Here is a 72,089-nt window from a genome sequence, read left to right as displayed (position 1 = left end):
ACATTGTTTTTCCGGAAAAATTTCGAAATTTTTAACCTAAGATTTTGAACATTATGAGTGTCATGGTATTTTTCCAGAATGTTCATGAATTTCAATTTCAAATTTTGAATTTATTTGAAATTTTGTGATTTATTTGAAGTTTAATAGCTTATTTTTGTAATTTTGGACCATTTATGAACAATTTTATAAAATATGGGTTAATTATGGTCAAATTATTAGTGAAGACTAAATTTTGAGTCCTAAGAGGTTAGGGTAATTAACTTATGCATAAATATGAGTTTATGTATTTTTGTGATTATAAAAATGTTGAAATCACGCAAATCCGTAAAAACCGAGTAATATACGATATTGGCTAATTAAAGGTGATTTAGCATAAAATTGAGCATGTTTATACATATTATAATGCTGCATTTTCTTTATGATTGTCATAATTTTAATTTATGTAATTTTGAATTATGTAATTTTACTTAGTATGGCCTTAGTTTTTAATTGGTATTTCCCGAAATGTATGGGAATACCGATTCGGTTGTAATTTTTATTGTGATCTCGTATCACCGTTTTGTAATTTAATAGATTTATTTTATTTTAGTTACAAATGTATAATAGGAAATTATGTAATTTATTATGTAATTTTATTCATTCCGGAGTTCCCAAAGACGGATTTCTTCAAGAATGGCGATACATAAAGACGGTGTTACCTCGAGATACGTGCCACAACCGAAGTTCAAGGGACCAATGGAGTTGGTTTCCGAATATGTAATAGTTAAATAGTTTTTCTATTTTAGGAAAGGCCATACTAGGATTTATTTATTTTTATGCTTGCATTTTATTTTATGTCACATGCATCGCTAAATCGCCATAACTAAAACATGCATTCTTATCTTATCGAGTTTATCAACCGTGTCAATTCGAATTATCGTAGTTCACCGCTTTAGTTCACTTAAAATGTGATAGATAATAAATTGACATGACCTCTCGCTAAAACAATTAATTGAGACATAGCCTTACCAAATAGTAGAAACCATGAAAACCTATTTCGCGAGGGAGTGCGCTCGGCTACCCCGGGGTACAAACCTTGTTACGTAGGGGAAGTGGGTGATAAATGTCTATCCACCGAATTCATGTTCATAAGGGATGTATCGGCTACCCCGTGCCCAAGTTGATGTGGGTTTGGAAAATGGACACATTTATTCGAAATTTGGATTGAACTCAACAAAAGTTATTGATAAGGGTTGCATCGGCTACCCCGTGCCCTTGTTGATGTGTTTTGGGCTATAGATAAACATTAGAGTAATTTTATCGACCAAGAGTTCTAAAAGTAGAATCGATTAAAAGGTTAATCCACCGAGTTATATTGATAAAGGTTGCATCGGCTACCCCGTGCCTAAGTCAATATGAATTTGGGTCTTGGAATCATTTATCATAGTTGGGTAGAGGTCACTATGTAAATGCTATACTTGTTATTTCAAGTATTTATAAAACGATAAATGTTAAGTTTTTCCACTATTCCGTTTTTATATTGTTCTATTTCTTTACCACAATTCATATACGATATCATTTCGATTTTGACTCAAATCTCCATTAAAACATCGTAACTAAAGACAAATATGAATTTGCTTCTAAAACCTCATATGAACTGCTAAGGATCTCTTGTAAAGAGTATAGATTGAAGTTATTCATTATCAAACAGGTTTTTGATTCTTGACTAACACATCTACTTACAATGGATTATTTTTCATGTACTTAAATGAATTAAGTACCTTGAAGCGATAAATTGTTTTGGTAATTAGTTTTGTCAAGAATTCGTAATTGACCAAAATAACGCAACCACTTCAATGAAAGTTTTAAGATTAAAACGAACAAATGAAGAGTGATCTTCATGAATTCAATTTTGCTTCTCAAAGCAAAGACTCATTGAAATAAGTGGGAGCATTCTCTTAAACCGTTAAGATGAGGACGAGGTTCAAGAAGTAAAGATAATAATGGAATTGATACAAGGTAATGTTGAAAGTAAAGTCATTGAGGAATGACGATACTAAACCTATCAATCCCGACCAATAAAGTTTCCATTGTCTTAAATGTTGGACACAAGAAAGGAAACGCCCCAAATTATGAAGAATCAACAAGTTAGTTGTGGGACATCTAATGGGACCTTCTTCTTTAAATGTTTATTTGATTAAACATAAATTTTGCTAGTACCACTTCGTCAATATTAGAAACCAGTGGAGGTTTTCATCATTGTACTTGATACATAGGATGATTAGAAGATGACGACTAGCAACAATAATGTCGAGAGATAGAGTAATTGTGTACTCAATCTAGTTTTTGGATTTAAAGTTGTACTTAATTGTGACTATTAAGTGCATAAACTCTAAATAAGAATATAAACTTGTTAAGATACAAAAAGGGTTTTCACTTTTGTGACCCTATACACCACGATTTGATGTATGGCTAGCCCATTATCAAGGTGATTATATTCTAAAACAAACTAGAATGATATATCATGTAGATGATGTAAGATTCAAATTGGTAACCCAAGATTAAACCTTAAATTTTGGAATGATGAACGTAAAGAGTTATCGAGTACTCTTGAAACCATTAGATTGTTAATGGTATATGCGTATCTTGTATTCAAAGCAAGATGTCTCGTGCCTTTTGGTTGAAAAGGAGATCGAGGTTGTAAATCATTGATCCAAAAAGGTTGATCATTTTCTTTTACCAACGATTTAAGTTGACGCTAAAGTGTTAACTTAATAAGGTAAATAGAAAAATCTTTAAAGAAGTTTAAAGAGTTAAAGAAATCACGATTTAGTCGTGATGGGATTATCAAAGTGAAGACTTTGATATAAGCCAATGGAAATGTGATCTAATATCACAAGTTAATCTCTCTTAGCACGCATTATGAAATAATGTGTGATTGAATAAGAAATCAAACGCTATTCGATATGGTTTGAACTTCAATCAAGTTACTTTGAGTTACTTGATCCTTTTGGGGATTTTATCATTTTGTCTAAAATTATTTTTCCACTAAATCGAATCATATGAGATATGAAATAGTAAGGGTACCATGGTTGTAAGTTTTTCACAAGAAACAAATGCTCATTTTTCCCTTGCAATTATCACGAGCACGACGGGTTTGCGGCTCATGAAGTTGTCTTTCTAAAATACAAGTTTATTTTAGAAGACAGAGTGGGAGAAATTATTCAAGAGCCACAAAGAATGCCACAGAGAATGTTATGTCGCAAGAAACCTGTCTTTCTTGGCTACATGAGACATTTTGTGTAAAATATTGTTTCTTTAAAACCTAGGAGGTTAAATTCGTCACTTGTTAAAGATGATGAATTCATGCTACTCTTAAGAAAGTAAAGAGCTTATAACTTACAAAAGAAATTGTTTGATTCAAGTTGATTACTTCTAGAAAGTAATGAACATATGACTTACATAAGAGTGTTTAAGTCACAACTCAATACAAGGCTTAGAGTCATAAAAATCCGAATCAAAAGGGCTTGATTAGTGACAAAGGGTTTTGCACTAATAAAGAGATATTTCAAAGCAAAATTGGTTGCAAAGGGTTTTGCACTAATTGAAATGATTAAGTCTATTTGGATTCTTTAGGGATTGTGTTTCATTATGAGGTTATGAAATACATAGCGAGTGAATCTAAAACCCACTTCTTCAATAGAAGGAATGTATTCAATACATGTCTTGAGTTTAGTAGATTCTTGCAACCCTAAGATAATGTGAAACTTGAGAGAGGGTCTTAAGTAGGACATCAATGAGTTAGAATCAATATTTTGATCATGTGATAAAACATTTCTCGATAAGTGGAGAAGTTGTGTTTATACATGGAGTTTAGTGGGAGTTACGGAAATTTTAATTAGTCCGATATGTGGATGACATATTGATCATTGCGAATGATTTAAGACTTTTGGAGTATTATAATACATCTTGAATATCCGGATTTATGAAGATAAATCCACATGATATTAGCGTTAGTAAGAAGTCTTATGTTGATAAGATTCATGACTAGTTCAATTAAATTGAACATATTTGATTGATTTCATTTGCTTCCGTTGCCGAATCAATTAAAAAGAAATGATGTATAACACTTCATATGCTTTGAGTATGATGAATTGTTTTCAAAAATCGAATTTAAGTAATCTTTACCAAGTAAGCTATAAAGATTACCCTTAAGTGCTTGCAGAAGCATTAAGGAAGTAAAGCAAAGTGTTTATGATGCAATGTTGTGTAAGGGTGTTACACAAGTGACAATTGACAATTGAGATTGCGCATGGTTTCCGATAAAACCATAATCAAAACACATTAGGATGGTTAAGATACCATTGTGGCAATGTTAATTAAGAAGTAGATTTTCTAGAATCGTTCTAGGCAATAAAGAACAATGAGTGATATTTATAACGAAAATTGAGTACACTTGTGATCATGAGATGTGCAAGAAGGATGAGTCCCGCACATCGCTTTGAAAACAAAGTGAGAGCTATTCTTAGGCTAGAGGGCCTATGTCTTGATTGGATCTCGACACGTACTCAGAAAGTTTTGTAATGCAAATGTATACATTACAAAAGGAAAACGAGTATGTAGTGAGGTTGAGTAAGGTACAAGAAATTGATAAAACCTACTAACCAAAGCCTTCTCAAAGGCTAAACATTATAAATGAACAACTACGTACAAGATCAAATTAGATTATAGAACATGAAATAGTAATCAGGCATTGACTATTCATGTGTGATAATCGCATTTGTCGTTCGAGTTTTATTTTAAAACTCTTTTATTATACTTTGTTACATCCAAACGGGTTGTGGAGACAATTGAACCCCGTTAAAGTGAACACGGATTAACATTGTATTTGCCCATAGTTACTTGTATGAGGTGACGTCTCGAAGTAACTAGAGTGTGATGCGATTGATGGCAAGTTCAAGTGCCATAGAGTCATGTGAGATGACTAGTCGATCACATAGGCAGCTGTTAGGAACACTTTGTCGGGCCTTATGACCGCTTATAGAGTTCGGCAAATTTATATAGCCTGGTCGTGGCGAGAGCTACTACAGTATTCAAATGAGTCGATTCTTTTGACTAAAGACTATTCACCTAAGATGGCACAGTTTCAGATTAACTTTGATTTGTGTTACTACGACCTTCGTAAATGGGGTCAAATGGGCATATTTTGGGTTATGATGGCTGTGGCTAGTCGAAGGGAATGAGTGCGATAGGAATTGTCCATCCCCTTGTCAGGGTTAAAACAATATCTCGGGGCCACTCGAGGAGTAATGAATCGAAATGCGTGGCCACGCTCGGAAGGTATCTATGACAGATAAATCCGGTCAATCAGTTATTCTCCAGATCGAGGAAACCACTCTCGATATGATCACTTGCAAGTACGACCTGAAAGACACCTTGGATTGAGTGGGAGATAGTAATAGGACAAGAGAATTGGTGACGCACACTTGTCGAGGACAAGTGGGAGATTGTTGGGAAATGTGTCCTCAACAATAGTGCGATCACATGATTTAAATATCATTATTAAATCTCATTTTAAGAATACATGTGGGATGTAATATTTTACAAGTCAACTGGTCCACACATATCGGTAATGATTGGTTGACTAGAGTTTGACATTTCTGTCGTGCGACGGTGGTGATCAGTTGATCCCCTTAGGTCATACCTATAGGGAAATACTCTTAATTGATTATTTAATTAATCGTATACCGATACGAGTTAATTAAATTGCTTAAAATTGACGGATAATTTTGTGAGTATAATTTACGTATCTCATTGTAAATATGATTAAATGAGACACGGTCTAAGTAATCGAATTGTTTTATTACTTAGATGAAATTATTGTTTCTGAGAAACAATTGAAACGGAATGAATAAATTATTATAAATACAGAATGTTGTAGTTTATAATTTGGAAACATTTTTGGTACAAGTAATTACGAATTACTAGTCGATTTTGTAAATGACATATTTTATGAGTATGTTGATTTTTAATATGTTAAAAATACATTACAAATTCACATGTCAAGTAACATGTCACATATGTCACACTTGACAAATGACAAAATAAAATGGACCTTCCATTTTATCTTGTATAAACCGAAAATTAGAAGTATTAGTGGAATAATTATGTTGATTATTTTAATAAGAGAAAACATAATTATTAAAGTCTAATCTCTAGCCATGCCCACCTATGCTTTTGAGAAGAGCAAAAACAAAAAGTATTGGGCATCCTACCCAAGCCAATTTTCGGCCAACCATACAAGAAAAGAAAAAGAGCTTTTTCTTTTCAATTCATTCATTCATCATTTTTACATATAACATTTTCTAGTGTAAGAAAGTGGTGAATCTCTACAATATATGAATTTTTCTAGAGAAATAAAATCTCACATATACTCCCTCTTGACCGAGTGATTCAAGAGCCAAAAATACAATTTATTTTGTATCAATTTTATAGCAAAAACTAATATTATTACTAGATCTAAATAATATTGGTTATTAAGATGTATTCCTTGGGTATATGCTTTTGGGAGGGATTCTACATTTGAATCCTTGTTCTTCCATTTGGAGAGCTCAAGAACAAAAGAGAAGGAGATCTCTTTTGTGCCCATATAAACCGAAATACCCATTGTAAGAATATGATTTCTTCTCTATTTTGTTTATTTGTTTGCATGCATAAAATCCATATTTAATTTTATGACAAATTAATTAAGACATATATGAGTATGTTAGTGTATATAGATCTACATTTTCCTTCACCTACATAGCATGCATGCAACAAAATTGAAAGACGATTCAAGTACTAATGCACACAATCCAACCAATAATGTCCGTCACAGCCGAGGGCTTACAAATAGTATAGGAATAGTGAGGTTCAGGTGACAAAAGGCAAAAAAAATTATGGAAATGTGGAGGTAAAATCGCCAAGCTAAACAGGACCATATAAGACCGTCCAAATCTCAACTGACTGAAAAATAAAGCTCAAGTGCCCTTCATTTGGCACACAACTCACCATCCAAATACACTTTCTCCTCAAAAATATAGAATAAAACGGAGGAGTGAGACGGTCACAAACTTCCCTTTTTTAATACCGTCTTAATGAATAAAATAAAACAAATTAATAACTTTTTCAAACCTTTTTTTTCTTCTTTTTGTTGCTTACGTGATTCACTCTTTCTTTCTTTTTTCTTTTTTCTTTTTTCTTTTTTTTTTCTTTTTCTTCACGTTTTTCTCTTTTTTTTCTTTTCAATACTTTTTTTTCATTCTCATATTCTTTTTCTTCATCCTCCACCAACTCCAATAATATACACACAGGCCAAACCGCAGACGGAAAATCATACCGCAAAAGACATACTTGATTAGGTAGGCTCAGTTTTGGATATAGCTAATGGGTGAAAAAGGCAAGATTTGGCTTAAGTGGAGCTAAATGGGTGAAAAATATAAGAAAAGGGGAAAATTTGCAAGCACCTCCCTGCATGTGACACCGACCACAAACTCGAATGTATGCATTTGACAAGAAATCGAATGTCATAAAAGTGCAAAAATGATGAACATGCTATGCAGGGAGTACTACTCTCAATTCCTAATGAACTGGTCATGAATGTCACTAGTTATAAGGCTCTAAAACTCAGAAATTGTAAGGTTGCTTATTTATCAGGTCAAGTCTAAACAGTCAGCTATATTTAAACAAAAACTCGTAGATTATGCATAAGACTCAGCTAATAACCGTCAATAAAAGTTCAAGGCTCAAATAAAATGAAAAGTTAAAGTGCAATATCATCACGGAAATCAACCGTTACGACTCCCCTATATGCAAAAATAAACGTGAATATTTTATAGATTTTTTGAAATTTTCTAATATTTGGTTTTTTTTTGAATTTTAATGGGATAAATAAATACAAATGCAATCTAAAAATATAAACATGAATGCAAAACAAATGCAAATGCAGACTCAAAGGATGCATTACCTTCACCAACCAAAACGGACAACGCCCTCGTTGTCCTCCAGCATACACCAGCAGATATATACAGGGGAACGGGAATATAAAACCAAGAAATGAAAAATAATAAAATAAAAAGGAGACAAAAGAAATAAAAGAGCGAGAATAAACATACAATATACGAACTTCCCCAAACCAGCCGGAAAACTGGGGAAGTGAGTAGACCAGCAGCTACTCGTCAGCCTCCTCTGTCATGTCCTCCACCGTAACAGTGTAGTCCTGGTCCGCCTCCTACTCTCTCATCCTCCTCTGGTCCTCCTGAGCTCTTGCTACGGCCGCCACTAGGTCCTCCTCCTCCTCCTCCTCTTCCTCACTAGCAGACTCCGGGTACCCCTCAGCCGGGTACCGGTAAAAGGAAGGGTGTGGCCAACCCTCTGGGATCGGACGGCGTCGCCTCATGTGATACTCATACAAAGGGAACAAAGTGAGAGTTATGTCTCTCTCCATACGAGCCAGTCTCTCTGCCATCTCAAGCAAAACACTATCACGACGCCCTTGGTCCATGACCGCAGACGCCTTAAAGGGTGGAGGACAAACAAAATTAGCCGAAAGAACCGGCTGTGCCTGGTCGGGCGCTGGAGTAGGAGTAGGAGTAGGGATCGGGGTAGGTGTGGCTGTGGAAGTCTGGCCACCCTTGGAAGGTGTGGATCCGTCTCCGGTCTCAAGTCTACGCCGCTTCCTATAAGCGGCTAAAGTAGGAGGTGGCAGGATCGGTAGGTGGTACTCGGGTAAGGGTGGTGGTCGAATGCCCTGTGCAACAATGGGCAAAGGGACGAGAGGAGGTAAGGTGCTACAAGGAAGGTCTACGGACAAGGAACTAATATCTATCTTCCAGGTCTGGTAATCAGAAGTCAGCCAGGTCTGAGAGTGCATAGAAGCTAAGCTCAAGTACCTATCTCCATCTATATGATGTAGGTCGCGAGGCAAGCCAGGGAAGAGAGAATGGGCAAGAAAGGTGGCTATGCCACCGCAGACGATGGTGCCCGTAGTCTTCACTCCGTGAGTCTGGAAGTACTGGGTAGTCAAATAGGCAAATTTGAAGGCAGAGGGGCCTTCGCTGTCGATGTTCAGGTAACCGCCCAAAAGGGAAAGCTCGGTGTTAGTGATGTTGTTTGGCTCCTTTCGCCAAAAAATGGTACTTCCCATCAGTCGGAGGAAGTAACGAGTAGGGGGAAGATGGACTTGAGCGAGCTTTCGCTCGGGAAAGATTGTCTGGGCCAAGGTCCACCAAAGCTGACGGAGGACTTTCCTAGGGGCGGTAGTGACACCCCTAAAGGAAAGGCCGAGGCTAGTGCCAAACTCCTCCAATGTCATAGAAAAAGTCCGGTTAAACAACCGGAAGGACACAGAAAGACTAGTAGGAGCAACATCGTGTGCCCCGAAGGAAAAGGTGAAGGAGCTGAAGAACTCAAGACTCAGCTCCCTAAAGGTATGACCACTCATAGTAATAAGTCCGGTCATCCTCGTGCCCCTCAAAAGCTCACACACTGGCTCATAAAAACAAAGCCTATCAAGTGACGTACGGCATAGGAAATGGGTAGGGAGAAACCCACAGTTAACTAAACGGAAAAATATGGCGCGATGAACACTGTTAACGAAAATTACATGGGGGTCGGACCTGATTGAGTTTTCTCTGATGATCAGTGATAGGGTCAAAGGTACTCAAGCCTTCCCTTTGACGAAGAAAACACCAAACCACCCTCCACCGTCGTAACACAATCCCAATATGATGGGATGCGCACTTTTGGGCCCACTAATTGTCCTCACTTAAGCCCAAAAGCACAAGGCCTTGTTACTAAGTGGTGGGTGGAATCCCTTATAAGCATATCACAAGCTCCATATTTTTCCGATGTGGGACAAATTTCCTCACAATCATCTCTTGGGGTATTACAAACTCCCCCACATAAAGAACACAACGTCCTCGTTGTGCCTCGAACTTGACCGCAACCCTGCCCAAAATCCTCCCTCGCTAGGTGGGTGACCCGGGTACACCTGAGCACAGGCTCACCACTCGCTCAAGTGTGAGTTTTAATATTTGACCAAGTAATTTAAATATGGTTAATTATGTCATTTATGCTCCATTATTATTTTTATAAGTTACATATAAAGAGAAATCTTATGTTGGTTAATGACATTTATTCTAGAGTTTTAAAAGATTTTTTAAACCGTGATCAATGGTATTTAGTATGATGTTTAATATTATTTATATTGTTATAATAGTTGATACCCGTCGTTGTGAGTACCAAAGATAAAATTTATAATTCCTATTAAGACTAACCTAGGCTAGTGGTAACAGGGTCGAACCACAAGGAGGCAGATGTGAATTTTAGTTGATTTAAGTTCAGTCTGAGGTAACTATTGTGGGGGTTGAATTGAATTGGTCTACAGCTAAAAGTGAACAAAGATGATAAACTAAATAAACGATTTAAACAGATAAAAGAAGGGTACTAGGATGGTCGGTTCATTATAGCTTCGGCGGCAAAGAAACTAAGTCGGATCCTCAATCAAACAGGTAAGGCGGGAGATAAAGAGGTCCTCTCTGTCTACTCTTAACAAATAGCATCTTTCGATCTCGCTATAGGTCCCTAATGTCACTAATACTAACTTTCGTCCTGAAAAGTGACTAACGGTCTAAACTATACCTATCTCTCGATCTTAGCACAGTTTAGTCGATTTAATTGATGGTCAAATAACTTTCCCTATCTTTCGATCTAATGGGTCGGTCACAAAATAGGTATCTAACTGGTCGCATGCATTCGATTCGTTAAACACAAGATTAAATTCAATTAAAACGAAAATAAAACCCTACGAGGTCGGATCGATCAATCGACAATGTCATCGATCGACCAACACGCGAGATCCGTGTAAAATCTATTGCCGCCTATGCCATAAATCGCCTACATCCTAGCACTAAAGAATTAGCTACTCATGATGAAAGTGATAACAACAATAAAACTAATAACGATTACTGAATTCATGCTTAAAGTAAATAACAAACAGCGATAATACGATAATTGGCTTTCGGGATACTAACTAGCAAATCTATACTAATGATGAAAGTAAAACAATAAACTGGAATTAGGGCAGAAGGAATACCGAGATTTCAGAGGAAAGATTAAGAACAAGAACAGAATTCCAATGCTAAAACGATGTTCCAAACCCTAATTACTCGATCAATCAAACGAAAGTTCTTGTGTGAAATTGTCGTAAAAACTTGGATGATCAAACTGAATGTTTTATGTTACGTTATATAGCAAATAACGTAACATCTTATTTCCTAAACCTAGCATCATGGGCTTGCGCTTTCTCGGTCTTCTAATTTTCGTCTAGAATAGCAATCTGGTCGATCGACTGATAAGGCTGGTCGATCGATCGCTCCTCAAAGAAACAAGAGCTTCGGAACCCGAACATTGGTCGATCGATCAAGGTGATGGTCGATCGACTAATGGAGCTGCTACTTGACTTCTTGAAACTCGTGGACTTGTCTTTTGGGCCTTGGAGTGCGCACCAAGCTCGTTCCTTAAGTGATTCCTTTACGTCATTTGCAATGCAGTTTACTCGGGGACGGATTTGGCTTGATTTCCCGTTGAATTCTTCACATTTCTGCAATAATGTACAAAATACGGAAGTAGACGGAAATAGGGAGAAATGTAGCACAAACTACAAGAATGAGCTATGAAATGCGTGTAAAATGGGATGTAAAACATCATATAAATAACACGCATCAAACTTCCCCAAACCAAACCCTTGCTTGTCCCCAAGCAAGAACTAGACTCGATCTAATGACCTAATGGAACGAGTTCAATCTCAGAGCGAAATGCAAACTGTTAAGCCTAAACCAATTTAATGCACAACCAACAATCAACTAGTAACGTGAATCATGCAAACCGAGTTTATGAGGTCGTTAAAGATCCGAGCCGTCAACTGTAGAGACTTATCAAATTGGACTCTCGCGGGTCGCTCAAATCACTCATTAAGCACAGGTGATATATATGTAAGATAGAAAGAATTAATTTTGTAGTGATTCTCACCTAACTACGACCTATGAAAACATGCCAGCAATAAAGTATGAAAATGACCTCTACGACCGTGCATACGCATTCCAACCAAACAGATGACCAATGACACATGCCGAGGTATATATGGGATATGTGAGGTATGGGTAAGAAGAGGCAAAACATTTTATGGTAAAGTGGAGGTACAGGTGATCAAGCTAGTACCAAAACGGAACCATGTGGTAACATCCAGCTTCTTGCTCATAATCAAGCGAAACGGTGCTATAGCAAGCACAAAACTCACAATCTCCAAACTATCAAATTAATAAACTCCCCATAGGATATCAATGAAACATGGGAGCAAAAATCGGCTAAAGATAAGGATTAAATTATGCGAATTGACTTCTTCCTCGAATCTCAGTCGATCGACCATATTTGGCAGTCGATCGACTGCTTAAACAGTACAGAACCTCTTTTTTCATTTCTTTTTCGAATCATTTTTTTTTCATTTTTTCTTCCTTTTTCTTTTGTTTCTTTCTTTCCTTTTTCATTTTCCAATCATCATCTCAACAGAGCAAATGCCACCAAAAACGAGTAACAATCCCAAGAACATAGACTACTAGCTTGACGAGGTACAGGCTAAATGTAGGATGTAGTAATGGGACAAAAAGGCTATTTTTGGCAGTGTGAAGCTCATGGGTAAAATGAGAAAAGGCAACCTCTACCACATGTGTCAACAAACCACAAACCGAATGCATACAGGTATTAAGTAGATCAAATTCATATTCATGCAAATTAAGGAAACATGTCTCATAAGGAGTACTACTCACATTCCTAATTAACCCGGTCATGAATGTCACCAGTTATAGGCTCTAATTCTCAGAAATATGATGTAGTTTGCCAAAAATCAAAGTCAAGTCTCAAGTTCAGCAAGAATGTAACGAAAACTCGTAGATATGCATATACGATTCTACTAATAACATGTTAATCTAGCAAGGCTCAGGCAAAACAGGTGCAAATGCAAAATCAACATAGAAATACTACCGTTCCGACTCGACCTATATGCTAAAATAAACGTGCATTTTATGGAATTTTTTGAAATTTTTCAATTTTTTTTTTTTGAATTTTTCTGTATATATAAGAGAAATGAAATAAACAATGCAAAACAAAATTGAACGTGAATGCAAGCAAATGATATGCGACGCAAAACCCTTCCCCAAACCAAATCGCACAATGTCCCCATTGTGCAAAATCATGTAATGAAGGAAAGAGAAATGGGAATTTGCGAGAAAATAAACAAGCAAGACACAAAGGAAAGATATGGAACTCACAAGACTTTAAGCGCAGCAAAGGAAACCTCCCCAAACCAGCGTGAGCTAGGAGGTTTCATGAGCTATGATGCTACCAATAAGAGTGCCCGAAAGAGAGAAAATACCACGCATAAGACTAAGAAAACAATTTTTGAAGCGGTAAAATTGTGCACAAATGAGAAAATAGAAGAGATAAATAATTTGACGGAAAATAAAGTGGAGTAGAAAACTCCCTTAAGTCCGCAAATCGACCAAACACAGCAGGGGAGAGGTCGTGAACAGGTACAGCAGTGTCTACGGTCGATCGACCTATAGGGGCAGTCGATCGACTAGATGAACAGAACAAGCTCTGGAAAGCGCAACTCGTCGATCGACCATGATGGCGGTCGATCGACCGAAAATCTTCTTTGTACTCTTATTTCTTCGTTTTTGCTCAATGATTTGAGCTAACAAGCTCTAAACACCTGCAAGTACACAATAATATGCTCCCAAAATTTCGCAAAACCCAGAAAAAAGTCTAAAGTACTTGAAAATCCTAAGCAAACAAAATAAAAGCGAAGTTTTTGCGCACACAAAAAAAACAATAAAAATGTCTTAACAAAGCAAATAAAATGAAGTTTATAACGAGATCGATCAACTAATAGTTGATCAAGAAGGACCACGGTATGGCCCATTTCGTCGGCTTCTGGCTACTAGAGGTAGCCTCAATGGTGCTCATCTCATCAGCTGCACCCTTCTTAGCTTCGACAGTCGGAGGGCTCAACGGATCAACTTTGTCAGCTCCCCAATCAAGAATTTCGTTGGGTTCAACGGAATCCAAGTCAGACCGTCTCACCTTGGTTAGCTCATCTTCCACTTCCTCATCTGTCCCATAGCTTAGGCATCCAAGGCCTCCTCTTTGAATGATAGGCTTCTTTACAGCTGGCACAACTTGTAGCACTTCCTTCCCAAACCAGCTCCTGCAATATCTAAAACAACAGATTCTTCTTCCTTCTTGCTACCAATCTGGGGCGGAGGGGTTAACACAGCAGAGTGATAGGGACAGCAATTCGGGAAGCACAAAGTACGATTTCCTTTCGAGACCGTATTACAAGTAACAAAGGCCACATGGGATCCTTCTTTTTAGCAGGTTGGGCAAAACTGATAGAATGTTTCCCAACTTTGAAGGTCAAAGTTCCGAGCCTACGTAATAATCGCACGGCAGTGTGCGAAACGGCCTTCCTAGGATGATCGGTATATGGGCATCCTCAGGCATGTCAAGGACAACAAAGTCAACAGGGAAGAAAAACTTCCCTATTTGGACGGGTATGTCCTCTAGGACTCCTATACGCTTGACCGCAGATCGGTCAGCCATCTGAACTGTCATGTCTGTGATAGCAAACCGGGTCAACTTAAGCCTCCTAGCTAAACTCAAGGGCATGATGCTTATGCTAGCCCCTAGGTCACACAATGCCTTCTCAATTGAGAAGGTACCTATTTTGCAAGGAACAGAAAAGCTACCTGGGTCCTCTAACTTATGGGGCGCAGTGTGAGACAGATAGGAGCAAGACTTCTTGGTGAGTACGACGAAGTGTGCACAATCGTTTCAAGTGACCGCTTTTTGGACAACAGTTGTTTCATAAATTTAGTATAAGCGGGCACTTGGTTAACTAACTCAAGGAAGGGGACTTGTACATTCAGACTACGGATAACTTTCTCAAACTTACCGAAAGATACTGTTCCTTCGTCACACACCGATCTCTCCGGATGGGGGGGGTGTGAGGAGTACCTTAGCCCTCTCCTCTAATTCACGCGCGCCGGCGTCCTTGGACTTAGGCTGAAAGTCCGTCACCTTCTCTTTGTTGAAGCTAGACCCCTCCTCAGACCGTCTCAAATGAGAACCATTAATCGTCATTGGGTCGAACTTCGGGACCGGGACTGCCCCATCAGCACTCGGGTCTTGTCCTAAAATCTTTGGGACCGTAGTACCCCGAAACAAGTGGTCTCGTAGGTTATTTGGCATTAAAGGACGAAATTCTTCAGCATCAGCAGCGATCTCAGTCGATCGACCACTCTCCTCAGTCGATCGACTGAGATGTACAGTTCCAGAAGCTCCTGTAACCCGTGCTTCAGTCGATCGACTAGGTATATCAGTCGATCGACTGAAATACCTGGCAGACGTCTTTTCCTTTGATTTGTTCGTTGAAGCTTTCTCTTGACTTGTTTCCGGCTCATCTTTTTCAACAGCGTCCTCGACCATGGCAGGACCATCAAGGGTGGACCCGCTCCTCAAGGTGATGGCATTTAGGGTCTCCTTTTGTTCCGGTTGAGTAGGTAAGTGTCCGGGAGCTCGAGTGTTTACATTAGCAGTTGAGCAATTTGGCTCTCTAGTAACTTCATCCCGGCCTCTCTTGCTTGGGACTCCTTCAGCAACAGATTCTTAAGCTCGGAAAATTCAGAATTCTGCGATTGTTGTGGCACATAAGGAGGTTTCTGATATTGTTGTTGCTTTTGATGAGGGGGTATATAGGGTTGTTGCTGCGGTGGAGCTTGAGTTGGGTTAAGGACATTTTGGCTCCTCCAACTCAAGTTCGGGTGGGTGTTCGGCTCATAGTAGGTGTTGGTCTGCCTATAGTGTTGAAAGGCAAAGACAAGATTCAAAGGGACTAGGCGTTTTTCGAGACATGGCCCTCACCTCCACACCTTTCACGCAGACGAAGGGACCGTCGACACAAAGCATTGACTTGGTACATCCCACCTTTGGAAGCTCCTCCTAGCTCATACTTGTCAAATCTCGCGGTAAGAGCCTCAAGCGCAGCGACAGAGGAGGATTCAGTAGCTCTCCTCTGGTTCCCTCTAGAATTCCCATACTCGGCCTTGTGGGTAGCTAGATCGTCAATGATCTTCCACCCCTTGGTTGCTCCCAAATTTTCAGCAAATCTCCCGTTGGTCGCAAAGATCCAAAATGGCCCTCGATCGTCGTACAACCCATTGTAGAAATGATTGCACAAACTCCATTTTTCGAACCCATGGTGCGGTATGGTTCGCACCAGCTTCTTAAATCGGACCCATGCTTCGTGGAAATTCTCATCTGGCCCTTGTTTAAAGCCCGTGATTTGAGCTCTAATAGCGATCGTCCTTGAAGGTAGAAGTACTTCCCTTAGAACGCCAATGCCAATGTATTCCAATCAGTGATCCCTTGAACGGCTCGGTCCAGATCTCTATACCACTCCCTTGCAAAGATCGCGAAGGGAGAAGATAAACATAGTCTCCTTGATCGGTCTTGGGTCACGCCACTGGTGGGGGTATGGAACAGCAGTGAGTCAATAAAGGTCTCCATATGCTTAGCCGCATCTTCATTTGCAGCTCCCCCAAACTGGTTTCTCTCAACCATAGTGATGTAGCCAGGCTTTGGTTCGAACTTCCCGGCATCACCGGTAGCTCGAACCCCTTATATAAGTTATCGGCTGTCGGCTCAGAATAACTAGCTATACTTGCTTCCTCGGCCATGACTGGAATTTCCGGAGAAGTAATCGTCTCGGTGAAGAAGTGGAAACGGGCGAAGATGGTGGATTATCTTCGAACAGTTCGTTCTCGTGATAGCTTGACAGAATACTCAGCTCTTCCTCTGTCGGTAGTATCCTTTGTGTTCGTCTCAACTCGCGCAAGGATCTTTCAAGCTCAGGGTTCAACGGTACTAATTCTCCACCCTGTGACCTGCGCATAAGAAGAAACTACAAAAAGAATATAAGAAAAGTTTAAGGAACGGATGTCCCTTAAACTAAGAAAGACTAAAAATAAAAACAACTAAAATTAGGACTATTGCCTCCCTAAGCAACGGCCCCAAAATTTGATACCCGTCGTTGTGAGTACCAAAGATAAAATTTATAATTCCTATTAAGACTAACCTAGGCTAGTGGTAACAGGGTCGAACCACAAGGAGGCAGATGTAAATTTTAGTTGATTTAAGTTCAGTCTGAGGTAACTATTGTGGGGGTTGAATTGAATTGGTCTATAGCTAAAAGTGAACAAAGATGATAAACTAAATAAACGATTTAAACAGATAAAAGAAGGGTACTAGGATGGTCGGTTCATTATAGCTTCGGCGGCAGCAAACTAAGTCGGTCTGAATCAAACACAGGTAAGGCGGGAGATAAAGAGGTGCTCTCGGTCTACTCTTAACAAATAGCATCTTTCGATCTCGCTATAGGTCCCTAATGTCACTAATACTAACTTTCGTCCTGAAAAGTGACTAACGGTCTAAACTATACCTATTTCTCGATCTTAGCATAGTTTAGTCAATTTAATTGATGGTCAAATAACTTTCCCTATCTTTCGATCTAATGGGTCGGTCACAAAATAGGTATCTAACTGGTCGCATGCATTCGATTCGTTAAACACAAGATTAAATTAAATTAAAACGAAAATAAAACCCTACGAGGTCGGTCGATCGATCGACAATGTCGATCGATCGACCAACACGCGAGACGATCCGTGTAAAATCTATTGCCGCCTATGCCATAAATCGCCTACATCCTAGCACTAAAGAATTAGCTACTCATGATGAAAGTGATAACAACAATAAAACTAATAACGATTACTGAATTCATGCTTAAAGTAAATAACAAACAACGATAATACGATAATTGGCTTTCGGGATACTAACTAGCAAATCTATACTAATGATGAAAGTAAAACAATAAACTGGAATTAGGGCAGAAGGAATACCGAGATTTCAGAGGAAATATTAAGAACAAGAACAGAATTCCAATGCTAAAACGATGATCCAAACCCTAATTACTCGATGAATCAAACTCGAAAGTTTCTTTGTGTGAAATTGTCGTAAAAACTTGGATGATCAAATGAATGTTTTATGTTACGTTATATAGCAAATAACGTAACATCTTATTTCCTAAACCTAGCATCATGGGCTTGCGCTTTCTCGGCCTTCTAATTCTCGCCGGAATAGCAATCGTCGATCGACCGATAAGGCTGGTCGATCGATCGCTCCTCAAAGAAACAAAGTAGCTTATGGAACCGAACATTGGTCGATCGACGAAGGTGATGGTCGATCGACTAATGGAGCTGCTACTTGACTTCTTGAAACTCGTGGACTTGTCTTTTGGGCCTTGGATTGCGCACCAAGCTCGTTCCTTAAGTGATTCCTTTATGTCATTTGCAATGCAGTTTACTCGGGGACGGATTTGGCTTGATTTCCCGTTGAATTCTTTACATTTCTGCAATAATGTACAAAATACGGAAGTAGACGGAAATAGGGAGAAATGTAGCACAAACTACAAGAATGAGCTCTGAAATGCATGTAAAATGGGATGTAAAACATCATATAAATAACACGCATCAATAGTGGTTGGATCTTATGGGAGTTACGGTTTTTCACGTTGCAAACATTAACGTGTGAATTTAATGTTATTTCTAAATCATTGAATTGGCTTAATGATGATTAGCTATATAAAGGCTATGGACATTGGACAATGGTTTGTGGATGCAAAGGTTACGGCTCAAACTGTTTCAAAGAGAAAGACTTAGCTTTATATCTATATTAATATACAATTGTTTCATGTCACACATATTTTCAACTATATGTATTATCTAATATGTGAAAATTATTTTTCTCACTAACAATATTATTGAGCATTGGGTGATCGTCGGTTCGGGGGCTCCTCTTGCTGCTACCAAAAGAGTCTAACGCGTTGTCGTATCTTGGGAGAGGAACGCACTATTTGGTAGCCAGTGATCGAATTTCATAAAAGTGCAAAAGTAATGGACATGTTATGCAAGGAGTACTACTCTCAATTCCTACATAAACCGGTCATGAATGTCACCAGTTATAAGGCTCTAAAACTCAGAAATTGTAAAGTAGGTTGCCAATTTACCAGGTCAAATCTAAACAGTCAGCTATATTTGAACAAAAACTCGTAGATTTTGCGTAAGACTCAGCTAATAACCGTTAATAAAAGTGCAAGGATCAAAGCTCAAGTGAAATGACAAGTTAAAGTGCAATTTCATAACGGAAATCTACCGTTCCGACTCAACCTCGGGTCTGTGGTCGATGTTACAAGTAGGGAGGTCCTTACAATTTCCCCTTTCTTACATTTTCACTCACTTAGATTTGATGCGTGTGTTTTATATAAGGTTTTTACCTCATTTTTACACGCATTTATGTACTATTTTATGTAGCATCTTGCTACAAATACCCCCGAACAGTCTACTTTCGTTTGTCTTGTGTAAATTGCAGGTACGGACCGGAAAGAAGATAAATCGAGCCTAAAATCGCCCCATTTGCATACATTTATGGAGAATAAGGAATCGGAGCTTGGAACCTATCACTTCGAGGATGCGTGAGCTGATTTCGAAAGGTGTCGAAGTCCCTTTCTGTGCTAAAATAGCTCGATCGACCACTTTTCTAGTCGATCGAATGCTTTATACCATGAAGATCACTCGATCGAGTAGTTCTCATACTCAATCGAGAAGGCCATTAATGGGAGTTACTCGATCGACCGGTTCTTTCATTCGATCCAGAGGAATTTCTGCTCACTTACTCGATCGAGCGGTTTTATTCCACTCAATCGAGTGGTTTTACCCTGTAATTATGTTTTTCCGCCTATTTTTGTATGAGCTTTTGTAATTAGGCTTTTGAATTAGGTTTAGGGAGAGATTTCGTGTGCTACTTTACTGAGTAGACTGCGTAACTCTTCCCAACTTCTTCTTTTTCCTGACTTCTTCTCTTCCTTTTACTCTTGGCTACTCTTTTCTACCCGGATTCGGAACTTGTAATCGGAATTATTATTCCTTTTTATTTCTTTATCGTAATTGCTATTTTAATTCTTTCCTTCTCTTATTGCTTTTTATTATTACTTTATTCAATCTCTATTAGCATTATTATCATGTTTAATTCCGATTATCTATGCATTGTTGTTGTTGATTCAATAATGGTACGTAGCTAATTCACCTTTTCTAAGACTAGGGAATCCATGATTATGAAGGAATAGTGGTTGATTTATTAGGTTTAATGCTTGTGTAGTCTTTGTTGTTAATCGCTACAATTAATTGTCTCTATTTATTTGAGTCGACGTAATTAGGCATTTAATCATAGTAAACCTTGACCTAGGCTGGAAGGTTGGAAAGGGTGAGACTCGTAGCGATCATTAAGGCACCATAGTGAGGGCGGAAGCTAAGCTATTTGTGCTTTAGGGGCGAATTGAGACCGGAAGGAGATATTCACTGCCCCATAGACTATACTTGCATTGACCTGAGACCTAGATTGCTTGACTGAATGATCGTGGTGAACCGACTGTCTTAGCTGCTTTCTCCTTATTTGCTTAATCTTCATTCTCTTACCTTTTTCTCTTCCTTTACTTCCCTTAGTTTAGAAATCAAATTCAAACTCCCAAATTTATACCGTGACGAACTTAGACAAAGCTGGCATTTTCCCATCTCCCTGTGGAGATCGACCCGACTTCCCTAGCTATATTAGTTAGAGCAAGTTGGTTATTTTTGATAGGTATATGACTATCCTGTCAAATTTTGGCACCGTTACCAGGGAGGTGGCGCAATTTTGTTGCTTTATTTAAGTTTGTCTCTCGTCCTAAGGAATTTATTCCTTGAGACCGATCTCATTTTTGCGAAGTTTTTGATTAGTTTGTAGGATATCTGTTCTAGAAAGAGAACATTGTCATACCTGCCCCAGTCTGTAAATTCTATCTGCCAGGATGCCGAATATAGCCAGCCATTTAGAACCAACAATGGATTCCCTTCCAAAAGGTTTGTTACTACCCACTACTGAATCGGGAACTTTTGGAATCCACCCATCCTACATACAGCTGGTCGAGAGAAATCTTTTCAGGGGGGTACTTGAAGAAGATCCGTGCAGGCACATATAGCTATTTACGGAATACTGTTCCACCATTCCTCTTGCTACTGGGGTGACACAAGACAGAGTGAAGGGAGTTCTCTTTCCCTTCTCTTTAGCTGATGATGCCCGGGAATGGTTGAGGGATTTAGACAGGGAAGCAGTTGGTGTAACTGACTGGAATTCCCTTAACTTGGCCTTTTACAGGCGATATTTTCCACCAAATCGCACTAACGCGTTGAGAGCTCAGATTAATGCATTTGAGCAATTGTCCAGTGAGGACTTGAATGGGGCTTGGACTAGGTTCAAAAAGCTCGCCCGTTTTGTGCCTCATCACGGTTTCAAGCGCTGGTTCCTATGCACCCAATTCTACAACGGGTTATATCCGGACCAGAGAGCTATCCTTGATAATGTAGCTAAGGGGAGATTCACGAAGAATGTAGAGGATGATCAAGGGTGGCGTATTATTGAGGAGATGGCCATCCATGTTGCCGAATATGGAAATCCCTGAGGAAGTGGGCAAGTTAGCGAGTTGGTAACAGCTGAGGTGGAGAGTCCTAGCAAAAGTCTAGGTAGAGCGGAGATTATGGAGACTATGGGTGAGCATGCACAGGTTTGTGCTATCACTGAGCATGTGGAGATATGCGGTAGATGCGGAATGGAGGGGCATGACCCCATTGGTTGTATGGCGACAATAGAGCGCGTCCTTGCTTATCAGAAATACAAGTAAGGAGTCTCTTTTTCTCAATTATATGAAGAGATGACGAATGTTTCTACTCTCTCTAGGCAAATTCCGCAACCAAACCCCTCTTCTAAAATTGGGGAGATCGCCGAACTGAAATCCTTGGTTTTGAACTTAACACAACAGTTTGGGGAGAAATCCAACAAGGATGATACCGCCATTGTGGAGTTAAGAGAAAAAGTAGCGCAGTTAACACTCGCGAAAAATCAAGCTAACCATCCACCGACGTGCAACCCAGTCAATGCCATAAATCTCCGGAGTGGCCTTACTTATGTGGGGCCAAAAGTACTAGAAGACGGGGTTGTGACAGCTGATGATACCCCGGATGATGATTTAGAAGAGTTCACGAATGATATCCCTGCTGCATATTGTCCAGGCACTCGATCGAGTGAAATTTTACCTCGATCGAGTGAAATTATCCATCAATATGGTCAATCGAGTATAAATACTACTCGATCGAGAGGTGCAGAATTAGAAGAACTCGATCGACCAATAAATTCCCCTCATCGAACGTTCTGACAGAAGAAGTCACTCGATCGAGTGAAAATTGTACTCGATCGAGTGAACCAGAATTAGAAAAGCTCGATCGAGTTATTCAAATATATCGATCGAGTAAATCCCAAGACAAAACCACTCGATCGTGTGAGGAAAGTACTCGATCGAGTGCCAGAACCAGCGGAGATTCTATTTCAACATCTAATTCCGCTACCTTGTCATCTTCCCCTGCTGTGAAGACGTCACGCACTGATAAAGGTAAAGAGAAAGTCGCGGGTCCACTCATTGCTACCAGAGTACAATTTCCATGACGTCTGAAGGACGCAAAGGTTGAGCGACAGTGCGGTAAGTTTGTGGACGTTGTCAGGAACCTCCAGGTAACTGTCCCTTTTACCGAACTTATTACCCAGGTACCAACTTACGCTAAATTCATAAAAGATATTGTTACGCGTAAGAGAGAGCTAAGTGAATTCGAGACCGTTTCTTTTTTGGAAGAGTCTAATAGTTTACTTTTTAATAAGGCTCCACCTAAAATGAAGGACCCCGATAGTTTCTCTATTACCTGTGTTATAGGCAACGAAATAATTGATAAGGCTCTTTGTGATTTAGGAGCCAGCGTCAGTGTCATGCCCCTATCTATCTGCAAGAAATTAAATATGGGTCACCTTAAACTGACTAACATTACCCTACAGATGGCCGTTAGATCTGTTAGGCGACCCTTGGGTGTCTTAGAGGACGTTCTTGTGAAAATAGGCAAGTTTTTTATACCAGTAGATTTTATTGTTTTAGACATAGTTGAGGACACCCGAACCCCAATTATATTAGGAAGACCGTTCCTTTGTACAGCTGGGGCAATTATCAATGTCAAACAAGGATGTTTGATGCTTGCAGTAGGGGATGACGCAATTACTTTCCGTCTACCGCGCACCTTGGCTCGGGCGATGATAGAGGATACATGTTATTCTGTGATATTATTGACGAGTCTATTTATGACTTCTGGTCGGGTTCTTTTATAAAGGACCTACTAAAGACTCTTATGCTTTTGGATGAGTGTGCAGATAACCCAGATGACGATGACGCTATGTTGGATTTTCTTAACGATGATTTAGATGAGCGTGAACTCACCGACGCTGAGGGAGAGCAAGTGGAACAGATGATCAGTACCCTTTGCTCCATAGAGGTAAAGGTACCTGAGCGTAAGCCTCTCTCCTCTCATCTAAAATACGTTTTCTTAGACAATACGGAGCAATATCGAGTCATTGTTAGAGCTAAGCTTGATAATGATCAGCTGACTGCTTTGTTAGCTGTGCCTAAGAAAAACAGGAAAGTTTTGGGTTATTCCTTGGACGATATCAAGGGGATTAGTCGCGATATTTGCATGCACATGATAGAGCTGGAGGAAGATCACAAGCCTTGCAGACAGGGTCAGTGCCGGCTGAACCAAAAGATGCAAGATGTTGTGATGGCTGAGGTAAAGAAGCTGCTCGACACAGGTATTATCTATTCTGTTGGTCATTCTAAGTGGGTGAGTCCAGTGCAGGTAGTTCCTAAGAAAGGAGGAACTACCGTGGTTAGGAATGACAAAAATTAGTTAATACCTACTAGAGTAGTGACTGGTTGGCGGATGTGTATAGGCTACAGACAGGTGAATGCCGCCACCAAGAAAGATCACTTTCCACTTCCTTTTATTGATCAGATGGTAGAAAGGTTAGCTTCTCATAAGTTTTTCTGCTATTTAGACGGGTATTTAGGGTTCTTTCAGATCCCTATTCACCCGGATGATCAAGTTAAGACCACTTTTACTTGTCCTCAGGGCGTGTTAGCTTATCGCAGGATGCCTTTCGGTTTATGTAATGCCCTTGCTACCTTTCAAAGGTACATAATGGGGATATTTTCAGAGTATATTGAGTCTATTATGGAAGTTTTCATGGACGATTTTAGTGTTTATGGAAGTTATTTTTCTAACTGTCTATCTAACCTTGATAAAGTGTTGCAGCGCTGCATTGAGGTTAATCTTGTTTTTAAGTGGGAGAAGTGCCATTTCATGGTCAACGAGGGAGTTGTCTTAGGGCACTTAGTTTCTGATAGGGGAATAGAAGTTGATAAAGCAAAAGTGGAAGTGATTCAGCAATTACCTCCTCGTATTAATGTTAAAGGAGTGAGGAGTTTCCTTGGTCACGCCGGCTTTTATCGCCGGTTTATTAAGGATTTTTTAAAAATTGCTAAACCACTTACACAGCTGCTACTTAAGGATGCCCCTTTTGTATTTACTTGTTGGGAAATGTGTCCTCAACAATAGTGCGATCACATGATTTAAATATCATTATTAAATCTCATTACAAGAATACGGAAGGGATGATACATAATATATATATAGTCAACTGGTCCACACATATCGGTAATGATTGGCTGGCTAGAGTTTGACATTACTGTCGTGCGACGGTGGTGATCAGTTGATCCCTTGAGGTCACACCTAAAGGACGATTCCCTTAATTGAAAAGGTTAATTAATTGTATACCGATACAGATTAATTAATTCCTTAAAATTGAACAAATTATCATAAGAGAGAAAATGACATCTTATTATAATGTGATTAAATGAGATTTTATTTAGTAATTTAAGAAGTTATATTACTAAAATTAATCGGTGTTTGCGAAACACGCGAGATGAGAATGATAGGTTAGTTATTATTACAAGTTATTGTGAATTATACTAACTAGTAATTAAATGACCATTTTATGAGAAAGTAATTTTATATTACTAGTCAATTTGTTAAATATGATTTATTTAATTTGTAAATGATATTTAATTTGTTAAATATGCATTTTAAATTAAAACATGACATAAAACATGTCACATGTCACATGACATACAATTGTACAATTGACAAAAATAAAATGGACTCCATATTATAACATGTAAACCGAAATTAGGTGGGTGTTTTAGTGGGTTTTGGTCTTATTCATTTGTCTTATTCATTTGTCTATGACACTTGATATTGACTTGACCATGACAAAGCCTTACACCTATTTGTCTTGTGAAGACAAAAAGAAATATAATTATGGTCTATAATGATAGATGCCAACCGGTTTTGTGAGGCTTATGGGTGAATTTTATTCTCTTAATTTTCACTTATCATTCATTCTAATTTTACATGCAAAAAGTTCATGTAGTTTTCCTCTCTTATCTCTCCTTAATCTTCATAAAAAAGGATGAATTTTTGATTCAAATTTGTTCAAAAGATTACTAAAATTATTAATGTAATATATGAGTGTTAGTAATCAATTTTAAGGTAAACCACAATATAAATATCTAGTACATATTAGTTTGTGGGATTAAGTGATTGTCTTGGGTGCAACTAATTGGAGGGCTTCTATTTTGAGGTCATGTATGTTCATCCACTATTGGAAAGCTCAAGAACTAACAAGAAGGAGATCTTGTTGGTGCCCATTTGCCCGAAATTTATTTCGTGAGAAATTGATTTTCTTATCTCTTTTGTTTTTGTTTGCATGCATAAGATTTGTAATTAATTTTATGACTAAATTAATTAGAACATATATGATTATGTTATGAAAAGAGATATAGATTTCTAACATTAATGACGAATGTCTTTCTGCTTTTAACAGGTTAAAGCAAGCTTTGGTATCTGCGCCGATCATACAGCCTCCCGACTGGGATTTGCCGTTCGAGATAATGTGTGATGCCAGTGATTATGCACTAGGAGAGGTTCTAGGCCAAAGGAAAGACAAAGCTTTATATGCAATTTACTATGCGAGCCGAACTATGGATGAGGCTCAAGTGAAGTACACCACCACTGAAAAAGATCTGCTAGCTGTAGTTTATGCATTAGAGAAATTTCGTTCTTATTTGATTGGGTCAGAAGTTACTGTTTTTACTGACCATGCAGCTTTGAGGCATCTCCTTGCTAAGAAGGAGGCTAAACCAACGCTATTGAGATGGATACTCCTTTTCCAGGACTTTGATTTGCAGATAAAAGATAAGAAAGGAGCTGAGAACGTTGTAGCTGATCATCTGTCGCGACTGTCATTTCAAGAGGGAGAAGATTCTTTACCTATTGATGAGTCTTTTCCTGATGATTCTTTATTTGCCATATTGTCTTCCATTTTTAACCAAGAACCTTGGTATGCAGATATAGCTAATTACGTTGTCAGTGGCAAGCTGCCGCCTGACCTTTCTCATCAGCAGAGGAAGCGTTTTCTGTATAACGCTAAGCAGTATTTCTGGGATGATCCTTATTTGTTTAAGGATTGTGCAGACGGTCACTACAGACGGTGTATTCCGTAGTGGGAGACCAAAGTAGTCCTGGAAGGCTGTCACTCATCCTCTTATGGTGGTCACCACGGTCCATCACGCACCGTGGCTAAGGTACTTCAGTCTGGTTTTTACTGGCCTTCTTTGTTTGCTGATGCTAAGGCTTTTGTTTCAGCTTGTGATGCCTACCAACGATCAGGGAACATTTCAAAGAGACATGAGATGCCACAAAATGGTATCTTAGAGGTTGAGGTTTTCGATGTCTGGGGCATTGATTTCCAAGGACCGTTCCCGTCTAGTAAAGGTAATAGGTTCATTTTAATAGCTGTTGATTATGTGTCGAAGTGGTTTGAGGCAATTGCCTCACCTCATTGTCATGCCAGGACTGTGATAAAAATGTTTAAAAAGGTCATATTTCCCCGATTTGGTGTCCCTAGGGTCGTCATTAGTGATGGGGGAATGCACTTTAAAGAAAAGAAACTAACTTCCATTTTGTCTAAGGTTGGTGTTCAACACCGGCGTGGTTTGGGGTATCATCCCCAAACTAGTGGTCAGGTTGAGGTCTCTAATCGCGAGATTAAATAGATCTTATCTAAGGTAGTTTCTAAATCACGGAAGGACTAGAGTCTTAAATTGGAAGGCACATTATGGGCTTACAGAACCGCATTTAAGACACCGATTGGTGCATCACCATATCGGTTAGTTTATGGGAAATCATGTTATTTACCTGTTGAGTTGGAGAGTAAGGCTTGGTGGGCAATTCGTGAGCTTAACTTTGATCCTAAGTTGTGTGGTCAGAATCGTCTTTTGCAGATAGATGAATTGGAGGAGTTTAGGCTTAACGCCTATGATAGCTCGCGCATTTACAAGGAAAAGACGAAGAGATGGCATGACAAAAGGATTTTACATCGGGAGTTTCATGTCGGCTAGAAGGTGTTGTTGTTTAATGCCCGACTGCGATTATTTCCTGGCAAGCTGAAGTCCAGGTGGAGTGGTCCTTATACGGTGACAGCTGGCACCAAATTTAGATCCGTTAAGCTGGAAGGTCCCGAGGGAAATCGGTTCAAGGTGAATGGGCAATATGTGAAGCATTATCATGAAGCAAATGAAGCAGACAATCGTGTTGAAGTCTTGTACTTCGACGAGATTGACGCGCCAGTTAATTGATGCCAGAAAGGTCGTGGGGGACCTCTTAAACCTGCGCTTTCCGGGAGGCAACCCGGACTGTTTTATTGTATTTTTGTTGAACTATTTCTTTGCCTTTAGCTTTTTGTTGAACTTTAAATGCTGAACTATGCGTCTTTTGTATTTCCTTTGCTCCTTATTCGTGTTTTGCAGGTTCAGCAACTCGATCGAGTAGTTTTTCTACTCGATCGAGCTTATTTGCCCTGATAACCACTCGATCGAGTAACTGCTATACTTGATCGATAAGCTGCAGATTCTTGATCACTCGGTCGAGCTGTTTCAAGTCGCTCGATCGAGCATTTTTGACACCAAACCACTCGATCGAGCTGTCCTAAGTCACTCGATAGAGCTATTCCGTCTTCCAGCTGCTAGTTTTTGTCTGTTGAGCTACTGTGTGACTACCTATGACCTCCCATGCTCATGGTCGGTTTGGGGAGGTCCCTCTTCATGATGTCTTGTAAGTATTCCGACTCCAGTTATCCTTTTCTCCTTAGTTAGCATTTCTTTCCCTATTTTTGGTACATTGAGGGCATTGTACGGTTTGGTTTGGGGAGGTATGCATCCATATCTGTGTCTGCATGTTTTCTTTCATTTTCCATTTGCACGTTTACTTATTTCCGCATGCATTATTGTTTTTAAATTCAAAAAAAGAAAAAAAAGAAAAAAAATCACATAAAATTAAAAAATTTGCACGTTTAATTTGAGTCGGAACGTTTGAACTTTGACCCTACATTAAATCCTTACCTCTGCCCTGCATATTCTTGACATATTGTTGGCATGATAATGTGCATAATCTACGAGTTTTGTTTCTCTCTTATCTGAACGAATAGACTTGACTCATACATTGGCAAGCTACATTACATTCTGAGGTTAGAGCTTTATAAACTGGTGACATTCATGACCGGTTTCATTTAGAATGTGAGTAGTACTCTCTGTAAGGCGTGTAACATCAATTTGCATAAGCATGAGTCTAGTCTTCTTAATACCTGTATGTATTCGGTCTGTGGATGGTGACACATGTTAGGAGAGGCAGTTCCCTTTTATTTCATTCTACCCATGAGCTTCACATAGCCAAATTGCCTTTTTGTCATATTCGCTACATTCTATAATTTTGCCTACCCTAGACGAGCTAGTTATGAGTAGCTGTTTCGAATGCTTTATTGCAGTTTGGTTATATATCTGATTTCAGAAATCGATGGAAGAATTGAAAGGAATGAATAGGAAAATGTTGTGAAAAAGAAGCTAAAATAGGAAAAAAAAGAATTGAAAATGAAAAATGAAAAAAAAAGAAAGAAAAACCATATGCGAAAAAATGGAAATTGTATAGATGATTTTTTACTCTCATGTATTATTTATATCTTTTGGGGAGTTGATAAGTTTCTGGAGTATTGTGAGTTGAGAGCATCGAATTTGCACCGTTATGTATTATTATATTGAGTATGAAGTTTGGATGCAGTTTCATAATTTGGATCCGTGTTGCTAGTTTGGCTATTAACTCAACATTTCCAAATTCATCTTAGCACCTTCTTACCCATTACCTCACTTACCCAAATGTAAGTCCTCGGCATGTGTCTTGGTCATTAGTTTGGTTGGAATGCGTATGTACGGTTGTAGAGACTTTAATCATGTTAACTGCATGCATGTTCTTATAGGTCGAGTTAGGTGAGTATCTTTACTTCTTTCTATCTTTCACTTATATACTCACCCTGTGCCTAAATTTGAGTGATGAGCGACCCGTGAGAGTCCGATATTTTTGAGTCTTGCAAGGTCGACGGTTCAGTAAGTTTGAAACGTTGATTTAATTCGTTTGCACTGATCACTTGCCACTTTGTTAGTTGTTGCAGTAAACTAGTTTTGGCGGATGATTTGTAGCCGATGCGTTGGTCCCGTTCCACTGTTTATTCTTAGTTGCATTCATAGTTTGCTTGGGAACAAGCAAAGGTTTGGTTTGGGGAGATTTTATGCGTGTGTTTAATATATGGTTTTTACCTCATTTTTACACGCATTTCTGTACTATTTTATGTAGCATCTAGCTACAAATACCCCCGAATAGTCTACTTTGGTTTGTCTTGTGTAAATTGCAAGTACGGACCGGAAAGAAGATAAATCGAGCCCAAACTCGCCCCATTTGCATACATTTATGGAGAATAAGGAATCGAAGCTTGGAACCTATCACTTTGAGGATGCGTGAGCTGATTTCAGAAGGTGTCGAAGTGCCTTATGTGCTAAAATAGCTCGATCGACCACTTTTCTAGTTGATCGAATGCTTTATACCATGAAGATAACTCGATCGAGTAGTTCTCATACTCGATCGAGAAGGCCATTAAAGGGAGTTACTCGATCGACCGGTTCTTTCATTCGATCAAGAGGAATTTCTGCTCTGTTACTCGATCGAGTGATGTTATTCCACTCGATCGAGTGGTTTTACCCTGTAATTATGTTTTTCCGCCTATTTTTGTATGGGCTTTTGAAATTAGGCTTTTGGATTAGGTTTAGGGAGAGATTTCATGTGCTACTTTACTGAGTAGGCTGCGTAACTTTTTCCAAACTTCTTCTTTTTTCGGTAAAATGTAAGTATATTACTGAAAAAGCTCCACCATACAACAAGTACATCGGTGGTCAAAAGACCCATCCCGGTACTACTTACACCAGACTATAGCAGGCCCAAAAACTAAGCCCAAACGACAACAAAACATGAAACATCTAGACATTACAAAACTTCCTTATCTGTAAACAACACACACCAGGAATTCATCCACTTTACTCTTTTCATTAACCAAACTCTCATATTCATCGTCCCTGTCAACAATCAATTGCGATTTTGCAATCTCTCCAAAAAGTCTCTGTCTCGCATTCCCAGATTCTCAGGGAAGCTCAAGGTACGATCCGTTACCTCTTTGATGATCATCTTAACAAGTTTCATTGGTGTTATCAGAATGAATTCATGTTTGCATAAGTTCCGCTGCTTCCAAATGGCATATAAACAGGTGTTGATGATGGCGTTGATGATGTCTTTCCGCATCCCAGGGCCACTCAATACTCGTCTCCAATCAATGGGCGCATCTGATGGGATACTCTCTCCAATCAAATCGCCAATGAGGGAAATGACTTTAGAGCTATACTCACATTCAAAGAAAAGATGCGAAGACGTCTCAGAGCCATTTCCACAGATTTCACAGGTATCTTCATCACTAATCCCTAATCTGTGTAATTTTGCTTTGGTGTTAAGAGCATTATGCTTATAAATCCAAGTTAGGAAGCTATGCTTAGGGATAGTATATTTTTTCCAGACGAAACGCTGCCATTGAATTCTATCCCCTTTGTTTTTGATGAAATCATACCCTTTGTCTATATTGTATTCTCTTCCTTGCTCTGTAGACCATGTGTGTTGACGATAAGATTCCTGGAACAGGGATTTGACCTGACAAATCTTCCTCCATGACCAGCTAGAGTTATTCAAAGGAGAATACTCTAGCCAGTGCATCCTTTTTATGTAGACAGCGTTGACCCATCTGACCCATAAGTGTTCTTGTTTAGTTGCCAGCCACCAAACCATCTTCCCTACTGCAGCTTTGTTCCATTGGATGGCACACTTCAGTCCAAGACCTCCTTCATTCTTGGGTCTGCATATTTTTTCCCATGAGACCAATGGAGATCTCAGGTAATCAACCCCACCATCCCATAGGAAATTTCTGCATATGGCCTCAATTCTAGTAAAAACTCCAGTAGGTAGTATAAAAATACTAGCCCAATAATTATGTAGAGTCTTGAGAACTGCATGTACTAGAACCAGCCTACCTGCATAGGATAACTTCCTAGCCCCCAAATTCCTTATCCTCTGAACTATTTTATCAATGAGGGGCTTACAATCGTTGGCATTGAGTCTTGTGGTTTTAATAGGAACTCCAAGGTATTTGAAAGGTAGGGTCCCTTCAACCATCCCAGAGATCCTTAACACATCCTATTTCAAGCTCTCATTACCCTATTGAAGTAGGCATTGGATTTGCCCTTACTCATATTAAGCCCTGAGGATTTAGAGAAAGTTGCAAAGGATCTGAGAATTGTCATTATGGATGGGGCATCTCCTTTACAAAAAAGCAACAGATCATCTTCAAACATAAGATGAGATAGTTTCATTTGCTTGAACATTGGGTGATATTTAAACTCATTAGCTCCTATTGAATACGTTAAGATCCTGGACAGGTAATCCATGCATATAGTAAAAAGTAAGGGGGAGAGAGGGTCACCCTGCCTCAACCCCCTTTCTCCCTTAAAAAACCCAAACACATTGCCATTAAGATTGAGGGAATAACTTGCCGTTGTTACACATTGCATTATCCACCATTTAAATTGCTCTGGGAAATTTATGGCAGTGAGCATTTGATCTAGGAACTCCCATTCCACTGTGTCATAAGCTTTTTGAATATCCAATTTGAATAGGCACCTTGGAGAGACAGCCTTCCTTTCATAGAGCCTAATGATATCTTGGCAAATGAGAATGTTTTGCATGATGCTCCTCCCTTGTATGAACCCTCCCTGATTTTGAGCAATCAGATCTGGTAAAATTCTAGCCAACCTGCTACATAAGATTTTAGATATGCATTTATAAATGACATTGCAGCAAGCAATAGGTCTATATTGAAGGACACTAGTAGGTCTATCAATCTTAGGGATAAGAGTAACCAAAGTAGCATTAATTTGCTTGAGGATAAACCCTGACTCAAAGAAGTCCAAGATTGCATTAGTAATTTCCTCTCCCACTATATTCCAGCTATCCTTAAAAAATTTGACTCGAAAAATTTCCTTTTACTCTTGGCTACTCTTTTCTACCCGGATTCGGAACTTTTAATCGGTATTATTATTCCTTTTTATTTCTTAATTGTAATTGCTATTTTAATTCTTTCCTTCTCTTATTGCTTTTTATTATTACTTTATTCAATCTCTATTAGCATTATTATCATGTTTAATTCCGATTATCTATGCATTGTTGTTGTTGATTCAATAATGGTACGTAGCTAATTCCCCTTTGCTGAGTCTAGGAAATCCATTATTATGAAGGAATAGTGGTTGATTTATTAGGTTTAATCTTGTGATACCGCTTGTTATGAATCTATATCTCATAATACTCAACATATTCAAATATGTTATAATTAATTTAGTCATAAAATTAATTCGTGATCTTATGCATGCAAACATAAATAAACATAGGGAAGAAATCGTCATCCTTACTGTGGACAAGGCCCTCGGAAACTGCGTCCGCGGGATCCACACTAGGCATAATCGACTCGAGGTTCTTTCGAATCGAATTAAGACCAATTAGAGTCGCCACCAAGTTTTTTGGGAACTTGGAACCGTTTAAGTCAACTTTACATCTTTCATCGAAAAGCATAAAGCCAATCGACTACGAGTGACTAAAGATAAAGACTTGTACCCTATATCACTCGATTTGAATGACTCTCGTAATCCAATGGTATTTAGACGGATCCACAAACCATAGATCTTGAGTAAGGGGTGAGGGTACGTGTTAGGAAGCCCATAAGGACACCTAACCCCGCCCGTCAATAACGGCCTCTACTAAGTCAAGTGTCGGATTTCAAACAAGGTCATAGATACTACGATATATGAAATGCAAACATTGTTTTCAAAAACCTAACATGTGAAGTTTCTATGTCGATTTAGATGCAACTAAACTAACTTTGTCAAAGTTGTAATTTAGCATGTGGGTTGATTAATCTAACAACATACAAAACAAAGAAAACAAGGCTTAAGGGGGAATGGGGGAGCCGTGGGATCTACTTATTACAAACCAGGTATTTCATGCCGACGCAACGAGAAATTAAAGATACAACTCGATCTAAATACAATTGCTACATACGATACTATACACGACAACACACACGGCCAATCGGCCTAGAAAAGCGTGCACAAGAGGGGTGGCCCACGGCTTACATGACTCACGGCCTTGGGTCACTCCTCGTGATGTGTGCTTTCGCTCAATCTCATCGAATTAGACATAGGGACGCACACCAAAGCATGCATTAGCATAAATCGGGCCATGTTGCTTTAAACAACATGCGATTTACTACGCTCTTACAAGCATTGGGGCACAACCATCTAACCAAACAAGACTAAGGTTTTTTGAAAGAGGTTTTGACTCGATAAAAGAAAACTAACTTGAAAATTACAACCAAACTAACAAACACGACTCGATAAACAAAGTAATTGCAAGATACGAAATAACGAGATAAAGATGAGAAAAAAACGAGAAAAGGGACTACAAGGACACGGCCAAACACGGCCCACACGATCTAGCATACCCTAATTCTTAGGTTAGATTCATTAGGTTAGATCGATGATTGCGAAACGGGTGAGGAAGGAATTAGAAAACAAGTTAGAAACGACGTTGATCGATTGAAAAGAGGTCTTGCAATTGTGTATTCTACACGGCTCAAAAGGGGTCAAGTTAGGTCAAATTCGCTAATTAATTTAACTCATCGAGTGTTAATAAGAAGGTGCTAATCACGCACTCTTATACTAGCGAAAAATTAGGTGAAAGAGAGAGATGCGTTCATTAAGTTACAGAATTGTTAGTTGATTTTAAAGCTTATGTCGAAGCCACCTATCGTGTCTAATTAGGTTATTAAATTGATCTAATGTCATCTAAATAAGTCATATGTTAACAATCAGAGGTCATACTAACATGCAACGGGTCCTAAGGTGGATCGAATTGGCCGAGAGAAGAGGAGATGTCAAAAGCGAAGAACGAAGTTAAAATCGTTTTATTAATGCCCTACCTTGAACACGAGGATATGTAAATGAGACGGGGGTATACGACCGACTGATGTAGCTGTTTCTTTTCCCATCTCAAGTCAACGCGGGTGTTCATGGTGGTACTTTAACTCATACTCGGACTAAACTAGTTTCATAGTTAATTTAAACGATAAATAAAAAGCGATAAACAAACAAAACAAACTATAAAACAACAAACATAAAAACGAAATAAAAAAGGGAGAAAGAGGAGGATTTGATGCACCCTCAACCTACATGTATCGTTGACACCGTCTTGGGTCGTAATCGATGGTAGGTTTTATCTCGAGAGGCCGTCGTCGACGAAGAAACAAAGCAAACACGCGTTTTTGGCAAATCTGGACAGCAACTTTCAGACAATGATTTCTCCCTCGTTTCATGATGAAAATTCGATTTAAAAGATGTTTTGAAAACTAGAAAGAGAGAAGAACTGAGATCTTAAAGCAACCCCTGCTCGTTTTGAGTTATTGGGCACGAAAAACGAGCACAAACAGAATCGACAGACAGAACAAATCACAAAAACAGAGTGTATAACACTCTGTTTTTCGAGGGATTTCGTGTACTCTCAAGGGCAATTTGGCTCGTAAATCTTTGTCTAATGTGTAGATGGATGTTATGTGGTTAATTAGGAACAAGAAAATCGAGTTTTGATGGAGGTTTGAGGGAGGAACGAATTGTTTTTCGAGGAGGACACACAAACAGTTTCAGTTTGTATGTCGGTTTTGTGGAGGGTTTTTGAGAGGCAATTAGGGTTTGTTTCTGAGGTTTAAAGCTTGTGAGTGATGGTGGGATGTGGGGAGAACTTAGAGGAATGAATGTATGGTGAAGGGTGGGTATTTATAAGGAGTTAAAGTAGGGTAAAAGGGAGGAGAGGCAGATGGGCTGGGCTGAACATAGCTGCTGTCCAGCAGCTTTTGGTGGGTTTTCTAGGGTTCGTTTGGGGTTTTTTCTTGGTGATTAAGGTAAGGTAATATGGGTAGGATATTAGGGTATGGGTTAGGGTTAATGGGCACGGGTTTTGGTGGTATTTGGAGCGGGTTTTGGGCTCGGGATTTGGCACGCAAAACAGGGGGCTGCTCGTGTTTTTGTGCGGGCTGTTTGGGGGTGATTTGGGGCACGACTTGGGCCGTGGTTATGGGGTTCGAACTGGGGTTGGATGGGTAGAGGCTTAGGTTGGTTAGTGTACTCGAGATTAGTACCAACTCGTAAAGGAAACGGGCTCAAAAATCGAGCTATAATCGAGCTCAAAAACACATGTTCAAAACGAGTTCTTTTCAATTTTCAAATCGATTTTTCAAATCAATTAACACATTAAAATAAATGATTTTTCAAACAAAATATACTCACAAAATGATTTTTCAAATCAAATATTTATTTTATTTTCAATAAAATAAACTTGGGATAATAAATTCAAAATAAATTAAATTGAAATCACTTTAAAAAGACTTTAATTTAAATATCATTTAAATTAATAAAATGAACTCACTTAAGAAACATTAATTTAAATTTCATTTAAATTAATAAAATACTTCATCGACGACGCCCATTCTACATCGTAAAACGAGCTCCAAATACATGTGTCCTATCATCATCGGGTGTTTGTCGGGTTCTCTATAAATTCCAATATCGACGGATACGGGTATCTACAGAGCCCCCACTTTGACTGAGGCTTGGACAAGGCGAAAGTCAAAGTATACCCCAGGTCCCTCTAGACCTGAGGATTCTTCGGGTCGTTTATAGTCCATTAGACTTGCGTATATAAGCTCTTGCCACCATAAGAAGAGACCATACCGAAACTTCGTTGGGGATTGACTCTTTGCTTCGTTGTGTCAAATTATCGTCGTTGGTCGTCGACCCATAAAATTGCATATATGGTGAGTTGAGCCTTATCCTTAGGCGCCTACGTATCCGTTTTTGACGGAATCAAACCCGCGTCGTAGTTCGGCAATCCGACACATGCCCAAAGTTTATCATCTGCTGGCGTATGTTCAAAATTCATCATCTGCTGACATTTGCCCAAAATTTATCATCTGCTGGCGCTTTCATCATTTGCTTTCAGCTACGGAATTCTTCCATTTCACATTCTTGTATTGAATTGAATTCTTGGTGGATGTCATCCTTTGCATCTTGATAATGGTCTCTCGAAGCCAACGCCCAGAGCCCCATTTTGTAATGGCTCTAAAGTCGAAGACTTTAGAGCCCCCAATTGAAGCATATCCCCGCTATAATTGAAACACAAAAACGTACTAGCAATAATCATCACATAAGCACATTTTGGATCATCAATCTTGAAATTGGATCATTTGAAATCTTTGGGTCATCGACCGAAAATTGAATTTGAAAATTTTGAATAATTGGGCCATCGACCGAAGTTTAAATTTGACATCACTTGGTATGTTGGGCCATCGACCCTTCGAAATTGAATTTGAAATTTTGAATGATTGGGCCATCGACCCGAAAATTGAATTTGAAAATTTTGAATAATTGGGCCATCGACCCGAAGTTTCTACTACTTGGATCATCTATCCATAATTCGCAAAAAGTTTTTGAAATTTCGGAACTCTGAAATATTTGGCATTTTTAAATCGAACCTTGACGGGTGAGCAGGAAATACGACTCAGACACTCTGTATGACCCGTAAACAACGTGGGCGTAGCCCGCTACCGTAAAACAAAAAGGAAAATAATACCGTAAGTGTGCACGGGTTTTAATTCAATTATGGACTTGTTATGGGTAGAAATGTAAATTGGCCATTCCGGCGCCAAAAGATGGCAAATGGGAATCACTAGGTCGCCGGACTTGGGACGGAGATATCGTATGGCATGTGCGTGCTCCCGAGGGCACATGGGAATCAAGATCACTTGGCATTGACAAGGAGGATTAAACTCACAGAGCAACAATGTTGGCTTCGCCCAGAAACTAAACACAGACTGATTTTATGAGAACACTTAGACATCACACACCACTCTTGTTGGGAACATTCTGTCACTCTTCTCCTCGCCTCCTTTCTTTTCAGCTAGTTTTCATCATTTCTTGCCACCGCCTTCTTTCTTTTCAGCGGGCTTTTACTATTTTCCTTCCACGCCTTCTTTCTTTTCAGCGGGTTTTTCATATTTTCTGTTCCCAACACAAACTCACATCTATATGACTCAGCATCTTTGCCTACACCGTTAGATAAAGCTCATTCCGAGACTTGACATTACTCATCTGAACCTATATCCTTATCCTAGCCTACATCGAGTGCTAAGACCGACTCAAACAAAGGTGGCTTCATTTGGACTTGGTTAAGACCCGTAAGAAACCGAAAGATGACAACTTGGATGATGGGTGGATTGAATCCCTTATTCTGAAGGACTGCCTACGTATTCGCGTGGAGCGAAATCAAATCCGACGTAGTTCGATCAAGGTGCATAAACTTGGCATATTGATTGTGTGTACACACTCAAAGGTTTCACCTAAGGTATCATGTCGTATCCCATTCTAGCCTGTAAGGTACCGTTGAATCCCGTGTCTAGGGTTGGTACAAAAGGTTGCGGTTCTTTGGGATGTGGAGCTTGGCAACAAAAGGCTTGAATAGTGGACCGTCATTCTAAAGGTTCATTTTCTGGTGCTAAGGCCAATGGGTTATGGCTTACATCGTGGTTGGAAAAGGTGTCTCGGGTTTGATGAAACTCGAGTGCAAATGGGTTGGAAAACAATATGGGTTAAAATCTCCATATCTGGTCCCTAAAGGCTGGGTGTAACAGCACAAGCGGAATGATTCTCAAAATTCCTGACTATCCCCTTGTAACCGTCTCAGGAAGGACTTAGAGGGTAAAGAGGTCACTACTTACGCTTTTGGGCTTCGCCCATTGAACTTCAACTATGGGTACTTGACTTGACTTCTGGCTTCCGTAACTTCGACATCCAACCAAAAAGCATTCCGCAATAACTTCAACATCTTTTTTTCTTTTTTTCTTTTTCTTTCATCTTTTTTCATTTTTCTTTTTTTCATTTTTTTTTTCATTTTTCCAATTTTTCTCTTTTTCTCATTTTTTCATTCTTTTTCACCTTTCTTTTTCTCTCTTTGAAAATGATCTTCTATTCATTCTCTTAGTCATAAATGGATACACCTTGAAAACTGGGCTTCGCCAACTAATTTGGGTAAGAACTAACAATTTCTTGTTAGAACGGGTTGATATCTTCTCTCTTCGAGATGGGATGATTTTGTTGGGGAAAAGGCTTGCCTTCCATCATCGATAGGGGAAACAAGGAGCTAGTCCGGGTTTGTCATAGAATCATCTAAAAGCTTGTCACAAACATTGGTTTAGATGGAGGTTTTCTACCACCAGACATGGAATAGGTAAAGGAATCAAACACGGGATCCTAGTGTACCTTACATTTTGAAACATGACGTATTTCTACCCCAGGGATTCCTTTGAGTGTGTTGTGTGTTTTATCATGTTTCGGAATGATTGAGGATTGGAAACAAGACATATTTGGAAACGAAACTGCAACTTTTTATTGGAATGAGAAATGCTTAACAGACTCGAAGAAACGATTCCTAGGACACATCCTAGGTCATCGCAGAACAAACGACTCAAATTCAAAAAAAGAAAGTCCTAGACTCGACTCGACTAAAATAAGAAAACAGATCCCGACTCATAATTTCAAATCTGGTCATGAGCTTTCTGTTGTTCAGCTGTCAGCTTAGATGCTCGACTCTTGTCCTTGATCCCTTTGATGGTCGGCCTCCATCCCGAGGTAGTCCTCTGAGGATCTACGCCAGTGATGAAGGTTGGTGAATCGAATTGTCTTTTATTAACTTCGTTAACGAGAGGAGTACATTCTAGAGCAAGACTCCCGATTTGAATTTCATTCTTCGGGTTTGGCAAGAATTCAAAGCAATCCACAAATATTTTCCCGATAAACACCCCTTTCGAGTGACATGGGCGGATAAGATGGGAATAATCGACATTGTCTTCGACAAAAACAAAGTTAGCGTGATCGGCAAATGGATTGGTGATGTTATTGGGTTTAACAGCTGGGATTGGGAGCGTTCCGTTCTCAATCATGTCTTGAATTTCGTGTTTCAGTCGATAACACCTTTCAGTATCATGGCCTTTCCCTTGATGAAAGGCACAATAGGCATTTGGTTTATACCATTTACCTTGTTGCTCAGCGGGTGGGTCCGGAGTTGGACCAATAGGCTTCAGCTTTCCTTGGGCTATGAGCCTTTGGAGAGCGTATGTATAAGTGCATCCGATATCGGTGAATGTCCTAGGTGTTTGGCGCTGCGACTTCTTCGATTGCCCTTCTAAGAGATTGACAGTTTCAACAAAATGGGCCGCTGCTGGTGCTTTTGCTTTAGATGACGAGACCCCTTGGTATCCTTTTGGCTTCTCAGCTTCAGCCATTCGGACATCGTCCTCTACCTTTATCCCGATTCTTATCAATTCTTTGAAAGAACTAAAATTCTGGTATTTCAGAGCATTACGGTAAACAGGTCGTAAATTCTTCACGAACTTATCTACCATTTCAACTTCATCAGGCTTCTTAGCTAGTTTCACGCTTTCAGCGCGCCATCTTGCGAGGAATTCAGTAAAGCCCTCTTTTTCCTTTTGTGTCATAACCTCCAAAGTTCTTATGTTGGTTTGAATCTCGAAGTTGTCAGCATAGTGCTTACAGAACTCCACCGTAATATCTTCGAAAGTGGGGAAGTTGTTAAGGTCAAGATTATAGAACCACGCCTTCGGGTGTTCATCTAAAGATTGGGCAAAAATTTCAGAGAGCATGTCAGCAGGCACTCCCTTCAGTGCTAAGTACCCTTTATAGGCCTTAACATGGTGGACTGGATCTTCGGTGCCTTTGAACTTTGGGATGTCAGTGAGTCCCATGTTTGTGGGCAACTTATCCTGAACTGGGGCATAGGCCCTAGCATTCTCATAGTGAATGTTCTTCCCCTCGGAGAGTTTCAAACGGTCTTCGATGAACTTGAACCGTTTCTCCAGATCGGTCAGAGGTGGGGTAAATGGAGGGGAATCTTCACCCAGCTTAAATTCAATTGCATCCATTCGGGTCATCATGAGGTTCACGGCCTCAGTGAGCTTGTTAACAGCATCTTCCATTGCTTGACGTCGGGTTTTTGGCGGCCTTTCTACAAGAAAACCCCGTACTGAGTCAATATTTAAAGTAAGAGCCCCTGCACACTTAAGGACACGACCCCAACTTGACTCACGGTTGGATTTAGACCTTGGTTCATTTTAGACTCGGCAAAACGACATGACTCAAACTGTCATAGCACGATTCTAAACTGGACTCGGTGTGACTAAACCCGTGATTGGACTAACATAGCCCATAGGTTCGGGTGAAACGCCCTAAATGGCCTAGCTTGGGCGTTTTTGTGGACTATCCTAGACCAAAAGGTCGACAAACATGACTCAAGGCCCAAGAGGTGAGCTTGGGTGACCCAACAAGGTCGTGTTCTAGACTCTTAGAACGAAACATACCCGGCCTAACACGGCCATGACCTGGACACGACTTGACGCATTTCATGCTTGGTTGAGGTTCGAGAGGCATTTTGGATTGGTTTTGAAAAAAACGAAAGATTGATTCGAAAATGAGATTTGAAATGGGCAGCATGCCGGCTATAAAAGCTCATTTTGGGCCGAAAAATCTAGTCCTATTTGGGCAAAGCATTCGCGTTTTTAAAACCATGCTATTTTGAAAGTAAGTTGTTCAAAAGTTCGGTTTTGAAAAGGACATGGGAAATTTCGAAAAGACTCGGGAAAACAATTTGCACATTGTCATTCTCATGTTAAAGGATGTATGCTCCTAGACATCTCTAAGTCTCGGCAAGTCTTCTACAAGAAGGTCTATGCCCTCCATCCTTTTGCGGTCTTATAAAGCAAGGTGTCTTAAGGTAGAGTACCTAGAAGATCGTCCCCACCATCAAGAACCACGCGAGGTGAAGTGGAAGCGAGCAATGTGCAGCTTCCTAGCATAGTGGGACGTCGCCCCCCACGCATCACGAAGAAACGCTGGGACGGCCCGGGCAAGTCCTTAAGGGTTTATGCATGAATCGTAGCACTATGAGTAATGTTTTACTTTCCAACACTTTCTTTTCAAGTTTCACCTCGGAGGAAAAGACCCTAGAAACAAAGTGTAACTAGTCCTCTTTTCCCCAGCAGAGTCGCCAAACTGTGGACAAGGCCCTCGGGAACTGCGTCCGCGGGATCCACACTAGGCATAATCGACTCGAGGTTCTTTCGAGTCGAATTAAGACCAATTAGAGTCGCCACCAAGTTTTTTGGGAACTTGGAACCGTTCAAGTCAACTCTTCACCTTTCATCGAAAAGCATAAAGCCAATCGACTACGAGTGACTAAAGATAAAGACTTGTACCCTATATCACTCGATTTGAATGATTCTCGTAATCCAATGGTATTTAGACGGATCCACAAACCATAGATCTTGAGTAAGGGGTGAGGGTACGTGTTAGGAAGCCCATAAGGACACCTAACCCCGCCCGTCAATAACGGCCTCTACTAAGTCAAGTGTCGGATTTCAAACAAGGTCATAGCTACTACGATATATGAAATGCAAACATTGTTTTCAAAACCCTAACATGTAAAGTTTCTATGTCGATTTAGATGCAACTAAACTAACTTTGTCAAAGTTGTAATTTAGCATGTGGGTTGATTAATCTAACAACATACAAAACAAAGCAAACAAGGCTTAAGGGGGAATGGGGGAGCCGTGGGATCTACCTATTACAAACCAGGCATTTCATGCCGACGCAACGAGAAATTAAAGATACAACTCGATCTAAATACAATTGCTACATACGATACTATACACGACAACACACACGGCCAATCGGCCTAGAAAAGCGTGCACAAGAGGGGTGGCCCACGGCTTACATGACTCACGGCCTTGGGTCACTCCTCGTGATATGTGCTTTCGCTCAATCTCATCGAATTAGACATAGGGCCGCACACCAAAGCATGCATTAGCATAAATCGGGCCATGTTGCTTTAAACAACATGCGATTTACTACGCTCTTACAAGCATTGGGGCACAACCATCTAACCAAACAAGACTAAGGTTTTTTGAAAGAGGTTTTGACTCGATAAAAGAAAACTAACTTGAAATTTACAACCAAACTAACAAACACGACTCGATAAACAAAGTAATTGCAAGATACGAAATAACGAGATAAAGATGAGAAAAAAAACGAGAAAAGGGACTACAAGGACACGGCCAAACACGGCCCACACGATCTAGCATACCCTAATTCTTAGGTTAGATTCATTAGGTTAGATCGATGATTGCGAAACGGGTGAGGAACGAATTAGAAAACAAGTTAGAAACGACGTTGATCGATTGAAAAGAGGTCTTGCAATTGTGTATTCTACACGGCTCAAAAGGGGTCAAGTTAGGTCAAATTCGCTAATTAATTTAACTCATCGAGTGTTAATAAGAAGGTGCTAATCACGCACTCTTATACTAGCGAGAAATTAGGTGAAAGAGAGAGATGCGTTCATTAAGTTACAGAATTGTTAGTTGATTTTAAAGCTTATGTCGAAGCCACCTATCGTGTCTAATGAGGTTATTAAATCGATCTAATGTCATCTAAATAAGTCATATGTTAACAATCAGAGGTCATACTAACATGCAACGGGTCCTAAGGTGGATCGAATTGGCCGAGAGAAGAGGAGATGTCAAAAGCGAAGAACGAAGTTAAAATCGTTTTATTAATGCCCTACCTTGAACACGAGGATATGTAAATGAGACGGGGGTGTACGACCGACTGATGTAGCAGTTTCTTTTCCCATCTCAAGTCAACGCGGGTGTTCATGGTGGTACTTTAACTCATACTCGGACTAAACTAGTTTCATAGTTAATTTAAACGATAAATAAAAAGCGATAAACAAACAAAACAAACTATAAAAGAACAAACATAAAAACGAAATAAAAAAGGGAGAAAGAGGAGGATTTGATGCACCCTCAACCTACATGTATCGTTGACACGGTCTTGGGTCGTAATCGATGGTAGGTTTTATCTCGAGAGGCCGTCGTCGACGAAGAAACAAAGCAAACACGCGTTTTTGGCAAATCTGGACAGCAACTTTCAAACAATGATTTCTCCCTCGTTTCACGATGAAAATTCGATTTAAAAGATGTTTTGAAAACTAGACAGAGAGAAGAACAGAGATCTTAAAGCAAACCCTGCTCGTTTTGAGTTATTGGGCACGAAAAACGAGCACAAACAGAACTGGACAGACAGGAACAAACCGCGAAAACAGAGTGTATAACACTCTGTTTTTCGAGGGATTTTGTGTACTCTCAAGGGCAATTTGGCTCGTAAATCTTTGTCTAATGTGTATATGGATGTTATGTGGTTAATTAGGAACAAGAAAATCGAGTTTTGATGGAGGTTTGAGGGAGGAACGAATTGTTTTTCGAGGAGGACACACAAACAGTTTCAGTTTGTATGTCGGTTTTGTGGAGGGTTTTTGAGAGGCAATTAGTGTTTGTTTCTGAGGTTTAAAGCTTGTGAGTGATGGTGGGATGTGGGGAGAACTTAGAGGAATGAATGTATGGTGAAGGGTGGGTATTTATAAGGAGTTAAAGTAAGGTAAAAGGGAGGAGAGGCAGATGGGCTCGGCTGAACATAGCTGCTGTCCAGCAGCTTTTGGGGGGTTTTCTAGGGTTCGTTTGGGGTTTTTATTGGTGATTAAGGTAAGGTAATATGGGTAGGATATTAGGGTATGGGTTAGGGTTAATGGGCACGGGTTTTGGTGGTATTTGGAGCGGGTTTTGGGCTCCGGATTTGCACGCAAAACAGGGGGCTGCTCGTGTTTTTGTGCGGGCTGTTTGGGGGTGATTTGGTGCACGACTTGGGCCGTGGTTATGGGGTTCGAACTGGGGTTGGATGGGTAGAGGCTTAGGTTGGTTAGTGTACTCGAGATTCGTGCCAACTCGTAAAGGAAACGGGCTCAAAAATCGAGCTATAATCGAGCTCAAAAACACATGTTCAAAACGAGTTCTTTTCAATTTTCAAATCGATTTTTCAAATCAATTAACACATTAAAATAAATGATTTTTCAAACCAAATATACTCACAAAATGATTTTTCAAATCAAATATTTATTTTATTTTCAATAAAATAAACTTGGGAAAATAAATTCAAAATAAATTAAATTGAAATCACTTTAAAAAGACTTTAATTTAAATATCATTTAAATTAATAAAATGAACTCACTTAAGAAACATTAATTTAAATATCATTTAAATTAATAAAATACTTCATCGACGACGCCCATTCTACATCGTAAAACGAGCTCCAAATAATGACAATGACAACTAAAGAATACATGTGTCCTATCATCATCGGGTGTTTGTCGGGTTCTCTATAAATTCCAATATCGACGGATACGGGTATCTACACTTACATTGAGATTTCGGATATATGGGCACAAATGAGTTCTCCTACTCACTTGTTCTTGAGCTTCCTAATATTGTATGAATAAGGATTCAAGCTTAGAATCCCTCCCAAGGAATTATACCCAAGATAACCTCTCATAAGTTTAATATTATTAATACTAGAACAATATTAATCTTAATAAAATTGACCCAAAATATTGAATTTTGTCTCTTGTTTTTTGGTTAAGAGAAGGGAGAAGAAGGAGTAATATTCTCTCTAAAAACTCTATATTTTAGATGTGTTAGAATGAATAATACACTAGTTTTGCATGTAGTGTATATTAGGTAAATTATAGAGAAAAACCCTTGGCCTTGCTCTATGACGAAACCGGGTGGGGTGGGGTGGTAATGGCCAATGCATGATCAAGGTGCTCTTCACAAAAACAACTAGGTTTGCATGGCTATCCATTAGGTTACTGATTATGCTTTCCACTTAAAATAATCAACACAATATTTAGCCTAATACACCCTTCATTTCGGTCCATTTTAGATAAAATGGATTCCATTTTATCTTTGGCAATTTATCAATTTGTCACATGTCACAAGTCATGTAAAATTGTCATGCATTTTTAACATATTAAAAATCCACGTATTAATAAAAATACGTTGATGCGTGTTATTTATATGATGTTTTACATCCCATTTTACACGCATTTCAGAGCTCATTCTTGTAGTTTGTGCTACATTTCTCCCTATTTCCGTCTACTTCCGTATTTTGTACATTATTGCAGAAATATGGAGAATTCAACGGGAAATCAAGCCAAATCCGTCCCCGAGTAATTTGCATTGCAAATGACGTAAAGGAATTACTTAAGGAACGAGCTTGGTGCGCAATTCAAGGCCCAAAAGACAAGTCCACATGTTTTGAGAAGTCAAGTAGCAGCTCCATTAGTCGATCGACCATCACCCTCAGTCGATCGACCAATGTTCGGGTTCCAGAAGCTACTGTTTGCTGAGGAGCAGTCGATCGACCAGATTGCTATTCCAGACGAGAATTTGAAGACCGAGAAAGCGCAAGCCCATGGTGCTAGGTTTAGGAAATAAGATGTTACGTTATTTGCTATATAACGTAACATAAAACATTCAGTTTATCATCGAAGTTTGGATCGAAGTTTTTATCTAAGTTTCATACAGTAACTTTCAGCTTTATTCATTCGAGTAATTAGGGTTTGGAACATCGTTTTAGCATTGGAATTCTGTTCTTGTTCTTAATCTTTCCTCTGAAATCTCGGTATTCCTTCTGCCCTAATTCCAGTTTATTGTTTTACTTTCATCATTAGTATAGATTTGATAGTTAGTATCCCGAAAGCCAATTATCGTATTATCGCTGTTTATTATTTACTTTAAGCATGAATTCAGTAATCGTTATTAGTTTTATTGTTGTTATCACTTTCATCATGAGTAGCTAATTCTATAGTGCTAGGATGTAGGCGATTTATGGCATAGGCGGCAATAGATTTTATACGACTGTCTCGCATGTTGGTCGATCGACTGACATTGTCGGTCGATCGACTGACCTCGTCGGGTTTTCCCTCGTTTTAATTGAATTTAATCTTGTGTTTAACGAATCGAATGCATGCGACCAGTTAGATACCTATTTTGTGACCGACCCATTAGATCGAAAGATAGGGAAAGTTATTTGACCATCAATTAAATCGAATAAACTGTGCTAAGATCGAAAGATAGGTATAGTTTAGACCGTTAGTCACTTTTCAGGACGAAAGTCAGTATTAGTGATATTAGGGACCTATAGCGAGATCGAAAGATGTTATTTGTTAAGAGTGGACCGAGAGGATCTCTTTATTTCCCGCCTTACCTGTGTTTGATTCAGACCGACTTAGTTTGCTGCCGCCGAAGCTATAAAGAAGCGACCATCCTAGTACCCTTCTTTTATCTGTTTAATTCGTTTATTTAGTTTATTATCTTTGTTCACTCTTAGCTGTAGACCAATTCAATTCAACCCCCACAATAGTTACCTCAGACTGAACATAAATCAACTAAACTTAACAACTGCCTCCTTGTGGTTCGACCCTGTTACCACTAGCCTAGGTTAGTCTTAATAGGAGATTATAAATTTTATCTTTGGTAGTCACAACGACGGGTATCAAATTTTGGCGCCGTTGCCGGGGAGGCAATAGTCCTAATTTTAGTTGTTTTTATTTTTAGTCTTTCTTAGTTTAAGGGACATCCGTTCCTTAAACTTTTCTTATATTCTTTTTGTAGTTTCTTCTTATGCGCAGGTCACAGGGTGGAGAATTAGTACCGTTGAACCCTGAGCTTGAAAGATCCTTGCGCGAGTTGAGATGAACACAAAGGATACTACCGACGAGAGGAAGAGTGAGTACTGTCAAGCTATCACAAGAACGAACTGTTCAAGATAATCCACCATCTTCGCCGGTTCCACTTCTTCACCGAGAGACAGTTACTTCTCAGGAAATTCCAGTCATGGCCAAGGAAGCAAGTATAGCTAGTTATTTTGAGCCGTAGATAACTTATATAAGGGGTTCGAGCTACAGGTGATGTCGGGAAGTTCGAACCAAAGCCCGCCTACATCACTATGGTTGAGAGAAACAGTTTGGGGAGCGCAAATGAAGATGCGGCTAAGCATATGAAGACCTTTATTGACTCATCATTGTTCCATACCCCCACCTTGGTGGCGTGACCCAAGACCAGATCAAGGAGACTATGTTCATCTTCTCCCTTCGTGATGCTGCAAGGGAGTGATATAGAGATCTGGACCGAGCCGTTCAAGGGATCACTGATTGGAATACATTGGCATTGGCATTCTACAAGAAGTACTTCTCTGCTTCAAGGACGATCGCTATTAGAGCTCAAATCACGGGCTTTAAACAAGGGCCAGATGAGAATTTCCACGAGGCATGGGTCCGATTCAAGAAGGTTGTGCGAACCATACCGCACCATGGGTTCGAAAAATGGAGTCTGTGCAATCATTTCTACAATGGTTTGTACGACGATCAGAGGGCCATTTTGGATGCTGCAGCCAACGGGAGATTTACTGAAAATTTGGGAGCAACCAAGGGGTGGAAGATCATTGACGATCTAGCTACCCACAAGGCCGAGTATGGGAATTCTAGAGGGAACCAGAGGAGAGCTGCTGAATCCTCCTCTGTCGCTGCGCTTGAGGCTCTTACCGCGAGATTTGACAAGTATGAGCTAGGAGGAGCTTCCAAAGGTGGGATGTACCAAGTCAATCTTTGTGTCGACGGTCCCTTGTCTCGTGAAAGGTGTGGAGGTGAGGGCCATGTCTCGAAAAACCGCCTAGTCCCTTTGAATCTTGTCGCCTTTCAACACTATAGGCGGACCAACACCTACTATTAGCCGAACACCCATCCAAACTTGAGTTGGAGGAGCCAAAATGTCCTTAACCCAACTCAAGCTCCGCCGCAGCAACAACCCTATATACCCCCTCATCAAAAGCAACAACAATATCAGAAACCTCCTTATGTGCCACAGCAGCAACAATCGCAGAATTCTGAATTTTCTGAGCTTAAGAACCTGTTGCTAAAGGAGTCCCAAGCAAGAGAGGCCGGGATGAAGTTACTAGAGAGCCAAATTGCTCAACTGGCTAGCAAAAGTAACACTCGAGCTCCCGGACACTTACCTACTCAACCGGAACAAAAGGAGACCCTAAATGCCATCACTTTGAGGAGCGGGTCCACCCTTGATGGTCCTGCCATGGTCGAGGACGCTGTTGAAAAAGATGAGCCGGAAACAAGTCAAGAGAAAGCTTCAACGAACAAATCAAAGGAAAAGACGTGTCAGGTATTTCGGTCGATCGACTGATATACCTAGTCGATCGATCAAGCACGGGTTACTGAGGAGCTCGAATCAGACATCTCGGTCGATCGACCGAGGAGAGTGGTCGATCGATTGAGATCGCTGCGATCTTTCAAGAATTTCGTCCTTTAATGCCAAATAACCTACGAGACCACTTGTTTCGGGGTACCACGGTCCCGAAGATTTTAGGACAAGACCCGAGTGCTGATGGGTCAGTCCCGGTCCCGAAGTTCGACCCAATGACGGTTAATGGTTCTCATTTGAGACGGTCTGAGGAGGGGTCTAGCTTCAACAAAGAGAAGGTGACGGACTTTCAGCCTAAGTCCAAGGACGCCGGCGCGCGTGAATTGGAGGAGAGGGCTAAGGCACTCCTCACAGCCCCATATCCGGAGAGACTCGTGCCGACGAAGGAACAGGTATCTTTCAGTAAGTTTGAGAAAGTTATCCGTAGTCCGAATGTACAAGTCCCCTTCCTTGAGTTAGTTAACCAAGTGCCCGCTTATACTAAATTTATGAAACAAATGTTGTCCAAAAAGCGGTCACTTGAAACGAAGTGCACCTTTATCGCACTCACCAAGGAGTCTTGCTCCTATCTGTCTCTCACACTGCGCCCCATAAGTTAGAGGATCGGGTAGCTTTTTGTTCCTTACAAAATAGGTACCTTCTCAATTGAGAAGGCATTGTGTGACCTAGGGGCTAGTATAAGCGTCATGCCCTTGAGTTTAGCTAGGAGGCTTAAGTTGACCCGGTTTGCTATCACAGACATGACAGTTCAGATGGCTGACCGATCTGCGGTCGAGCCTATAGGAGTCCTAGAGGACATACCCGTCCAAATAGGGAAGTTTTTCTTCCCTGTTGACTTTGTTGTCCTTGACATGCCTGAGGATGCCCATATACCGATCATCCTAGGAAGGCCGTTTCTGCACACTGCTGGTGCAGTTATTGACGTAGGCTCTGGAACTTTGACCTTCAAAGTTGGGAAACATTCTATCATCTTTGCCCAACCTGCTAAAAAGAAGGATCCCATGTGGCCTGTTACTTGTAACACGGTTTCTGAAAAGAAATCGTACTTTGTGCTTCCTGAATTGCCTGTCCCTATCACTATCTTTGTGTTAACCCCTCCGCCCCAGTTGGGAGCAAGAAGGAGGAAGAATCATTGTATTAAATAATGCAGGAGCTGGTTTGGGGAAGGAAGCGCTACAAGTTGTGCCAGCCGTAAAGAAGCCTATCATTCAAAGAGGAGGCCTTGGATGCCTAAGCTATGGGACTGATGAGGAAGTGGAAGATGAGCCAACCAAGGTGAGACGGTCTGACTTGGATTCCGTTGAACCCAAGGAAATCCTTGATTGGGGAGCTGACAAAGTTGATCCGTTGAGCCCTCCGACTGTCGAATCTATGAAGGGTGCGGTGATGAGATGAGCACCATTGAGGCTACCTCCGAGCCGAAGCCGACGAAGTGGGCCATACCGTGGTCCTTCTTGATCAACTATTAGTTGATCGATCTCGTTATAAACTTCATTTTATTTGCTTTGTTAAGACATTTTTATTGTTTTTTTTTGTGCGCGAAAACTTCGCTTTTATTTTGTTTGCTTAGGATTTTCAAGTACTTTACACTTTTTTCTGGATTTTGCGCAATTTTGGGCGCGTATTATTGTGTACTTGCAGGTATTTAGAGCTTGTTAGCTCAAATCATTGAGCCAACACGAAGAAATAAGACGTTGCAGCAGTGTTTTCCGTCGATCGACTGGTCTTTATGGTCGATCGACTGATCTGCAGGTTTACAGGAGCTACTGTTCACGCTCACTTGGTCGATCGACTGATCTCAGTGGTCGATCGACCGCTGCTGCTGCTGTATTTGTTCATGACCTCTCTCCTGCTATGTTTGGTCGATATGCGGACTTAAGGGAGTTTTCTACTCCTCTTTACTTTCCGTCATATTACTTATTTCTTCCGTTCTCTCATTTACGCACAATTTTACCGCTTCCAAATTGTTTTCTCAGCCTTATGCGTGGTATTTTTACATCTTACAGTGTACTTATTGGTAGCATCTTTGCTAGCTCACGAAACCTCCTAGCTCACGCTGGTTTGGGGAGGTTTTTCCTGCCGCTTTTAAAGTCTTGTGAGTTCCATATCTTTCCTTTGTGTCTTGCTTTTTTATTTTCTCGCAAATTCCCATTTCTCTTTTCTTCACTATATGATTTTGCACAATGGGGACATGGTGCGATTTGGTTTGGGGAAGGGTTTTGCGTCGCATATTTGCTTGCATTCACATTTACATTCTGTTTTGCATTGCTTTTTCATGTCATATACAAAAATTCAAAAAAAAAAAAAAAATAGAAAAATTTCAAAAAAAAAATTCCATAAAATGCACGTTTATTTTAGCATATAGGTCGAGTCGGAACGGTAGTATTTCTATGATGATTTTGCATTTGCACCTGTTTTGCCTGAGCCTTGCTAGATTAACATGTTATTAGTAGAATCATAAATGCATATCTACGAGTTTTCGTTAAAATTATTTTTGAACTTGAGACTTGACTTTAATAATTGGCAAACTACTTATACTTTCCGAGATTTAGAGCCCATAATCGGTGTCATTCATGACCGGTTTATTTAGGAATGTGAGTAGTACTCCTTATGAGACATGTTTCCTTAATTTGCATGAATATGAATTTGATCTACTTAATACCTGTATGCATTCGGTTTGTGGTTTGTTGACACATGTGGTAGAGGTTACCTTTTCTCATTTTACCCATAAGCTCCGCACTGCCAAAAATAGCCTTTTTGTCCCATTACTACATCCTACATTTAGCCTGTCCCTCGTCAAGCTAGTAGTCTGTGTTCTTGGGATTGTTACTCGTTTTGGTGGCTTTTGCTCTGTTGAGATGATGATTGGAAAATGAAAAAAGGAAAGAAAGAAACAAAAGAAAAAGAAAGAAAAAATGAAAAAAAATGATTCGAAAAAGAAATGAAAAAAGAGGTTCCGTACTGTTTATGCAGTCGATCGACTGCCAAATATGGTCGATCGACTGAGATTCGAGGAAGAAGTCAATTCGCATAATTTAATCCTTATCTTTTGGCGATTTTTGCTCCCATGTTTCATTGATATCCTATGGGGAGTTTATTGATTTGATAGTTTGGAGATTGTGAGTTTTGTGCTTGCTATAGCACCGTTTCGCTTGATTATGAGCAAGAAGCTGGATGTTGCCACTTGGTTCCGTTTTGGTACTAGCTTGATCACCTGTACCTCCACTTTACCATAAAATTTTTTGCCTCTTCTTACCCATACCTCACATATCCCATATATACCTCGGCATGTGTCATTGGTCATCTGTTTGGTTGGAATGCGTATGCACGGTCGTAGAGGTCATTTTCATATTTTATTGCTGGCATGTTTTCATAGGTCGTAGTTAGGTGAGAGTCTTTACAAAAATTAATTCTTTCTATCTTACATATATATCACCTGTGCTTATTGAGTGATTTGAGCGACCCGCGAGAGTCCAACAGTTGACGGCTCAGCAGTCTTTAACGACCTCATAACTCGTTTGCATGATTCACATTACTAATTGATTGTTGGTTGTGCATTAAATTGGTTTAGGCTTAACAGTTTGCATTTCGCTCTGAGATTGAACTCGTTCCATTAGGTCATTAGATCGAGTCTAGTTCTTGCTTGGGGACAAGCAAGGGTTTGGTTTGGGGAAGTTTGATGCGTGTTATTTATATGATGTTTTACATCCCATTTTACACGCATTTCAGAGCTCATTCTTATAGTTTGTGCTACATTTCTCCCTATTTTCGTCTACTTCCGTATTTTGTACATTATTGCAGAAATATGGAGAATTCAACGGGAAATCAAGCCAAATCCGTCCCCGAGTAATTTGCATTGCAAATGACGTAAAGGAATTACTTAAGGAACGAGCTTGGTGCGCAATTCAAGGCCCAAAAGACAAGTCCACATGTTTTGAGAAGTCAAGTAGCAGCTCCATTAGTCGATCGACCATCACCCTCAGTCGATCGACCAATGTTCGGGTTCCAGAAGCTACTGTTTGCTGAGGAGCAGTCGATCGACCAGCCTTATCAATCGATCGACCAGATTGCTATTCCAGACGAGAATTTGAAGACCGAGAAAGCGCAAGCCCATGATGCTAGGTTTAGGAAATAAGATGTTACGTTATTTGCTATATAACGTAACATAAAACATTCAGTTTATCATCGAAGTTTGGATCAAGTTTTTATCTAAGTTTCATACAAAAGAACTTTCAGCTTTATTCATTCGAGTAATTAGGGTTCGGAACATCGTTTTAGCATTGGAATTCTGTTCTTGTTCTTAATCTTTCCTCTGAAATCTCGGTATTCCTTCTGCCCTAATTCCAGTTTATTGTTTTACTTTCATCATTAGTATAGATTTGATAGTTAGTATCCCGAAAGCCAATTATCGTATTATCGCTGTTTATTATTTACTTTAAGCATGAATTGATGAATCGTTATTAGTTTTATTGTTGTTATCACTTTCATCATGAGTAGCTAATTCTATAGTGCTAGGATGTAGGCGATTTATGGCATAGGCGGCAATAGATTTTATACTTTTGTCTCGCGTGTTGGTCGATCGATCGACATTGTCGGTCGATCGACCGACCTCGCGTTGGTTTTCCCTCGTTTTAATTGAATTTAATATTGTGTTTAACGAATCGAATGCATGCGACCAGTTAGATACCTATTTTGTGACCGACCCATTAGATCGAAAGATAGGGAAAGTTATTTGACCATCAATTAAATCGACTAAACCGTGCTAAGATCGAAAGATAGGTATAGTTTAGACCGTTAGTCACTTTTCAGACGAAAGTCGTATTAGTGATATTAGGGACCTATAGCGAGATCGAAAGATGCTATTTGTTAAGAGTGGACCGAGAGGACCTCTTTATTTCCGCCTTACCGTGTTTGATTGCATCGACTTAGTTTGTTTGCCGCCGAAGCTATAAAGAACCGACCATCCTAGTACCCTTCTTTTATCTGTTTAATTCGTTTATTTAGTTTATTATCTTTGTTCACTCTTAGCTGTAGACCAATTCAATTCAACCCCCACAATAGTTACCTCAGACTGAACATAAATCAACTAAACTTTACAACTGCCTCCTTGTGGTTCGACCCTGTTACCACTAGCCTAGGTTAGTCTTAATAGGAGATTATAAATTTTATCTTTGGTACTCACAACGACGGGTATCATACGTCATGTACAAAATCGACTTAGTAATTCACAATTACTTGTACCAAAACGGTTTACCAATTATAAATCACAACATCTTGTATTTATAATAAATTATTCATTCAGTTTTAATTGTTTCCGTAAACAATAATTTCATCTAAGTAATAAAACAATTCGATCACTTAGACCGTATCTTATTGAATCAAATTACAATGAGACACGTAAATATTACTTCCAAAATCGTCCGTCAAATTTAAGTAATTTAATTAACCCGTATCGTCATACGATCAATTAAATAATCAATTAAGAGTGTTACCCTTTAGGTATGACCTAAGGGGATCAACTGATCACCACCGTCGCACGACAGTAATGTCAAACTCCAGTCAGCCAATCATTACCGATATGTGTGGACCAGTTGACTTTAAAATATTACTTCCCACATGTATTCTTAAAATGAGACTTAAACATGTGATCATCATGATCAACAGTTTTGATCACATTATTGTCGGAGGACACATATTCCAACATTCTTTTGATGTGTGTATTTTATATAAGGTTTTTACCTCATTTTTACACGCATTACTGTACTATTTTACGTAGCTTCTAGCTACAAATACCCCAGAATAGTCAACTTTGGTTTGTCTTGTGAAAATTGCAGGTACGGACCGAAAAGGAGATAAATCGAGCCTAAACTCGTCCCATTCGCATGCATTTATGGAGAACAAGGAACCGGAGCTTGGAATCTATCACTTTGAAGACGCGTGAGATGATTTCGGAAGGTGTCACAGTGCCTAACGTGCCAAGATAGCTCAATCGACCACTTTTCTAGTCGATCGAATGCTTTATATCATGAAGATCACACGATCGAGCATAAATATTACTCGTTCGAGTGGTTTATTTCCACTCGATCGAAGGGTTTTCTGCATAGTCACTCGATCGAGCGGTTTTATTTCACTCGATCGAGTGGTTTGTCCCTGTAATTATGATTTTCCGCCTATTTTCGTATGGGCTTTTGTAATTAGGTTTGAATTACGTTTAGGAAGAGAAATTCGTGTGATATATCACACATTAGACTGCGTAACTCTTCCACACTTCATCTTGCTCACTGCTTCCCTTTCCTTTACTCTATTCCACTCTAGAACTTGGATTGAGATTTGTAATCGGTGCTATACTTCCTTTTAATTCTTTATCATAATATTTATTTATCTTATTGCTATTATTTTCTCTCTTCTCTTATTTTGCAATTGCTCTACTCGGATTTCTCTTGTTTATTAATACCATGCTTAATTCGTATTATCTATGCATTGTTGTTGTTGATTTAATGATGGTACGTAGCTAATTTCAATTTGCTAAGACTAGGGAATCCATGATTATGAAGGGATAGTAATTGAATTATTAGGTAACTGCTTGTGTAGTATTTGTTGTTAATCGTTTCTATTAATTGTTTTTGTCTAATTGAGTCGACGCGATTAGGCATTTTATCGTGGTAAACCTTGACCTGGGCCGAAAGGTTGGAAGGGGTGAGACTCGTAGCGAACATTAGGGCACTGTAGTGAAGGCGGAAGCTAAGCTATTTGTGCTTTAGGGCGAATTGAGACCAGAAGGAGATATTCACTACTTCATAGATTATATTTGTATTGACCTGAGACCTAGATTTCTTGACTGAATAATCATGGTGAACCGACTGTCTTAGCTTCTTCTTCCTTATTTGCTTAATATTTATTCTCTTGCCTTTTTCTCTTTAGTTTAGAACAACCAAATCAAAACCCCCAAATTGGTTACCGTGACGAACTTAGGCAAAGCCGACATTTTCCCATCTCCCTGTGGAGATCGACCCGACTTCCCTAGCAATATTAGTTAGAGCCAGTTGATTATTGTTGATAGGTATAAGACTGCCCTGTCATCTTTGTTGTTAATCCCTACAATTAATTGTCTCTGTCTATTTGAGTCGACGTAATTAGGCATTTAATCATAGTAAACCTTGACCTGGGCAGGAAGGTTGGAAAGGGTGAGACTCGTAGCGAGTATTAGGGTACCATAGTGAGGGCGGAAGCTATTCTATTTGTTCTTTAGGGCGAATTGAGACCGGAAGTAGATATTCAATGCCCCATAGGCTATACTTTCATTGACCTGAGACCTAGATTGCTTGACTGAATGATCGTGGTGAACCGACTGTCTTAGCTGCTTTCTCCTTATTTGCTTAATCTTCATTCTCTTACCTTTTTCTCTTCCTTTACGTCTCTTAGTTTAGAAATCAAATTCAAACCCCCAAATTGGTTACCGTGACGAACTTAGACAAAGCTGGCATTTTCCCATCTCCCTGTGGAGATCGACCCGACTTCCCTAGCTATATTAGTTAGAGCCAGTTGGTTATCTTTGATAGGTATACGACTAGCCTGTCAAATTTAGGATGCGTGCTTTTTATATAGGTATTTTATACTTCATTTGCACGCATTTCTATGCATTTTGTGTAGTATTTAGCTACAAATTTCCCCAGGAAAGGAGCGTAATCAAGCCTAAAACATGTCCCTATGCATGCATTTAGGAGATTATTTGAGTCGGAGCCTTAAGACTACTATTTTGAGATGCGCAAAGGAGTAAGACAACTAGATGAGCAAAGGAAGAACTTCAAATTACTAGTGCCTATTTTGAAGAGCCTTATCTCGAGTTCTACAGATTATTTTCAGGTGATTCCAGGTGGAAATGAAAGCATGTCCTCTTAGCTTTCCAACGCCACCTGAAATGCCTTGTTTTCCCACGTAATGAAGAAATGGTAGCCGTTTGAAGTTCAGTGCGCGAGGTAGGAATTGTGCGCTCGGAAATACTCGATCGAGTATAATTTTGTTCGATCGACTCCTTTTTCTATTCGATCGAGTAGTGCCTATTTAATAAGTATTCGATCGAGTACCTAAAGTACTCGATCGAGAGGTTTTAGCTTGGATTTGCTCGATCGAGTGATATAAAAGTCCTCGATCGAGTTGTTTGCTATTGGGCTCGGGCTTTTTAGTCTTATTTCGTTATTAGGTTAAATAAAAATCGTCTTTTCTATATAAGGACGACGATGGAAACATAGGGGTACATCTTGGACGCTTGTTCCTTGACACTTCATAATTTATTTTCTCTTTTCTACTGTTGGCTGCTTTCCTTCCTTTTTCTGGATCTTTTCTCTGTAATTCTCTTTTCCCCTTTTCTCTCTTTAGTTAATGTTTATTGTTTCTCTTCCCTTTGTTCCTGCTCTTTTCTCACTTATGTCTAGCTAATTCTCCTTTCTAGGATTAGGGGAATCGATGATTATTGTTAATTGTTAATTAGTTTGCAGATCTGTCGTTGTTATTATGTCTCTGTTGTTTATCACTGCTCTTAATTGTAACTAGTTGATTGAATCGATTCAATTAGCTTATTTAACATTGGTAAGCCTTAACCTAGACCAGAAGGTTGGAAGGGGTGAGACCTGCAGTGAGCACTAGGGCACTTTAGTGAGGGCGGAAGCTAAGCTATTAGTGTTTTAGGGCGAATTGAGACCGGAAGGAGATATTCGTTGCCCCTTAAACCGATACAAATGACTGATCTGTGACCTTAGCTGCAATTGACCGATAATCACTGATGACCCGACATCCTAGTCCCCTTTTCTTATTGTTAATCTGTATTTTTATTTCCTCTTGCCTTAATTCTATTAGTTTAGTTTAAACATTCAATTTAAAACCCCCAACTTGTGACGTAGACAGACTGAATAGAAAAGTAGATAGTGACCGCCTTCCTGTGGAGATAGACCCTACTTACCGCTGACTTCTGTTAGTGTAACTAGGTATTTTATTTTTGGTACCCGATGACGGTACCAAATTTTAGCGCCGTTGCCGGGGAGGCAACTACTTTATTTATTTGTTTAATTTTTTCTGTTTTTAGCCTCAAGGGATTTATCCCTTGAGGCCATTCTCATCTTTTTCTTTAGTGCTGTTTTGACAGGTTCTACAGGTCCTACCTAGAAAGTTCTAGGTAAAAGATCGTCAAAGGGAAGGATTGAGTACCTCTGACCCTCCACCTATGTTTCATTATATGGCGTAACAGGTGGTTTACTATGAGAGATGTGGTGCTGCTGGGCACAATGCAGCTGTTTGCATGGCAGAGAACGACGAGGTCTACGCGTTCAAGCACCGTAGACAAGCTAGCCATTCCGCTGCAATTGTGCCACCACATCTACCTTATCAACGAGGCTATAAAAAGCCTTCGTTTGTCTGGCCACCACAACAACAAGCTCCTCCTCCAGATAAACGGAAAGAAGAGATTGCTGAGCTGAAATATTTGGTGAAGGCACTTGCACTCCAATTGCAAGAACATGATAGACATACTTGCGCAAAAATTCATGAGCTCGAGTCTCAAATATCTCAGTTAGCCGCTGAGATGAATGATGATTTGTACGACTTGGATTACGACGATCTATCAGATAATGACGCTTCACACGAAGACTTATGCACTGTACAACAATTTTCTCTCGATCGAATGGTTTATAGTGGTCGATCGAGTGAAATAACTGAAGAAATGTTCGATCGAACTGAATATTCCACTCGATCGAACAGCGGTTTTGAGGAACTACTCGATCAAGCTGATTCATGTACTCGATCGAGTGATTATCAAGAGGAAAGCTCTCGATCGAGTAACAATTATACTCGATCGACTGATTTGGCCAGGGCGAACAATGATTTGTCACTTGGGTTCATTTTAGATGACAATTGTGATGATGAAAACGGTTATGGTGAGTTTCCCCTTTTCAAAGCTGAGCTGGATGCGCTTGAGGCTGCGATTTACGGGACGTAATCCACCGAGGAGGGTGACGAGAAGACAGCTGAGTCGGTAATTGCTCCGAGCACGGATGAGGTAATATCTTCCTTTGTCAATGATTCCATCATTGAGAGCGACCAAACCGAGGTAGTAGACGATAGTTATATTATTATTTGTATAAACAGTACATTACCTCATTTGACTTATGCTTCGTATTTCAATGCAATACCCCCTCCCAGTTGGTTCGATAATTTGATAATGATTCACCATCCTTGCCATCCGAAATTTGTTAATCTGAAACGTTGCCCTAGATTATTATTAATTACTCCCGAGCTCCTTTATTTTGTGGACTAATTTAGGAGCTGTCATAGGAAATTTGATAGGCTTAAACGTTTGTAAATTTTCTTTTCCTATGCTAATGTTATACTATGGTGTTACTTATGCTCTTGTGTAGCACATGCGCAGGTATATGATCTAATGCTAAGGGCTTTGAGTTGTTTTGATTGTGACTAACTGGAATGGTTGGATGAAGAAAAGAAGGTCGAGCTAGGACCTATCTGAAACTAACGCTGACCGGGAAGCAACCCGGATTTTAAGCTTTTCAGTTGTTTTTCGAACATTTAAGTTTTTGTCATATGTAATAATTGGTTTTCAAACCATAGACTGTGATCGATTTAGGATTGGTATTTGGTCATGTTTTGTCTGTAGGTACTACTCGATCAAGTACAATTATGTTCGATCGACTCCTTTTTCTACTCAATCGAGTAGTGCCTATTTAATAAGTGTTCGATCGAGTACCTAAAGTACTCAATCTAGTGATATAAAATTTGACAGGCTAGTCGTATACCTATCAAAAATAACCAACTGGCTCTAACTAATATAGCTAGGGAAGTCGGGTCAATCTCCACAGGGAGATGGGAAAATGTCATCTTTGTCTAAGATCATCACGGTTACCAATTTGGGGGTTTGAATTTGATTTCTAAACTAAGAGAGGCAAAAGAAGAGAAAAAGGTAAGAGAATGACGATTAAGCAAATAAGGAGAAAGCTGCTAAGACAGACGGTTCACCACGATCATTCAGTCAAGCAATCTAGGTCACAGGTCAATGCAAGTACAGTCTATGAGTGAGTGAATATCCCCTTCCGGTCTCAATTCGCCCTAAAGCACAAATAGCTTAGCTTACGCCTTCACTATGGTGCCCTAATGCTCGCTACGAGTCTCACCCTTTCCAACCTTCCGGCCCAGGTCAAGGTTTACTATGATTAAATGGCTAATTGCGTCGACTCAAATAGACAGAGACAATTAATTGTAGCGATTAACAACAAAGACTACACAAGCATTAAACCTAATAAATCAAACACTATTCCTTCATAATCATGGATTCCCTAGTCTTAGCAAAGGGAAATTAGCTACGTACCATTATTGAATCAACAACAACAATGCATACATAATCGGAACTAAACATTACAATAATGCTAATAGAGATTGAATAAAGTAATAATAAAAAGCAATAAGGGAAGGAAATAATTAAAATAGCAATTACGATTAAGAAATAAAAAGGAATAATAATACCGATTACAAGTTCCGAATCCGGGTAGAAAAGAGTAGTCAAGAGTAAAAGGAAGAGAAGAAGTTGGGAAGAGTTACGCAGTCTACTTAGTAAAGTAGCACACGAAATCTCTCCCTAAACCTAATCCAAAAGCCTAATTACAAAAGCCCATACAAAAATAGGCGGAAAAAACATAATTACAGGGTAAAACCACTCGATCGAGTGGAATAAAACCGCTCGATCGAGTAACTGAGTAGAAATTCCTCTCGATCGAATGAAAGAACCGGTTGATCGAGTAACTCCCTTTAATGGCCTTCTCGATCGAGTATGAGAACTACTCGATCGAGTGATATTCATGGTATAAAGCATTCAACTGAGTAGAAAAGTGGTCGATCGAGCTATTTTAGCACATGAGGCACTTCGACACCTTCCGAAATCAGCTCACACATCCTCAAAGTGATAGGTTCCAAGCTCCGATTCCTTATTCTCCTTAAATATATGCAAAGGGGGCGAGTTTGGGCTCGATTTATCTTCTTTCCGGTCCGTACCTGCAATTTACACAAGACAAACAAAAGTAGACTATTCGGGGGTATTTTTAGCTAGATGCAACATAATATAGTACAGAAATGCGTGTAAAAATGAGGTAAAAACCTTATATCAAATACACGCATCAAATCTCCCCAAATCAAACCTTTGCTTGTCCCCAAGAAAAGTATGAATGAAACTAAGAATAAACAGTGGACTGGGACCAATACATCGGCTACAAATCATCCGCCAAAACCAGTTTACTGCAACAACTAACAAAGTGGCAAGTGATCAGTGCAAACAAATTAAATTAATGTTTCAAACTTACTGAACCGTCGACCTTGCAAGACTTAAAGATATCGGACTCTCACGGGTTGCTCATCACTCAAATTTAGGCACAGGGTGAATATATAAGTGAAAGATAGAAAGAAGTAAAGACACTCACCTAACTCGACCTATAAGAACATGCATGCAGTTAACATGAATAAAGTCTTTACCACCGTACATACGCATTCCAACCAAACTAATGATCAAAACACATGCCGAGGACTTACATTTGGGTAAGTGAGGTAATGGGTAAGAAGGGGATAAGATGAATTTGGAAATGTGGAGTTAATAGCCAAACTAGCATCACGGATCCAAATTATGAAACTGCATCCCAACTTCATACTCAATATAATAATACAGAACGGTGCAAATTCGATGCACTCAACTCACAATACTCCATAAACTTGTCAACTCCCCAAAAGATATAAATAAGACATGGGACTAAAAATCATCTATACAATTTTCATTTTTTCGCATATGATTTTTCTTTCTTTTTTTTTCATTTTTCTTTTTCAATTTTTTTTCAATTTTTTCTTCTTTTTCACAACATTTTCCTATTCATTCCTTCCAATTCTTCCACCGACTTCTGAAATCAGATATATAACCAAACTAGAATAAAGCATTCCAAACAGCTACTCATCACTAGCTCGGCTAGGGTAGGCAAAATTATAGAATGTAGCTAATAGGACAAAAAGGCAATTTGGCTATGTGAAGCTCATGGGTAGAATGAAATAAAAAGGAACTGCCTCTCCTAACATGTGTCACCATCCACAGACCGAATACATACAGGTATTAAGAAGACTAGACTCATGCTTATGGAAATTGATGTTACACGCCTTACAGAGAGTACTACTCACATCCTAAATGAAACCGGTCATGAATGTCACTAGTTTATAAAGCTCTAACCTCAGAATGTAATGTAGCTTGATATGAGTCAAGTCTATTCGTTCAGATAAGTGAGAAACAAAAACTCGTAGATTATGCACATTATCATGCCAACAATATGGCAAGAATATGCAGGGCAGAGGTAAGGATTTAATGTAGCGTCAAAGTTCTAACGTTCCGACTCAAATTAAACGTGTAAATTTTTGAATTTTATGTGATTTTTTTGATTTTTTTCTTTTTTTGAATTTAAAAACGATAATGCATGCGGAAATAAGTAAACGTGCAAACGGAAAATGCAAGAAAACATGCAGACACAGATATGGATGCATACCTCGCCAAACCAAACCGTACAATGCCCTCATTGTACCAAAAATAGGGAAAGAAATGCAAACTGAGGAGAAAAGTATAACTGGAGTCGGAATACTTACAAGACATCATGAAGAGGGACCTCCCCAAACTGACCATGAGCATGGGAGGTCATAGGTAGTCACACAACAGCTCAACAGACGAAAACTAGCAGCTGGAAGATGCAATGCCTCCATCGAGTGACTTAGGACAGCTCGATCGAGTGGTTTGGTGTCAAAAATGCTCGATCGAGCGACTTGAAACAGCTCGATCAAGTGATTGTAAATCCTGCAACTTATCGATCGAGTATAGCAGTTAATCGATCGACTGGTTATCAAGGCAAATAAGCTTGATCGAGTAGAAAAACTACTCGATCGAGTTGCTGGACCTGCAAAACACGAATAAGGAGCAAATAAAATACAAAAGACGCTTAGTTCAGCGTTAAAGTTCAACAAAAAGCTAAAGGCAAAGAAATAGTTCAACAAAAATACAATAAAACAGTCCGGGTTGCCTCCCGGAAAGCGCAGGTTTAAGAGGTCCCGCAGGACCTTTCTGGCATCAATTAACTGGCGCACCAAGCTCGTTGAAGTACAAGACTACAACACGATTGTCTGCTTTATTTGCTTCAAGATAATGCTTCACATATTGCCCATTCACCTTGAACCGATTTCCCTCGGGACCTTCCATCTCAACGGATCCAAATTCGGGGACATGTGTCACCGTGTAAGGACCACTCCACCTGGACTTCAGCTTGCCAGGAAATAATCGCAGTCGGGCATTGAACAACAACACCTTATGCCCGACATGAAACTCCCGAGGTAAAATCCTTTTGTCATGCCATCTCTTCGTCTTTACCTTGTAAATGCGCGATCTATCATAGGCGTTAAGCCTAAACTCCTCCAATTCATCTAGCTGCAAAAGACGATTCTGACCACACAACTTAGGATCAAAGTTAATATAGCACCCCAAGTTATTGAGAATAAGTTTATCCCACATCGGGAAATTGAGGAGGTTGTGATATGTTTATAAGGGATTCCACCCACCACTTAGTAACAAGGCTTTGTGTTTTTGGGTTTAAGTGAGGACAAGTAATGGGCCCAAAGGTACATACCCCATCTTATTGGGTTGTGTTACGACCGTGGTGGGTCGGGTTGTTATCAATGGTATCAGAGCGACCCTGCGACCGTGTGGTGAGCCCGTGGTCGGGAGTACCCGGGTCACACACCTAGCGGGGGAGGATTCTGGGCTTGGCTGCGGTCAAGTTGGAGGTACAACGAGGATGTTGTGTTCTTTAAGTGGGGGAGATTGTAACACCCCAAGTTATTGAGAATAAGTTTATCCCACATCGGGGAATTCAGGAGGTTGTGATATGTTTATAAGGGATTCCACCCACCACTTAGTAACAAGGCTTTGTGTTTTTGGGTTTAAGTGAGGACAAGTAATGGGCCGAAAGGTACATACCCCATCTTATTGGGTTGTGTTACGACCGTGGTGGGTCGGGTTGTTATAGTTAAGCTCACGAATTGGCCACCAAGCCTTACACTCTAACTCAATAGGTAAATGACATGACTTCCCAAAAACTAACCGATAAGGTGATGCACCAATCGGTGTCTTAAAGGCGGTTCTGTAAGCCCATAATGTGTCTTCTAATTTAAGACTCCAGTCTTTCCGTGATTTAGAAACTACCTTACACAAGATCTCTTTAATCTCGCGATTAGAGACCTCAACCTGACCACTAGTTTGGGGATGATACCCCAAACCACGCCGGTGTTGAACACCAACCTTAGACAGAATGGAAGTTAGTTTCTTTTCTTTAAAGTGCATTCCCCCATCACTAATGACAACCCTAGGGACGCCAAAGCGGGGAAATATGACCTTTTTAAACATTTTTATCACAGTCATGTCATCACAATAAGGTGAGGCAATTACCTCAACCCACTTCGACACATAATCGAGAGCTACTAAAATGTACCTATTACATTTACTAGACGGGAACGGTCCTTGGAAATCAATGCCCCAGACATCGAAAACCTAAACCTCTAAGATACCACTTTGTGGCATCTTATGTCTCTTTGAAATGTTCCCTGATCGTTGGCAGGCATCACAAGCTAAAACAAAAGCCTTAGCATCATCAAACAAAGAAGGCCAGTAAAACCAGACTGAAGTACCTTAGCCACGGTGCGCGATGGACCATGGTGACCACCATAAGAGGATGAGTGACGGCCTTCTAGGACTACTTTGGTCTCCCACTGTGGGATACACCGTCTGTAGAGACCTTCTGCACATTCCTTAAACAAATAAGGATCATCCCAGAAATACTGCTTAGCGTTATACAGAAACGCTTCCTCTGCTGATGAGAAAGGTCAGGCGGCAGCTTGCCACTGACAACATAATTTGCTGTATCTGCATACCAAGGTTCTTGGTTAACAATAGAAGACAATACGGCAAATAAAGAATCATCAGGAAAAGAATCATCAATAGGTAAAGAATCTTCTCCCTCTTGTCGTGACAGTCGCGACAGATGATCAGCTACAACGTTCTCAACTCCTTTCTTATCTTTTATCTGCAAATCAAACTCTTGGAAAAGGATTATCCATCTCAATAGCCGTGGTTTAGCCTTATTCTTAGCAAGGAGATGCCTCAAAGCTGCATGGTCTGTAAAAATAGTAACTTCTGACCCAATCAAATAAAAATGAAATTTCTCTAAGGCATAAACTACAGCTAGCAGCTCTTTTTCAGTGGTGGTGTACTTCACTTGAGCCTCATCCAGAGTTCGGCTCGCATAGTAAATTGCATTTAAAGCTTTGTCTTTCCTTTGGCCTAACACCGCTCCAAGTGCATAATCACTGGCATCACAAATTATCTCAAACGGCAAATCCCAGTCGGGAGGTTGTATGATCGGCGAAGATACCAAAGCCTTCTTTAACCTATTAAAAGAAGAAAGACATTCGTCAGTAAATACAAAAGGGGCATCCTATAGTAGCAGCTGTGTAAATGGTTTAGCAATTTTTGAAAAATCCTTAATAAACCGGCGATAAAAGCCGGCGTGACCAAGGAAACTCCTCACTCCTTTAACATTAACAGGAGGAGGTAATTGCTTAATCACTTCCACTTTTGCTTTATCAACTTCTATTCCCCTATCAGAAACTAAGTGCCCTAAGACAACTCCCTCGTTGACCATGAAATGACATTTCTCCCAGTTAAGCACAAGATTAACCTCAATGCAGCGTTGCAACACTTTATCAAGGCTAGACAGGCAGTGAAAAAATCACTTCCATAAACACTAAAATCCTCCTTGAAAACTTTCATAATAGACTCAATATACTCTGAAAATATCCCCATCATGCACCTTTGAAAGGTAGCTGGGCATTACATAAACCAAAAGGCATCCTGCGATAAGCGAACACGCCCTGGGGACAAGTAAAAGTGATCTTAGCTTGATCATCCGGGTGAATAGAGATCTGAAAGAACCCTGAATACCCGTCTAAATAGCAGAAAAACTTATGAGAAGCTAACCTTTCTACCATCTGATCAATAAAAGGAAGTGGAAAGTGATCTTTCTTGGTGGCGGCATTCAGCTGTCTGTAGTCTATAAACATCCGCCAACCAGTCACTACTCTAGTAGGTATTAACTCATTTTTGTCATTCCTAACCACGATAGTGTCTCCATTCTTAGGAACTACCTGCACTGGACTCACCCACTTAGAATGACCAACATAATAGATAATACCTGCGTCTGTTGGAATATGTGTCCTCCGACAATAATGTGATCACAACTGTCGATCATGATGATCACATGTTTAAGTCTCGTTTTAAGAATACATGTGAGAAGTATTTTTTACAGTCAACTGGTCCACACATATCGGTAATGATTGGCTGACTAGAGTTTGACATTACTATCGTGCAACGGTGGTGATCAGTTGATCCCCTTAGGTCATACCTAAAGGGTAACACTCTTAATTGATTATTTAATTGATCGTATGACGATACGGGTAAATTAAATTTCTTAAAATTGACGGACGATTTTGAAAGTAATATTTACGTGTCTCATTGTTATTTGATTAAATAAGATACGGTCTAAGTAATCGAATTGTTTTATTACTTAGATGAAATTATTGTTTACGGAAACAATTAAAAAGGAATGAATTGATTATTATAAATACAGAATGTTGTAATTTATGACTCGGGAACCCATTACGGTACAAGTAATTATGAATTACTAGTTTAACTTTATAAGTGACATATTTTATTAATATGTTGATTTTTAATTGTTAAAAATACATTTTATATACCTAATGTCATGAAACATGTTACATGTGACAAATTGACAAAATAATGTGTAAAATGGATTTTTCATTTTACACTATATGTGCCGAAAATAAGGAGGGAGTATTAGGCTTATTTGTGTTAATTATGTTTAAGTGGAAGGCATAATCATAAGACCTAATACATAGACTTACATGCCTATGATTCTTGCAAAGAATTAAAGCTCATGCATTGGCCATAACCACCCCCCCTACCCGGTTTTCCTAGTGCAAGGCCAAGGGTTTTTGCTCTTTATTTTTCCTAATATACACTACATGCATACTAGTGTATAATTATTCATTCTAACAAATCTAAAAAATATAGAGTTTTTAGAGAGAATATTAATCCTTCTTCTCTCTTCTCTTAAGTGAAAAACAAGAGACCAAATTCAATATTTTGGGTCAATTTTATTTAGATTAATATTGTTCTAGTATTTATAATATTAATCTTTTAAGGGGTTACTTTGGGTATTCATCTTTAGGAGAGATTCTACCCTTGAATCTTTGTTCATCCATATTAGGAGAGCTCAAGAACAAGTAAGAAGGAGATCTTACTTGTGCCCTTTGATCCGAAATTTTATTGTAAGGAAAACGATTTCTTATCTATATTTACTTATGTTTGCATGCATAAGATCTAAATTAATTTTATGACTAAATTAAATTGAAACATATATGAATATATTGAGTATAATGAGATATAGATTTATAACAAGTGGTATCAGAGCCTTAGGTTGTTTGCATGCAAATCAGTTATTGTTTTTCCGAGTTATACGATTAACAAACAAAACTTATAAATTTGTGTTTATTATGATATATCACGAAATTTATTATGCATGTTAAAGTTTCTGGTCCTAAAATGTATTTAGGATATTTTGGTTAATTTATAGATTTTTTTATTGTTCATTTTATATTATAATGGCATTAAAATGTGATTTTATGATAAAAATGTCATTTTTGGACTAAAATTAGCTAAACTTCGTTTTTCCAGGTGGTTTTTGGATATGTTTTCACATATATTTTATTTTGATGACCTGTACCTGTTCATAATTTTATGAGTTTTTATGCTGGAAATATGGATTTTTCAAGATAAAATCGAATTTAAATGGGAAAATAGGTTAATATGAGTTATATTTCGAATATGGTCATAGAAATTTAGTATATCATCACATGAAATTTTACAAAATGTGTGTAAAATAATTGGCTATAATGAAGTCTTTCTGCATGATTTATGAATTTTTGATGAAAAATCACATAAATAGTGACTTTAATTAGTATAAATTGCTAAAACATACTTAATGACTAAGGAAAAATATCACATGTTGCATTTTATTACATATTTCAGATCTAAAATTGAAAAGTTGATAAGAATAATTTTTCTCATATTTTTATGGTTTTAATTGATAAATCCGATAAACCGCAACATTGTTTTTCTCGATAAATTTCGAAAATTTTAAGCTAAATTTTTGAACATTATGAGTGTCATGGTATTTTTCCAGAATGTTCATGAGTTTAAAAGTTTGAATTTTGAACTTATTTGAAATTTTTATGTTTTATTTGAAGTTTATGGCATTATATTGTAATTTTAAGTCTTTTATGAACAATATTAAGAAATATAAGTTAATTATTTTCAATATGTTAGTGGAGACTAATTTTGAGTCCTAAGATGGTTGGGGTAATTAACTAGTACATAAATATGATTTTATGTAATTATTGTGATTTTAAAACGTTGAATCACGCAAATCCGTAAAAACCGATTAACATACGATATTGGCTCCTTAAAGGCGATTGAACATAAAATTGGGCATGTTCATACATATTATAATGCTGCATTTTATTTATGATTGTCATAATTTTATTTTATGTAATTTTATTTTATGTAATTTTACTTAGTATGGCCTTAGTTTGTAATTGATATTACCCGAAATGTATGGAAATATCGATTCGGTTGTAATTTATTGTGATCTCGTATCACCGTTTTGTAATTTAATAGATTTATTTTTATTTTTATTACACATGTATAATAGGAAATTATGTAATTTGTTATGTAATTTATTTATTTCGGAGATACTTGAAGACAGTGCCACTCAAGAAGGCGATCCATTAAGACGGTGTTTGCACGAGATGCGTGCCAAAACCGAAGTTCAAGGGACCAATGGAGTTGGTTTCCGAATTTGTAATAGTTTATTAGATTTACTATTTTAGGAAGGCCATACTAGGATTTAATTTATGCTTTGCATTTTATTTATATGTCGCATGCATCGCTAAATCGCCTTAACTAAAACATGCATTATCATTTTAATCGAGTTTATCGACCGTGTCAATTACAATTATCGTAGTTCACCACTTTAGTTCACTTAAAACGTGATAGATAATAAATTGACATGACCTCTCGCTAAAAATAAACAATTGAGACATAGCCTTACCAAAAACTAGAAACCATGAAAACCTATTTCGTGAGGGAGGGCACTCGGCCACACCGGGGTACAAACCTTGGTACGTAGGGGAAGTGGGTTATAAATGTCTATCCACCGAGTTTATGTTAATAAAGGGTATTTCGGCACACCGTGCCCTAAGTTAATATAAATTTAGAACATGGACACATTTATTCGAAATTTGGGTTGAACTCAACGAAAGTATTCACGACGATTTCCGGATGTGTTTCGGGCTAGAGATAAATATTAATGTAATTTTATCGACCAAGAGTTCTAAAAGTAGATTCGTTTAAAAGGTTAATCAACCAAGTTATGTTAATAAAGGGTATTTCGGCACACCGTGCCCTAAGTTGATATGAATTTGGGTCTTGGAATCATTTATCAAGTTGGGTAGAGGTCACTAGATAAATGCAATAAAACTTGTTTATATTAAATTTACAAGTATTATTATTGTAAAAACGACAAATGTTTTATTTCTTCTATTTTCTTTTGTAGACCACTTTTATTTCTCATAACAAATGGCCGCTCCAAACACCAACGCCACACCTCTCACTAATGCTTCATGGCTCCGATCCTTCATGGATCGTTGTAAACTTGAAAAGAATGGGTCAAATTTCTCCGATTGGGATGCCCAACTCAAATTAGCCGCCCAAGGTGACGACATGCTTTGTTACCTCACCGAGGCCTCTCCACCCGAACCTAATTCTAGGTCGAGTGCCGCCACTAGGGAAGCATATGGGGCTTACCACAAGGAGTCTGCCGCAATGAAAAATGTGTTGATTTTTGCGATGTAGGCGGATCTCCAAAGGAGAGCCTTTAAAATGGGCACAGCTAATGAAATCTATTCCAAGCTTGTGACAATGTTTTCACAAACTCCAAGGATCGTCCAATATGAGGCGGCCGCGGCATTCTTTGATCTCGACTTTACGGAGGGCCAAAAGGTTAGCCCTCACGTGATCAAATTGATGGAGCTAGTAGAGACTTTGAAGATTCAAAAAGTTAAAATCCCCAAAGAGCTCATTGTAGATAGGATTCTACACTCCTTATCTAAAGTCAAAGCGTATGTTCAATTCCGGGTGAATTTTAACATGCAAGACAAGGACGTGTCTCTTGAAGAGTGTTGCACGAGTTACTTGTGCAAGCCAAAAGAGACATGTGGTTAAATGTTAACCCACCTAAGGATGTGTTTAACATAAGCACCAAGAGCAAGGGGAAGTTCAAAAATAATGGGAAGAAGGGTAAGAAGCAAGCTCCCACTTTCACCAAGGCTAAGACTTTTGAAGCTAGCACTTCCAAGACCAAGAAGGGTCCTCTTGACAAATGTCATTATTGTAATGGTGTTGGACATTGGAAGAGGAATTGTTTCAAGTATCTTGGTGACATAAAAGCTGGAAAGATCACTTAAGTAGGTAAATGACTATCCTTTCTTTTATGTTTCTAATTCAACTATGGTATTGTGATACAAAGTTGTGATAATGTATCCCCTTTTTATTGTAAATAGGGCCTCCACCAAGGAAGGACAAGGGAAAATTAAATCAAGCTTGAGAAATCATGAAGGAGCTAGGAGTAGCTACCGATAAAGCTTGGCTTTTATTATTGTCTTTATTTTAATGTTATGGATTTTTAGACCTATTTTGATTTTTGTGTTCGACATGGAAATGGTTGATCCTTTCTAAACAATTGTTGTATTTTGGATTATGGTGGCTTGGCTTGCAACCCAAGTCACCCGTTTTATCGTATTTTCTTTGTTCTAAAAATTCGTCTTTATATGCTTGCACATAGAAATATATGATCATCCACTTAAAGTGATCTAATAGACAACTATAATGATGGGATTCATTATATGTCCACAAGCTTAAGGCTTGTGCATGATCAATTATAAAGTGATGTTGAGTTGATGAACTCTCTTAAAGGAATGTCAATCACCAAGTACACTTATTAAATCTAAAACAATTAATCAACCTATGAGATAGTCCTCCTTATACTTCAAAAATCATTATTTGTGTCTCATAAGCTATCTTTGAATCTCTAGTGTATTTATTCTAAAGATAGAGTGGGAGAAAAATGAAGACACAAAGAACACAAAGCAAATTTGTATACTTGAGTAAATGAGATCTACGCAAGAAAGAATGATTTGTATACCTATATAGATAGTGTACACGAATAGATGAGATCTATGGTCTCAAATAGATGAAATCTACATGACAAAAGAGACCAAGTGAAGTAATCAAAAGAATATGTTCTCAAGATAACTACACGAGGAGACCGAAAGAAAGTTTTGGAAGAAGAATGACTAAAGTAAAGTCTTAACAAGAGATTTGGCTAGTTAATGAACGACTTTTGACCAATAGTTTAAATATTGATATTTACTTAAGAGCCTAAATGAAACAAAGTTGCATCCTCGAAAATAAATGAGATTTATGACTAAAAGTTGCAAAGAATGATATGCCGATATCCACAATAGCTAAGTTAAGTGTTAACCACGCTAGTGTCATTACTTAACATCATTATGAAAATGAAATGATTAAACCTCCTTCCGGAAAAGGGTATTTTGAGAAGGACGTATATTAAATGAAATTCACATTTAAATAATGACATTGCTACGCATCATTATAAAATGAATGAGTTAGTGATTAAAAATCTCTTTCCATAAGTTTAAGATTGAAACCTTTTCTAAATAGGTATTTTGAAAAGATATGTTGGGAACATTTGGTTTTATCTTTATAACTTGGCAAAGCAAAATATATTTCAATTCTTGAAATGTTTCGATTGAGTAGTCAATTGCGAAACATGTGGAATTAAGTTGGAGTT

At 39.1% G+C, this 72,089-nt stretch overlaps 1 protein-coding gene across 1 annotated transcript; it reads right to left on the bottom strand.

Moving 5' to 3' along the window:
• Nucleotides 1-30,674: 30,674 nt before the first annotated feature.
• On the bottom strand, nt 30,675-31,805 carry LOC141627719 (uncharacterized). The gene has a single exon (XM_074440944.1). It carries the CDS (start codon nt 31,803-31,805, stop codon nt 30,675-30,677), a length of 1,131 nt encoding a protein of 376 aa, XP_074297045.1.
• Between the last annotated feature and the right edge of the window lie 40,284 nt (nt 31,806-72,089).

This window comes from Silene latifolia, chromosome Y (genome assembly GCF_048544455.1).
Source record: "Silene latifolia isolate original U9 population chromosome Y, ASM4854445v1, whole genome shotgun sequence".
NCBI classification, from domain to species: domain Eukaryota; kingdom Viridiplantae; phylum Streptophyta; class Magnoliopsida; order Caryophyllales; family Caryophyllaceae; genus Silene; species Silene latifolia.
Note: the sequence above shows the minus strand (reverse complement) of the source record. Positions and strands in the feature narration are given on the sequence as shown.

Coding starts and splice junctions, on each gene's coding strand:
- LOC141627719 (XM_074440944.1), bottom strand. CDS start 31,805: ATGGTTGAAGGGACCCTACCTTTCAAATACCTTGGAGTTCCTATTAAA.